Source organism: Panthera onca, chromosome B1 (assembly GCF_046562875.1).
Source record: "Panthera onca isolate mPanOnc1 chromosome B1, mPanOnc1 haplotype 2, whole genome shotgun sequence".
NCBI classification, from domain to species: domain Eukaryota; kingdom Metazoa; phylum Chordata; class Mammalia; order Carnivora; family Felidae; genus Panthera; species Panthera onca.
Genome location: NC_138342.1, coordinates 43225083 through 43296870, shown reverse-complemented (window position 1 = coordinate 43296870; position 71788 = coordinate 43225083). Strand labels below are relative to the sequence as shown.

The following is a 71788-nucleotide window of genomic DNA, read 5'->3' as shown; positions in this document are numbered from 1 at the left end:
TGCAAGCCAGCACTGGGACCAGATTTTCTGGTTCCCAGTTTTCAGCATATGACCAATCTTCAGAATCTAAGAATTTGCCATCTCTACTTACCTGTTTCGGTGATTTGCTTACTCTCATTAATGAGTTAAGTCCTGAATATTCATCCGTGTCAATTACTATTCATTGAGCGTCTATTGGCCGCGCGGCTGTGTTCAAGACCACAGAAGGACAGGGTCACAGCTGAGCAACAGCCACAGGCGGTGGGCCTCACCTGCCTGCCTTTTGTGGATGACAATAGGAGAGCCAGAACAAAGAGCAGGTCCAGCCAGAACACTATCTCTGTATGATGCTTCCCCCTTGTGGCCAACTTGCTGCTTTGGACAGGAAGTAATGAACTCTCCAAAGGTCTTCCTTGCTAGGGATTATGGACCTACTCAGAAGCCTGGGTCTGAGTCTGATGGTCTGGAGGGGATCCCCAACAGCTCCCTGCCCACAGAGTTTACATAAAATCCTTACCGTGTGGGTAAGGGAGGTGGAGGTTTGCTCACAATAAATCTGAGGCTCCAACGAATTAAGTACACAAATGGAGTATCTGACCTCCTAATGCCAGCCAGGAACTTTACGGTTGTTCAAGGGCTAACTCTTGCCTGTCAGCAAAAGCTCAACACATCTTGAGGATGTCAGTAGGTTGTAAGCAATGGCTGATGCCAAAGGATGGCCGGGGGAGGAGACTTAGTTGGTGGCTGACCACCCCATAATCTCCATCAGAGCTGCCTCCCAGCTCTCCTTGGTGTCTTTATTCTTTCATTATGTGTATATTACTTCAATGTTATATAAACTTGAATAAAAGCATTTTTGAAACTGCTATTTTTATTGATATAAAAATAACCTGGATTGGGGCACCCGGATGGTTCAGTGGGTTAAGTGTCTGACTTCAGCCCAGGTCATGATCTCACGGTCTATGGACTCAAGCCCCGCATCGGGCTCTGTGCTGACAGCTCAGAGCCTGGAGCCTGCTTCGGATTCTGTGTCTCCCTCACTCTCTTCCCCTCCCCTGCTCACACTCTGTCTCTCTCTCAAAAGCAAATAAACATTAAAAAAATTTTTTTAATTAAAAAAAATAGGACCCAGGATCCCCTTCCAGCTCCTTTGCCATTTCTAAGCATTTCTTGTTCACTATCCTGGGGCCATCACAGCCTGCAAGATTATAGGGACCACAACCTCCCTTATCCATGGTGCCCAATTCAGGACCCTAGGGGATGGTAAATAGGGGGATGTTTAGCTTGGCACATGGAGCCTTGTTCTATGTAGGTTCCAACAGAGCAGAACCAGTCCAAGGTGGCAGAGAGAGTCTGAAGGTAGGAAAATGAGCAGGAAAAAATGGTGAATGGAGAGGCAGAGGAATCAGCAGCCCATTCCTAGATTTGTTTTTCTTTGAAATCAGAAACTCCAAGAAGATAGCACTATGGTAACCAATGGCTTAAAAGATGCTTCAAGTGAACTCGTTTCACACTGGGTTTATATTTGTTGGTCAGGTTTAAGGCTGGGGTGAGGATGCAGAGGACGGTTAGAGTGGAGATCGCAAAAACACGCCTACTTATGTCCTTGATAGAAAATCAACTTCCCGGGGCGCCTGGGTGGCTTGGTCGGTTAAGCGTCCGACTTCGGCTCAGGTCATGATCTCACAGTCTGTGAGTTCGAGCCCCGCGTCGGGCTCTGTGCTGACAGCTCAGAGCCTGGAGCCTGTTTCAGATTCTTTGTCTCCCTCTCTCTGACCCTCCCCCATTCATGCTCTGTCTCTCTCTGTCTCAAACATAAATAAAAAAACGTTAAAAAAAAAATCAACTTCCCATTCTCCTTGTCCTTCTGACACAAGATCAGATCCCTCTTTGGTGTACATTCGTAATGCCCTATCTTTTTACTTATAGTCTTAATCAGAACTCTTTTGAGGTGACTATTTGAGTACTTACTTCACTAAGTCTTTCTCCACCACGGCACCATTAATGAGGACAGGGATCAACAAATGTTCTTGAGGTAATAAGTAAATGAATGAAGGATTGTGTCATCGAATGAACAGGCGCTAAGAGCGAGGGCACCAGGAATACAGAAGGCGACAAGATTTGCCCTCAAGGAACTTACAACTGAGCAAGTAACTAGAAAATTGATAAATTCAAAGGGCAAGTACAGTGTGCTGTGGGAGCTGACAGGAAGCCAGCATGGCTTGGGCATGCGTGGATCTGATACCTCAAAGACTGCATGGAGAGTCACTAAACAAAGATATAGGGATGTAGGGATCCAAGGGAGAGCATTCCAGGCAGCAAGAACTGAGCATGGCAAGGTCTGAGACGGGGAAGAACTTAGCTCATTAGCAAGACCGTCATGGAAACCAGAGCAAAAGGGAGAGTGACACAACATGACGTGGGCAGGGGCCAGATCACTCAGGGGCTTTCAGTACTTGTCATCGAGCTGGACTTTTCCCTAAGGGCAGTAAGAAGCCATTGATTGGTAGGAAGCTATGGAATGACATAATGGAGTTTGCGTTGTTTAAAAAATAATCATTTCTCTGGCTGCTGTGGGAGCATGGATCAGAGCAGGGAAGAGTTGACGGGGCTAGACTAGCAAAGAGGCTGCCGTGGCCGTCCAGGTGAAAAGTGATGTGGGCTTGCCCTTGGTGGTGGTCATGGAGGTGAGTAGGGGGGAAGATTTGGGAGTGACTTAGGAAGCAGAACTTGGAGAGTGTAAGGAGGTATGAGAAGGTGCCAGAGATGACTGCCAGATCTGGGGCTTGAGCAGTTGGTACATGGACTCTAGGAGAGGAACAGGTCTCTGGGCTTATTTGGGGACCTCCCGAATTTGAGGATCCTACGTGTCCTCCATCAACAGCTATCAAGTCAGTAATTGGCTACGTGAGTTTGGAACTCAGAGAGAGTTCTCAATGGAAATAGAGAACATATTGATGGTAAATGAAGCCAGGTGAGTTCAAGATAAGAAAGGCCAGGCGACTCCACCTAACAGCCATTGAATATATGGGCATTCGGCGACTGTGTTAAGACAGCGCAGCAACTCTCTGCATCAGAATTCCTCTTGCATTTTGCTTTTAATCTCTGTATTTTTCTGGGCATCAGAGAACTGAATTCTCATATGTAGTCAAGGCAGTTAGTTTCCTACCCCACATCCATTCTCTCTTCTGCCTCAGTAACAGACTCCAGTTTTGTCAAAAGACTCAGTGTGTCCACCTAGAAAACTGTATGTCCCACCTAGAAAACAGCATCCGTTGTGGTAGCGATGGCTGGCAGGACGCAGATGAAAGGGGCTGAAAGAGACTGCTAACAAAGCCCTCCTAAGGGGGCTGACTCAACAAAGAGGTATGTGTCCTTTCGCTCTTCTACCTTCCTTCGTTTTCTCCCCGGAACTTGGACCTGATGGCTGGGGCTCCAGAGGCCATCTTAGACCATGAGGCAGTCTTGAACGAAGGGTGGAGGGATGGACAGAAAAATAGTTCCTGGGTCTCTGATGACTGTGGAGCTACCATTCCAGCCTAGGTGATTTCCGGACTTCTTGGATGTGAAATAAAAAATGAGCCTCTATGTTGTGTAAGTTACTGATATGTGTGTGGATTTTGTGGCAGATGAAGTCAAACATAATCTAACCGATACATCATCCATGTGATAATCAGACAAGACAGTGAATTCAAGATCACGTAGGAATGCACAGGAAAGAATAAAGCAGGGTAGGCTGCTGCATAAAGGCACAAAATGCTCTTTCATGTAACATCAGGGAAATTTTCCACATTTCTCACAATGTCTTGAACTGGCAGTGCAAAAGCTAAAGTAGATAATGGCAAATTCCTCCCCTTGGGAGTCTATTAGCAATCGAACATCTTTGAATCACACAGGAATGTTAATTCCGTGTACAGAAACGAAATACAAAAATAGTGCTCATTGTGAGTAAGATCTAACAACCATAACTGAATAATTGCAAAGTTTAGAATATTTCACACAATTTAGATAGTGTGACATCTCCGCTGCTTGGGATGCACATCCATTCTGTACAAAGAAAGCACCCTCACGAAATTTCTGGAAAAGAATTTTTTTTAAATTTTTTTAACGTTTATTTATTTTTGAGACAGAGAGAGAGCATGAACAGGGGAGGGTCGTGAGAGAGGGAGACACAGAATCCGAAGCAGGCTCCAGGCTCTGAGCTGTCAGCACAGAACCCGATGTGGGGCTCGAACTCACGGACCGTGAGATCATGACCTGAGCCGAAGTCGGACGCCCAACTGACTGAGCCACCCAGGCGCCCCAAGAATTTTTTTTTAATATATGTTTACACCTCACGCTATTCTCAGTTCCCTTCGGTTCGTTAATTCTTCTAGAATTCTATCTCCAGGTTGCCTGAGCAAAGGAATGAGTGAGAGCTGAAATCCAGCTTGAATTTAATTCCTAAAGACTGCCCTGGGGTGAGGCCAGGTCAGCCAGGAAGCAGTGGCACTCTTGGCCATTTGTTCACCCATAAGAGGCTTCCTTTAGAAATGGAGACAAAGATGTTTGATGTATTAGCTGGTTCCCTGTGGATACATGGGCCCACCTTATTCCTTTCCTCTGAAAACCACATTTATTTAGATGGCATTTAAGAAGTTGAGAAATAGGAGGGCACCTGGATGGCTCAGTCGGTTAAGCATCAGACACTTGATTTTGGCTCAAGTCATGGTCTCGTGGCCTGTGAGATCGAGCCCCACATCGGGCTCCGCGCTGACAGAGCAGAACCTGCTTGGGATCCTCTCTCTCCCTCACTCTCTGCCCCTCCGTTGCACACTCTTTCTCTCCCAAAATAAATAAAAATTTTTAGAACTTTTAAAAGCTAAAATAAAAATTTTTTTTAAAAAGTTGAGGAATAGGAAAACATCTTAGCAGTCCCTCCAAACAGCAAAGAAGACAGATGAAGCACTTGGACGGATTGGATTAAAGAACACTGGTACTGGGGCACCTGGGTGGCTCAGCTGGTTAAGCATCTGACTTTAGATCAGGTCATGACCTCATGGTTCATGGGTTTGAGCCCCACATCGGGCTCTGCACTCTCCTGCTTGGGATTCTCTCTCCCTCTCTCTTCTCCCCCACTTCCCCTCCTTCTCTCTGCCCCTCCCCCTGCCCTCTCAAAATAAATAAACTTTTTTAAAAAAAGAACACTGGCATCACAAGCAGACAAATATGAATAACCCAGGCAGAGCCATATCCGCTAAATAAATATAATCCCGAATGGAAGAAAACACCTCACTTCTATGAAACTAAGTAAATGAGGATGTGGACAGAAGGGGAAATTTAGGTTTCTTTAGAACTTCTATTGCTCTCTAGCATCCCCTTGTGGAACTTGAAACAATCTGCAGCTCTGTGCCTCTGTTCCAGACCCTTTCCAGCTCCCAACTCTTGACCTTGAATGCACTAGAATCCTTGTCTTCAGCACAGGAATCTTGTAGACATTGCAAGAAAAAGTTAACAGTAATCAAAATAAAGCTAGCACTGACTATTTCCTACACACCAGTGAAACTCAATTCTTTTAAGAGAACCAATACAGTTAAGAATCTCTCTCCCCACCTCTGGCTCTCTCTTGATCTCATTTGCTATCTCTATCTCTCCATCCTCCAAACATTTAATTAGCTTCTGTGTACCAACCTTATGATTGTGGCTTGGGTAAATAGATGGGCATAACAATACCATACTTTTGTAAGACAGACGGCTAGCAGATAGGCAAGAGTCAAATCATGAAAGACCCTCTATATTCTGCCGAGAAATTTGAAGGAGATAGGGAGACATGTGGTAGGTCAGCAAGGATGTGATGTCACCACACCTGGCATTTACCAAAGCTCATTCTGGAAACCGGGTGAAGCTGGGTTGGGCACGGGTGTAAGGGAAAAGATGGATGAGGAGAGAGCAAAGCCGAGGGAGTCTGACCCATGGCAAAGGTAGTAAACATAAAGAATGAGAAGGACACACTAAAGAGATACTTGGGACTAGAACTGAAGGACTTAGCAGATGGCTTAGCTTACTAACTAAAGCAACCAAGCAGCTGGTAGTGCTAATACCTGTTGCAAACTTAGGAGGCTTGGAGAAGAGTTGGGGGGTATAGAGATCGCAAGAAGGAGAATTTGATGAAAACTTCAAATGGTTTTCGTGGAAAGAGTCTTGCATTTGGGGTAAGGCTCCTGCCTTAATGCCACCTGGTTCTAACTGTATTTTCTTAGGCTGTATTTGTCTTTGACACGCATTAATCACAGATCCAAACTAACGAGTTGTCTATATCTCCCCTACAATCCAATGTCACAGATACACAAAAATGGCATTGCAAACCCCCCAACCAGTCCCAAGTTCATACCCCCCAGCCCCTCCTTTATCTAATTCACACACACCATGTCAATTTCCTCCATCCTAAAGCAACCCGAACAACCGGGACAGCTCCTAAGCCCCAAAGCCTGCTGGAATCGTTCAAATGAGTGAGTCCTAAGACATCTACCCTGCCCTGCCTTGCCTTCCTGGCTGGAAACCCAATGAACTTACACCTATACTACTCATATTTCCCCCTTTTCATCTGCCTCCTGACTGACTCCAATGCTTCCCATGTGGTCCTGCATGATGTGGTGTGTGCTCCCTCCTCTCAGGAAATGTAAGGAAGAAGAATCTTCTTTCAATGGCATTGACCTCTCCATATCATCACTCAGTCCCCTTTATTTTTATAAATTAAGGTGGAAAAATAATCACACCTCTTCCTTTGAAATTCTAGACATGCTACTTCCTTTGAACTTTCTTTTGCTTAACTAAAATATAGGAATAATAGCAATGAGTTACTTCGTATGATTGTCATGAGGCTTACTTCAAATATGTGATAATAGTCTTTGCACATTATAAACATGTCCATTCTTATAATTAGCCCTCAAAAATCTGATCTGTTAGTACCTTTTCCTGGCAAAATCAGCTTCTGATGTTTTCTTCCCCTGACAATATAATCAATGAATCATATTCATGAAGCATCGTGCCCGTCCAGGTGAAGAGTATCTTATCAGAACTCAGATAAATTCAAGCAACAGTTACAGAGCTACAAGGAGTTGGATTCTTTGGACTTACGTGATGCAGTATCATATATAAAACTCAGCATTAAAAAAAAAGGAAAATCAGGAAAAAGCATTCCCCTAGTGTATAAAAGGATGGCTGGATTTATGATCATTCTAGTTAGACTTTTTCAGGAGTCCAACTAAACAGAATTTGACCATTAAGCCTTTATTAAATCTAATTGCTAGTTTATAAAAAATTCCCACCAGCTTCTTAATTGTTGCTGTTCCAAACACAATAAATGGAATAAATGATGCCTCAGGAAGGAGGGGGAGATAATCTGTGGAGGGAAAGGGAGTAAATAGAAGGAAAATGGTCTTTTCCATAAGCAAAATGGCATTATTGTTGTTCTAAGAAATAATGAAGTTCCCACAGATAGCCCTCCAGAGTTTCAAGATGCTGACAGGGCAGGGCTTGTCCAAGACTCATCAGAGAGTATCACAGTCAAGATGGCGAGTGACTATTTACAGGAACTCAGTGTGAGGAAACTCTAGACTTCCTAGACGACTTAATGCTCGTTCCACTTGGTTCAGAATGAGAACAGATGAGGACAATGATCAGGGTGAGGTAAGTGAGATGCCAAGGGTGCAAAATTTAAGGAGGCACTTGAGATTTCTGACTGTGAGTGCCCCCTGATCCCCACCCTACAGCACAGCTCCACAGATAAAGAATTTCCTTTCTAGCACCATTAACATAGAGAACCTCTATCAAGTGGCTAGTCCTCAGCTGTAGCATAATCATAATGCGGACTATTGTGTGCTATCCTCCACACTGAAGCATGCCTCTATGGGTAGACTGGGTTCTTTGCCAAGTAGCCTCCATCAAAACCTAAGAGTCCTGAATTTGAAGAGGAATTGAGACTAAACACTGTTTGCTTATTCACACCGGAAGTGGGACAAACTCTCCGTCTTAGTGAGGTAAAAGTCAGCGTTCCTGAGAAATTCGCCTCAAGTTCTACGTATACAAAGAAATGCTTCTCATGAAAGTAGCCACCACTCGACACGACTCATGTACTTAATTCCAACAGTGCTCAGGATTTCGCCTCTGGTTTTTCTTCCTTTTGCCTCACTCCAGGCTTGGACAGGTTTCCAGCAAAGTGCTGGGTTTTATTTAATCCATGCATATATGGTCAATTGACAACAAAGGAGGAATCCCCCATTGTAATGGGGAAAGGACAGGTCTTCTATAAACGGTGCCAGGAAAACTGGAAAGCCACAGGCCAAAAAAATAAACTGGACCACTACCTTGCACCATAACATAAAAATTAACTCAAAATGGATTAAAACTTGACTATAAGACCTGAAACCAGAAGACTTCTAGAAGAAAACATAGGTGGTAGGCTCCCTGACATGGGTCTTACAGATTTTTTTTTCTTTTGATCTGACTCCTAAAGTAAGGGCAACAAGAACAAAAGAAATAAGTGAGATTGCAAACTAAAAAGCTTCTGCCCATCAACAGAAGCCATCAACAAAATGAAAAAGAGGCAACCTACTGAATGGGAGAAGATATTTGCAAACCATACATCTGATAAGGAGCTAATGTGCAAAATGCACAAAAAACTCATACAGCTCAAAAACAAAAAGAATCTGATTTAAAATGGGCAGAGGATCTGTATAGAAAGCCACAGAAGACATCCAGATGGCCGATAAGCACATGAAAACATGCTAAACATCACTAATTATCAGAGGAATGCAAGTCAATACCACTATGAGATATCACTTTGCATCTGTGAGAATGCTACTACCAAAAGACAAGAAATAACAACTGTTGAAGATGAAAAGGAAACCATCATACACTGTTGATGGGAATGTGAATCGGTGTAGCCAGCATGGAAAACAGTATGGAGGTGCCACAAAATATTAAAAATAGAAATGCCATATGATCCAACAGCTCCACTTCTGGGTATCTATCCAAAGAAAACAAAAACATTAATTCAAAAAGATATATGCACCCTTAGGTTCATTATAACATTATTTATAATAGCTGAGATACAGAAACACCTAAGTATCCATTGATGGATGAATAGATAAAGATGTGGTATATATATATATATATATATATATATATATATATATATATATATATAAAATAGAATACTACTTAGCCATAAAATGAATAGAATCTTGTCATTTGTGATAGCATGGATGGATCTGGAAGGTATTATGCTAAGAAAAATAAGTCAGACAGAGAAAGACAAATACCGCATGATTTCACTTACACATGGAATCTAAAAAACACAATAAACAAACTCAGGCTCATAGATACAGAGAATAGATTGGTGGTTATCAGAGGGAATGGGAGCTGGGGGGGTGAAATGAGTAAAGGGGATCAAGAAGTACAAACTTTCAGTTATAAAATAAGCTACGTGAATGTAATGTATAGCACAGGGAATATAGTCAGTAATATTGTAGTAACTTTGTATGGTGATGGATGGTAGCTAGACTTATTGAGATGATCGTTTTGCAGCGTATACAAAGATTGAATCACTGTGGTACACCTGAAACTAATATAACATTGGATGTCAATTATACTTCAATTATTTAAAAACGTTGGGTTTTATTCAAAATAAGGAACGTAATTCTTCCCATAAGTCTGAAAGATGTGTTATGATGGTAAATGAAGGCATTCAGAAGGAGGTTTGATTTGGGGGGATTTAAGAGAAGCTCTGTTTAGACACTTTTCAGCGCTTTGCAAATATGTCCTACTAAAAACTTCCCATACATTCATTGTCATGATTGTTGTTCCTCTTTTCACTAGAGAAAAGCATAGCCATTACGTAACAGGCATTTTAGATCGGTGCATACGGGCAGGAGCTTCGGGGTCAACATTGAATTTGGCTTCCAGAATTGCCAGAGTTGTGGCAGAGTGTTGCTTTCTCAATTACTCTGCTGACCTGAAGCCTCCTGTAACTACCCTCTCTGTGGATAGGTGGTTCACTCAATCCTGCAACAAATATTTACTAGACACTTACTCTGGACCAGGCACTGTTCTAGGTACCAGGGATATATCAGTAAAGAAAACAGATTTAAATCCTATAATCATGTAGCTTACATACTGTCAGAGGAGACAGAAATAACAATGAACACAACAATAAATTATACAGTAAATTAGACGCTCGTAAGTGGAGGAAAAAAGAAAACGTAGAGCAGGGTAGGCAGAAAAGGAAGTGTTGGAGGTGAGAGAGAGTGTGGGAGTAAGGTGGTGGATGGTGCCGATGTCAATATGAAATAGAGCAGTCAGGCTTGGCTTCATGGAAAAAGGTGAAATTGAACAGACATATGAAGAAAATGAGTGAATTATCCAAGCATAGCTGGGGAAGAGGATTCCAGGCAAAGGGAACAGCCAATTCAAAGGCCATAGCATGAGTGTGTTCTTGTGATTTAGCAATGAGGCCAGTGAGGTTGGGAGAGAGTGAACTAGAGGAGAAGAAGTTAGCGAGGTGGCAGAGGTCACACCTTGAAGGGCCTTGACACCTCTTTTCAGCAATTTATGTTTTACTCTGAGTAAAATGGAGAGCCATTGCAGGGTTTTGAGCCAAGGGGGTAACTGTGATCTGACTTCATTTCTAAAGGATCACTCTGGCTGCGGTATTGAAAATAGTGTACTACGGGAGGGAAAAGAGCAAAGCAAGGTAGACCCAAGAGTAATCCAAGCAAAAGGTGATGGTGACTTGGTGCACAGAGGTAGCAATGGAGTTAATGAGAAGTGGCCAGATTCTGAATCCACTTGGTTAGGCTTAAGGTAGAACCAAAGTCTTTGGCAGATTAAACACAGAGTGTGAGAAAGAGAAAGAGAATTGTCAAGGATGACTCCAAGATTTGGAGCATAAGCAGTTGGAAGATTAGGGTTGCCATCAATTGAATTGAGGGAGACTGAAGATGGACAAAGCTTGAGGGAAGAAGCAGGGGGGTCAAGTTTCGAAGTTAAGAGGTCAACTATCTGACATCCAAATGAATACGCTGAGAATGCAGTTGGACACATGAATCTGTAGTTCAGGAGAGAGGACTGGGTTGGAAATATGCATTTAGGAATTGCCAGCATATACATGGTATGTGAAGCCGTGAGCTTAGATGAGACCAGAAAAAAAAATGAGGTTCAGAATTTGCCCTGGGGCACTTCAATATAAATAGAGACCAGGAGAAGAGAAGAATCAGCAGAGAGTGATTAAAACCGACCAGCAGTGCCAGATGAAAACCAAGAGAGGTTGATGTCTTGGAAACCCAGTGAAGAAAGTATATTACAACTTGGAATTACAGATGTCCCCACACAACTTTTTTGCTTGTTATAAAAAGTTGCATCACTTATGAATGCATTTATTGCAAGTGATGGAAAACATGGAAATAGTCACTTAAACATGTATTTTTTGTCATGCAAGAATAAAAAAAAATAATGTGGAATTATAGAGGTCAGGGCTAATGCACTTGTGAAGAATGTCATCAGGAAACCTGTTGCAGTCTCCTGGACTGACATTTTTAGGGTTTTTAATGTCATGGTCAAAAGATGGTTGCTACAACGTTAGGAAGTGTCTTCAAGTTCCAGGCAGGAAGAAATGGGAAGGACAATGTGAGAAAGACAAAAACTTTTTCTCATCTTTGCCTTTTTAATGCAATAAGGAAGTCCTCCCTAGAAATTATACTCACATCTTATTGACCAGAATCATATCACATGACCAAATTCTAGGTTCCAGGGAATGAGTGTTTTGTTTTCCAACATTCGTATTTTTAAAAAGCAATAAAAACAATATACAGAAAGATGTTGAGTGAGCCTATCTATAATATCTGCTGCAGAGGGTAGAAATCAGGCAGAGACAAAGGTCTCATGACTGTAGAAGTAGATGAGAAATTGGAATTTCCAAGGTAATATCTCTCTGACAAATGAGTGTTTTTTAATGATCTATACCTAAGAGTTATAACCAGACACTGCCCTATTTCCACCTCATTTTACCTTTGTTCTGATCAATACCCAAGAATTTCACACATGACAGTACTTGTTTTTTTTTACTCTATTGGGCCTATACTATTCTCATTTGAAATGGTATCAACTAAAAGAATGACTTCAAGACCCAAATTTTCAGCCTCAACATCATTTTTGGTTTATGGGAATGACTGGCTCTGTCCCTGTCTTTCAAAGAGATGCTCTATCTGTAGATTATAGTTATTAAATATTCATGAGCACACTTTATAAAGGAAAGGTCAATTCATAAATCCTGGCTTATTGTTCTTTTGGCTTAGAATGTTCTCACCTCCTTCTCTGCCTGGGGGATAAAGATCTTTCAAAGGCCAATTCAAACACTTCTCTGCAACATTCCTTGGATTGATTAAAAGCTTTTTTCTCTGTATTTTGATAATCCTTTGAATTATATATTATATATCATACTGCACTTTACCAAAATGTGTAGAATGCATCTACAATAACTCTTAGAAGGAAGTATTAAGGTCTTACATAAATTATCTAAGCTTCTATCTTAAGAAACCAGAAAAGAAAAAGCAAATTAAACCTGAAGTAATAAGGAGTAGAAATCAATAAAATAGAAATGGGACAAACATTAGAGAATAAGCAATGAAACCAAAAGCTGATTTTTTTTCAAAACTGTTCCTAAAATTGACAAACCTCTAGTCAATAAAAAAAGAAAGACACAAATTATCAATATCATGAATGAACAAGGAGACAACACTACAGATCTTACAATATTAAAAAATAATAAGAAATGTTACCAACAACTTCATGCCAATAAAGTAAAAAACTTTCTGCTAATATATTCATAATGGATATGGACAAATTTCTTTAAAAACACAAACTAGCCAACTTACTCAAAAAGAATTAGATAGCTTGAAGAGCCCTACATTTATGGAAATTGATTCATTATTTGTAACCTTCCAACAAAGAAATTTCCAGGCCTAAATGGCTTCACTGATGAATTACATCAAACATTTAAGGGAGAAATAATACCAGTTCTACACAAACTCTTCCAGAATACAGAGGAGGAGGAAACATGTCCCAACTCGTTATATAAGGCCATTTTATTACCTTTATACAAACTAAGACAAAGACATGACAAGAATAGAAAACTATAAGTCAATATCCATTATGAATAAGGATGGAATGTTCTATATATATCTTTTAGAACCACGTATTCTGAAGTATGCTTCAAGTAAAAAAATATTCTTGTTGGAAAAAAAAAAGCTTTAACTGTGTGTACTTTATTAAAATAAAGCACATCAGAGGGGAGGTGGGGGGGATGGGTGAAATAGCTGAAGGGGATTAAGAGTACACTTATCATGATGAGCACTGAGTAATAAATACATTGTTGAATTGTTGAATCACCATATTGTACACTTGAAACTAATATAAACTGTATGCTAACTATAATGTAATTAAAATTAAAAACTTAATAAAAAATAAAATAAAGTAAATTAAAAAAATGAAAGAGTCTTAGAACAAAAAAAGACTTGGAGTGCCTGGGTGGCTCAGTCGGTTAAGCTTCCAACTCTAGATTTCAGCTCAAGTCATGATCTCACACTTAGTGAGATAGAGTCCCACCTCAGGCTCTGCTCTGCACTGAGAGCTCAGAGCCTTCTTGGGATTCTCTCTCTCTCTCTCTCTCTCTCTCTCTTTCTGCCTGCCCCCACTCATGTTCACACTCTCTCTCTTTCTCAAAATAAATAAATAAACATTAAAAAAAAAGAGAGAGAGACCCCAGCCATAAAGCATCTGAGGAGGAAACTTTTTTAAAATGTGTATTTACTTATTTTGAGAGAAAGAGAGAGCACTGGGCAGGGTAGGGGAGAGAGGGAGGGAGAACGAGAATCCCAAGCAGGCTCCACACCGTTAGCACAGAGCCCAATGTAGGGCTCAATCCCACAAACAGTGGGATCATAACCAGAGCTGAAATCAACAGCCTGAAGCTTAACTGACTGAGCCACCCAGGTGCCCCAGGGGAGGGAACACTTTGATAAAGACACCTGCGGATAATGTAAGCAATAAGGACCTTAGATAAATAATTGTACTGTCCTAAGAATCTTGTGGAGTAAAATAAAGTCTGTGAGCAATAAGTATATGATAATTTCAATAGATGCAGGAAAAAGCTTTCCTAATCAACCACATCCATTTAATTATGTAGTGGAATTCCTAGCCAGTGAAATAAGATAAGTGAAACAAATGAAACGCATCCAAATTGGGTAGGAAGAAGTAAAATCGTCTTTACTTACAGATAACATCACTTTCTGTATAAAAAAATTTTTTTAGGAACCTACAGAGTTGCAGAATATAAGGTCAATTGCATTTCTACATACCAGCTATAAATAGATATAGAAAAAATGCTATATATGGCAACAGAATGTATGTAAATACATAAAACTATAAAATATAGTTTTTATAACTGAGATATTAGTATAAAGAAGACCTAACTAACAGAGGTAATCATGTCCACATGTTGGAAGACTCGATATTGCTAAGATGTCAAGAGCATAAGCCCTAAACACAAATTTCAAGCATCCACTGTATCATGTCTGTTAACATCCTGTTAGTCAAAGAGAGTTACATGGTCAAGTCTAACATCAATGCAGTGAGAATATCTACTTCCCCTGTGAAGGTGAGGGGGAGGAATATAGTTCTAAAGCATAATTTTATTTACCACAATGTTCACTGAACATGAGTGATATTAGTATCCCCAGGACTTAATACATGAGAAATGGTTGTTGAGTAACGACTAAATAAATGTCTTTTTAGAAAAAAATAGGACAAAATATCACTCTATGCTTTGATTTGGAAGGATTCTTATTTCCCAGATCATAAAGAGATCATAGAGTGTTGCAACCTTACCCTCACTGTGGACATCTCTTAGATTCTACCATCACCGTAGTCTCACTCTGATGGCAAAAGGAGCTATGATAGGAGCTGAATGGCTGCACCAAAATATATCATTCTCACAAGAAGTAGGAAATTGCTATTTTTTTCCCTGTTTTCTGTAGAGTTGAGGTGCAATGGTTGGGTTGAACATGTATAAGAATAGAAAACAACCTTAATTAATTATTGTCCCATAACTTCCCCTACATACCTATTCTGTAGAGTTCATTCTTCCTGTCCCTTTGGATGAAATTTAGAATCAACCCATTGACATTTTTTGTCATGCTTAGGTAATGAAATGTTCTCTACTTCCTCCAGTATAGTAACTATATCAACTCTGAACTTCGTGAGAAGGTTTAATTTCTATTTCCCCATCTTGGACCTACTGAAGAAGGCGAAGGAAAGGTTACAGCGTTAAAAAGATGATGATGATCAGTTTCATCTCTATCTTCCCCAACTAGAGCTTTTTAATTCCTTCCCCACTCACAGTCCCTTCAGGGCTAATGGGGGGCATCGTCTGGGGAAGAAGTAAGAAGATGGAGATCTTACTTGGCTGGTACCGTGCTCAGTTAGTGTTGAGAACTATGAAGAGTCTGAGGTTTTATCCTATTTGCAAGCTAACAAATTAGCCTACCACGGTTTCATGGATGCTGCCAGAAAACACAAGAGACTCCTAAGTCAGAAACAGGACTTTACTACTCACAATCCAGTAAATACCATGAACTTGGTATTTACATCAGTTCTCCCTGCCCCCCCAAGCCCTGTGGGGGTAATGCAATGTGTCCTGGGTGGGTGCTATTCAGGCACTGGCTTTGTGTCACAGCTCAAGAGCCCTAAGCTTAGGAAGCACCAGTCTTTTATTATGGGCTGCAAGCGAATGTGATCAACATTTGTCCCAGAAGGGGACATCGTCTTTATTATACTGGCCATTAAACAAATCTGCTTTCTGCTCTGGAGAAAGACTATATCTGTCTCCCATGATGTAGAGATCTTGTCTGTCGCGTTAATTTCTGAATCCCAGTGCCTAAAACAGTGCCTAGCTCAACAACATCTAAGAATAGGGGAATACGATTTGGGGAGGAGGGATGTGAAGTTGGCCATAGAGTATCTGGAATCAAGCTAGGACAGGGGCTTCAGGAAGCAAATCCACCAGGTCTGGCTCCCCCGGCCCCACCTTCCCATTCTCGAATGTTCCAACAACACTCTGTGTCCTCTGGTTGCAGAAAAGCTTTGGTTTTATCAGAAGGCTCCCTAGAGCTATAATCCATATCACTCAGAACATACATGATATAGTCCTCCGGCTGCTTGCTACTCCCACGTGCAGACCGTGGCCTCCACCCGCCACAATTTTCTGTTCTGCGCTGCTCTGCCCTGTGATGTAACGTTCCCCTCAGGTAATTAGCCAGTTGGAATCAACTCCGCCAGCTGCCTCACTGAGGCTTACATATCCTAGAGATCACCTAAACAAAGAAGAGGCTGCTCTCTAATAAATATTTGTTGAAGAGATTAACTTAAAAGATGATTTTCTGTGGCCAGATCATTACATCATGTTCTCATGCATTTTCTGCACTTAGGAAACTAACCCCAACCTTTCCAGGGAAAAAGAACGGGTGTCTAATAATCTCAGGCTGGCGAAGAATGTATCCACTCTGGAACTGTCTCCACACACACCAGATATGACAGGCTACCCTGTGGGACAGCAAGCTCGAACAAAACGAGAAATGTATAATGTATAATGGAATACTCAAGTCAGAGAAGAAAAACGTTTTCTTCATTTCAAAGCGTTCCTTAATTCCTCATCAAGTCTAAAACTTTGACCAACCCAACAATCTGCAGCTTAAGCACCACACAGAAAACACTGGATCCGATTCTGTGCGGAGCAGTCAGCATGAAATGTAATGAAATTCAAAATAGACAGGATACACATGCTCCAGAGGGAAGTCATTAATACCCATGAATAATGATAAAGCAAAATACCATCTGCCAGGATAATGTGGCAAATCTTTTTAAAATTCCAATTAGCCTTTAAACCAGAAACAGGGAGCAAATATGCTCCCCCTGCCACGTGAAACCATGTGTCCTTGATATCTGCACTGCTCTATACGTGGACTAGGATGCGGGTGATGGAAACATCAGCCACATAGGAATATATTTTGGAGGATGCGTTCATTATTCTCTAGGACACAGGTGCTATTCATGTAACCGGGTGGAACAGAACATTGTAATCTGCTAATTAAGGCCACATATATATTTTTTCACCTGTATCTTAAGTGTAGGGGTGAAAAAAATTGTGTCTGTTATAAGCACAGTATATTCATTTTGCTGTAACAACATGGTTGGGTTTGATCCTTATATGTATTCGGAGTCAGAGATAATGAAGCATTTCTATAGCCATTATCTTGGGGAAAATTGCCTAGTTTATGATGGTTTCAGATATTCTAAGTCATTTTCCTGAGCTGCATTTTATGAAGCATATAACTGTTAAAGTCATAATATCCATTATTACAGCTGTTGTAGTATAGCCTAAAAGGAAATCGTTATTATAAACGTGTAAAATACTTCCATAGGCCAACTAATCCATCACTTGTCTTTTGAAATACCTCAAGCAGCAAGGCTTCTCAGTATCTCTTGCTTTCCCTGGTCTGTTGTGGTGAAAACAGCACTGGAATTGGTACAATTTCAAATTTCTGGCCCTAATGCTCTCACCACTCCGCTGTATGATTTTTAGAAGTCGCTGGGTTTCCTCATCTATAAACTCTCTTCCCTGCCTCAAAATCCCATCTTGAGAATCAAAAGAAGTGAATGTGAACAGGATCTTTGAAAAAGCTGGAAAATCCTCCAATAGTAAAAGTCATTTTTATCATCACGAGGGGATAAAGAAGCCCGCGTTGTCTATACTATATTGAGAGGTAGAGTTATACGTTAAATGGGAGAACAGAAAGATCTCTCTGCAGGCTTAGCGCCTTGTGTGGATGCTAGATTAGGCAGCTATTGTTTAATCAGTAGGATTATTGTTCCTGATGACCCCTCTCCTTTCTGGGGCCGAACAGAAGCAGAGCCAATACTCAGCCTACATTGACAGCTTCCAACTTAACTCCAAGGAGGTGTACTTTGATCTGCAGGCTGATTGAATATGGGCCAGAAGGAGTTCTGTTGGAATAGGGTGCTATATTCCAATTATTAATAACAATCAATTTCCATAACCGGAAACTGAAAATAAATTGAATTAAAATAAATAAATAAATAAATAAATAAATAAATAAATAAATAAAATAGGGGCGCCTGGGTGGCTCAGTCAGTTAAGCAACTGACTTCGGCTCAGGTCATGATCTCACGGTTCGTGGGTTCAAGCCCCACATCAGGCTCTGTGTTGACAGCTCAGAGCCTGGAGCCTGCTTCCGATTCTGTGTCTCCCTCTCTCTCTGCCCCTCCCCCACTTGTGCTCTGTATCTCTCTCTCTCTCTCTCTCTCTCTCTCTCAAAAATTTAAAAAAATGTAAAAAAATTAAAAAAAAAGAAAAGAAATTGAATTATACAATTTTTGTTTTGTAAATCCATGTCGTTTGATTCGGCATGCCTCAGAATGCAAAAACTGACACCCTCCTGACACGACTTCACAGCAAGCAATGAAAGGTAGAGGAGACCCGAGAAAACTAGGGCTAATAAAATAATCTGCAAAGCAGGTGACTCCCGTTCCAAAATTTACTGTGACGGTCAGACGTGAAGGCTTGGGCTTAACATCAATTTCTTTCCGCACACCCTTTGGCCTAGCAATTTTATTTCCAGGATTCTACCCCAACAAGACACTCCTATGTGTGCACAAGGCTATTCAAGAAGTCATTTCCGTAGCGAAGAATGGGAACCTATAAATGCACCTATAGGAACATGATTGCATAAATTATGGTACATGCACATAATGAGAAACTATATAGCTGATAAAAATCGAGGGAGGTCGATCTATATGTACTTCTCACAGAGCTCTGTAAAACATAGCATTAAAAGAGAAGAGCAGTATAAGCTCTGATAATGATGTATGCGTATAGGTTCATCAATTGGAACAAATGTACCACTCTCGTGGGAGATGCTGATAATAGGGGAGGCTTTGCATGAGTGGGGAGAGGGGGTATACGGGAAACCTCCATACCTTCTGTTCACTTTTGCTGTGAACCTAAAACTGCTGTAGGAAATAAAGCCGATTTTAAAAAAGGAAAAAAAAAAAGCGCTTTACAAAGCGTTACGTAAAGTAAATACCATTTAGGTAAAACATGAAGCAAAAATAGAGATGTATATACGGATACATAAGTAGATGCACGGAGAGGAGGGTGGAAAGATGAAAGATGCAATTCTGCCTCTGGGAACCCGGACAGGGACAGGGAAGAAGATATAGTGAAGAAAGCCTTTCATCGCTCGTATCACACACACCTACAATGTTTGAATGTTGCAAATGCACTCCTGTGCTCCTGTGGGGGAGAAAAACACGGTGCAATAAAATGCTATTCAAACAAACAAACAATAGGATTGAGGATGAGCCGAGTGCCGGTTATCTTTAAGTTAAACGCTGTGTCTGAAAACTAACGCGCTCAAATAACGTTTAAATCTTAAATTTCCCATTGGTTTCATCAAAACCACGATATGAAGCCCTACTGAAATACTGCTCAGAAAGCGCATGGAACAAGATTGCTTTAATTTATGTGATTCAGCTAAAAACAAAAATGCTGGGACCTTAGTGTAACTTTAAATTATATATATCATTTATTGAAATATAAAGATCTTCATTTACATGTTTTAAAACAAAAACACGAACGGGGCGTTCTGTAATACATTTTTTATCAGTAGACCCTACCTATTGAGTTACTTCACAAACATTCACCACACCACTGTTTTGGAAACACTTATGTATTTTTCTCTTTATTTTTCTAAAATATAAATTTTGGACATTCAAAAGTGCAACAGTTAATGTGCCTGTGGGGAATATCACAGTCAAAAAAATATAAACAAAGGCAGTGATACAGCTTGTCATAAATGTTTTGGCAGTATTCTCCAAGTCTATAAAGAAATACATATATACATATTGATGTATAACATCATTTTATGTCACGTCCCTCTTCACAAAAATAGGACCGTTTGTACAGATTGGCAGACCACATTTTAAGGACATCATTGATCATTTAAAAAAAAGTCACAAATTGTGTTTCTCAGGCCAGCTTTGATTGTCTTCATAAAAACAGAAAGCAGGAAGGATTGGCAAATTTTCATCTGGGGATTTTGCAGGAGGCCAAAAAGGAAACAAGTCTGTGATACAATGAAAACACTGTTAAAAAAAAAAATAAGATGCAGTCACACAAAAACTTAGGTGGGAGTATTCATTAGGACTGGAACCTGCTTGTCTGAGAATTTTCATCCAGCCCCATGATGTCACACAAAATTCAAAGGAACATCAAAATGCAAAGCACCAACAAAAGAAGGCTGTACAAGGGAGAGTGAGCGATAAACAGAATGCTTGAGCTGTGATTCTAGAAACACAAATGTATTTCAAGTCTAATTGGCTCTACAGAACCTAGTCAGATTTTCTTTTTTAATTGGCCAAGCTGGCTCAGTCTTCACACTTAGTATGAAAAAGGTGGGTAAGAAAGTTGGGGCTTGCACTGAGATTATACCACTAGGTAGTCAAGTACCTTGTTTCTGCTGCTACTTCTTCCAAGGAGCACGGACGGTGATTGCGGCGATCACAGCCCATGTTTCATTCATATGGTGTCAGCAATGAAGCAGAAATGCAGAGAATGCCAATGAACCCACCCCAATCCGTCTGACAGTTTGGATGGAGGTGACAATGTGTCCTGCTATGTCACCCCAAAATTTCAGCACAACTTTTTAGGTTTTTTTTGTTTTCACCAAAATATTAACCTGGTTATACAGAGACCTGGCACTCTGAATCGCATCATTTCTGTACATGCCTCTGGGGGGCTGGGGGGGGGGGGGGCGGGTGGCAAGTTCAGGTCCCCCATGCAGTAGGGAGCAATGTCTTTACTTTTGGAAAGACTGCTAAACCAAGATTTTGCTTCCGCAGCCTCAGCTAAGACTGGAAAGTTAAATTAAGGGCAGCAATTGCCACATATATGGCATTAAACATCACTGACCCAAAGCCAAGGACTTAAATGGTAGGCTTCCTGCATGGCTGACTTCTAGCCTAGTTCCAAATTTCAAATTATCTGTTTCCCATGGCAACTTCCTGTACCCTAAGCTGGTGTTGCCCAAACCTGGCTAATCAAACCAGCCAGGGAGTTTATAAAAAGACAGGCTCCTACTCCTGACCAGACTTAATAATTCAGAAGATCTGGGGTGGGGACCTAGAATCTGGTGTTCCCAGTTGCGATCCCATTTGGGAACCAAGGATCCAGGCTAATGCGCATGCAGTATTCATTAAATAATGCCTTTATGTTCTCACAGTTTCAAACTATTTCTCTTTGGGGTATGAGATGAAAGAAAGGGGGCTGATATTCAAGGCATCCTTCTGACCCTTCTAGGGTTTGTAAAATTTTAAAAACACAGATTTGGGGATCCACCAAAGTTATCACCAAGCATGAAAACGACCTCTGCAAATCCAGTCTTTTTACCGATGATTATATTTTCCACTGGGTAGTAACATGACAAGTCATGTTAGGCATAGGCTTATGCCTTTAGATTGCGAACATTTAGGATTTCGGGGTTTTGTTTCTTTCAAATCCCATTACTTCAGAGGGCAGTTAATTGTTTTTAGTACAACGGATTAGGGAACCTATTCGGCACACAGTTAAAAACACTGACTTCCTGGAAGACACTACTTTTACTGTTCTCTATGTTCAACTAAATTTAATCCACTAAAGCTATTACCATATTTTATAGAGAAACATCGGTTATTTGATATAAATGTCACAAACTGTCAAACTTGTCGCCTACTTAGTAAGAATCTTTTTTTTTAAATTGTGCTTTCTCTGTAGGGAAAACGTGTTACACATTACACATGTAGCATTACTGAGTAACAGTAGATTACAATATGAAAATGAGTGGCTGGGCTTCTAAATGACCCAAATCTAGTAAACAAGATTGGTTAATTATTATTCTTTATCTCTTTAACACTAAAAAAAAAAAAAAAAAAAAAAAAAGTAAAATGCTATAGTACCAGTACCTTTTAAGGTTCAAAAGTGGTTTTGCATGTACTTCCCAGGAAAGTTCAACGGCAACTGATACCAGGTTTCAAGCAGGAAGTACATGGATGGGTTGAGTGGTCTCTTCAGAAGTCCAGAGCAGACAGTTAATAGAAATCTAAACACATCCTCAGTTAGAGTTATTTACATAATTACAATGCTGGAGTTTTCTCGCAAATGTAAATCGTGTATGTTGGACTCTCACCAATGCCCTTGAAACACAAAGTTCACCTTCCGTGGCCTATTATTTCCTTGTCCATCTATCTCCAAACTTCACACACCGCTGAGATGCTACTAAAGCATTGCGAGGGCAACGCTAAGAAAGTTCATTCCGAAATATCCCATTCATCCATATTTAGAAGGCTCCCTGAGGCCCTTGGCTGGGAACTTCTCTTTACACATCGTCCAAGTCCTCCTCCCCAACTTTGCATTGCAATAAAGTGGTTTTCTTAAAGGGATCCAAGGTGGCTCCAAGAGTGGAAGGTACCCCCTGAATCTGCCAGTCACAGGAAGCTGTCCTCTACCAGGTCTGAGGAGTCTATGCCAATGTCATCCATCATGTCGATGTCCTCGATGGTTTCATCCTCTCTCTTGACGAAGGTAGAGCTGCTGGAACCTGTCTCAATGGCGCTCTCTTCTGAGGTCTGCGAGCTGGTGGAGGGAGAGAGTAGGAAAGGTTAAGCCCAGGTACAGACCAACGAGACCACGGTTGTGTGACTAAGGTGGCCGCCCCCCCCCACCAAAGGCAAAGGAGCTCTTTCTGCAAGATCCTTTGGCCACCGAATTAGGCAAGATCCTGCCACCAAGCCAGACAGCTAGTCATCATCCACCACACTGCAGGGGGCCCAGTGGAAAACCAAGAACCCCCAGGTCACCTTCACCCTTCCGCCTTCCTTCTCTCCCGTCAAATCTTTCAGCAGAGCTGCTAACACGCTGCCACGATTCTTTCCCTACGCAGTCCTAGTTGAAAAGAGAGTAAGCAGTGCCTGGTCAAAAGACAGAGGGGGATGAAATCAGCTGCAAACCACAGCCCAGCCAGTCCCTTGCTGTGAAATTTCCCGAGCACCCAAATGGTGTTGTCGGCATCTGACCCCACGCCCCTGGAATGCCTTCCTCCCCCTCCTCTTTATACCCACCCCCCACGTTCCCTGGCCCCAGTCATGAAGGCGGGTGAAGGCTCCTTACTCACTAGAGTAGCGGCCGAAAGGGAGCGTTCTATCGTCAAAAAGCCTTAGGTCTGGAATCACCCACCACTTAGTAGCTGTAGGAGTCACATGAGTCACTTAACTCCCTGAACTTGTTCCCTGGCTTATAAGATGGGATGACAGGGGCACCTGGATGGCTCATTCAGTTCAGCATCCAACTCTTGATTCCGGCTCAGGTCATGATCTCACAGTTCATGAGTTCGAGCCCTGAGTCAGGCTCTGTGCTGAAAGCACGGAGCCTGTTTGGGATTCTCCCTCTCTCCCTCTCTCTCTGCCCTTCTCCCGCTCATACCCCCTCTCAAAATAAGTAAATAAAAACTTTTTAAAAATTACATTAAATAAAATGAGATAACAATAGTACCTGACAATATTCCTATCTGTTAGGGAAATTAAATAAGATAATAACCATAAAGCACTGAGCACAGGACCTACAACATACAAAGCGTCCAATAAATATTAGTTATTACTATTATTATTATTGTTATCACTCAAATCCTTACCTGATTAGGGCCTGAATATCAGATATCAGGAAACAGTTGTTAATTTTCTCACATGTGATCATGCTGTTATAATTATGTAAGAGAGAGAGTATCCTTATTCTTAGGAGATGTTCGCAGGAGTTTCAAAAGTTTTAGCAAGGAAAAAAAAGTAGGGGTGTGTATGTGGTACATGTATATTTACATATCATATGTTATTAAATATGTAGTATTGGGGCACCTGGGTGACTCAGTCGGTTAAGCATCCGACTCTTGATCTGGGCTCAGGTCATGATCTCATGGTTCATGAGATCGAGCCCCACGCTGGGCTCTGCACGGACAGTGTGGAGTCTGCTTGGGATTCTCTCTCTCCCCCCCTCTCTCTGCTCCTCTCCTGCTCACACATGTGCTCGCTCTCTCTCAAAATAAACTTAAAAAAAAATATGTAGTACATATTATTATATATTATGTATAGACACAACATAGGTATAACTACATATATATACATATATATGTATATACGTGTATATATGCATATATATGTATAGTTAGATAAACCACACATGGCAAAATGTTAACAACTACTAAGGCTAAGTGGTAGATGGATTCACTCAATCTTTCTGAAAGTCTAAAATTTCTCACAAGGAGTTTTAGAAAAATAATTCTCCCTAGTCTCTAGCCCGTCATGATTCCCTGTCTTCCTGTCTCTGAACTCTTACCGCCTTATCATTATCCTGCCTTGGATTGCGAAATTTCTATATATATCTTTTTGCCACAAGCAGGTTATCTGCTGATAGGCAGGACGGTCTGCTCTCACCGTGAGGCTGCAACTGTAGACATAACACAGAAACCATACCATTGGCTGGCCAGCCAGAGGAGGCAGTCTCACACACGTGCCCAATAGGGGCTCTCAGCCCTGCTGGCTGTTTCCTTCCCGAAGGGCCAGGCCTGACTCCTCTGCCTCTCCCCCTCCTCTCTAGGTCAGTTCAGTTTCCAGGCAGAAAACTGAGCCTGGCATATAGAAGCCCATGCGAAATGGTCTGCTGCCATCCATCCCAAAGGTGGCCTGGAGAGTTCTTAGAACCTGCAGGGTGACTACACTGAGGTGTCTTTTCACAACCCCACAGATTGGGCCTTTCCCTAGGACTGAGAGCTTCTGTCTCCGTTCTTACTTTGTACTCTACCCTCCCCTCGGCTTACACCCTGGTCCTGGAGCCTCACTGTGAACCCCAAGTCCACTTGGCTGGTCTTGATAACCATGTTGTCCCAACAACCTCTCTTTCTGGGAAGCCAGCCCCGGTTCATGGGGCCCTGGCCAATAGCTGGAGGCCGGAGTCAATGTTTGGAGATGGCCCTAACCCAGCCAGGACCTGCATTTATGAGACTGCTCTAGATGCTGTGATTTGGACTAAGGTCCCCTCCTTGGGGGCAAGTTCTACAGCTGAGTCCTACAGTGGAGTCATTCCCCTTGCACTGACTCCCCTGGGCCTGACATGCTCCTCTCTCGGCCAGTCTACCTCACAGAGAGAAGGCAAGGGTATGGGCGTGGAGGAAGCTAACTTCCACAGAGACTCGGCACGAGATCATCCTTGCAGCTTGCCAGGCTTCATGGTGGTCCTAAAGCTGATGACTGGGCTTACTTTTGAGTCCCAAGCCACAGTGCCCATCTTGTGGCCCAGGGCCTGGCTCCTGATATTCCTGACCCAGCAGCCCCAAACCCTCTATAGAAAGCAAGGCCCAGTCTTTCTCATACCCATTCCCCTCCCGAGGCCAAGCCCCCTGAGCCCAAGAAGATTCCACAGGATCATCATGCTTTCCTAGACCTAGAGCATCTCAGCCCTGGGATCCCCCTTCACTAGGATAGGCTGAACTGTGTCCCCCTCCCCTCCCCACAAAACTCACATGTGAAAGCCCTAATCCCCATTGTGATTATCTTTGGAGATAGGGCCTTTAAGGAGGTAATCACAGTTAAATGAGGTCATTAAAGTGGGGCTCTTACCCAATAGAAATGGTGTCCCTGTAAGAGGAAGAGACACCTGTGATACACACACAGAAAAAGACCATGAGAGGACACATTAGGAAGATGGCCATCTGCAAGCCAAGGAAGGGGGCTGCAGGAAAAATCAAACCTGCCAACACCTTGATCTTGGACTGCCAGCCTCCAGGACTGTGAGAAAACAAATGTCTATTGTTTAAGCCCCCAAGTCTACGGTATTTTGTGTTATGGCAGCCCAAGCTAACCAAGACATTCCCCGTGCTCAGCCCATCTGTGAGGACCACAGCTTCACCTGACCTGGTGTAGTCATTTGGGACATACTCTGCACAATTAGAAGACCAAATGTATTGCCCTTCCAGAGGTTCTAATTATCTAACACAACCACTTTCTATCAACTAGAATTGTTCTCTCCACGTAATATACGTCAAACTCTGCATTACAGCCTGGTATATGCCTAGAAAAGTTCTGGGCACCTTTCTTGTGTTATTTATCAACACGACTTTCTTTTTTTAAGTTTATTCATTCTGAGAGAGTGAGAGAGAGCAGGGGAGGAACAGAGAGAGAGGGAGAGAGAGAATCCCAAGCAGGCTCCGTGCTGTGAGTACAGAGCCCGACACGGGGCTCAAACTCATGAATGGTGAAAGTCCCTACAACCTTCTAACTTAATTTAGAAACAAAACTTTTTGGGGTGCCTAGGTAGCTCACTTGGCTAAGTGTCCAACTCTTGATTTGGGCATGATCTCACGGTTCGTGAGTTCGAGCCCCATTTGGGTTCTGAGCTCACAGCATGGAGCCTGCTTGAGATTCTCTCTGTGCCTCCCAGCTTGTTCACTGGCTCTCTCTCTCTCTCTCTCAAAATAAATAAGTAAAGAAAAAAAATGAAGCAAAACTTTTTTGTCACTGAAATATTATTCAGAGCCCCCAAATACAAAATAACCAAATGGATGGCAGATCTGGGGTCAAAGGCTACCACAGATCCCCAAAAGCTGGAGACGCGTACCGCTAAAACAACACAAACGTATTTTTGCAAAGGTAAGTCAGAGCACTTTGCGCAATCTCCAATCCTCATAACCCATTCCAAAAACAAAAAAACACAATTATACTTTTTTAAATTACCTGGTTCACACCAACAGCAAGGGATGTCACAATCACAAGCCTCCAAAATAATAATGCCATAAGCTTCTGCCTAAATAATTACATGTAGCTAACCAAAAGAGGAAGAAGGGAGAAAAACATCCTCAATGAAGATGTAAAAAGGAGGCACATCACTTTCACCTGCCTCTGTTCAAGGACCCTGCAAAGACAGCGGAGGCCAAAGACACAGTCCCCTCGTCTGGACGTTCAAACCAATGGTTCTAGTCCCGGCTGCATATTAGCATCGCTTTGGTTGTAAGTTAACGGATCCAGGTAATGATCAACAATGGCTGTTGATGTCACAAAAGGGGAGGCCACTGGACAGCATGCAGCTCCCAACGGAAAGACACAGCACGATCTTTGAGGCACACATGCCAAAAAATCTAACCTGAGTCAGATCAAGCCTCTAGACCACCAGTTTGCAACAAATACAGGAGATAAAGCACATGAAGGCGCACTACGGGATGCAATCAACAAAATTCTGAACGGGAGAATGTGATGGCCAAACGCTCCGGGTCCTTCACAAACACTATGCAAAGTGGGTAAAAAGAGGCAAGACAAATGCATAGAGACATAGCAACTAAAGGCCATGTGTCACTCTTAATTTGCATCTCAATTAGAATAAAACAAATGCAAAATAATACTTATCAGAGAGTCGGGGAGATTTGACCACTGGATATCTGATGCTCCTAACAATTTATTGTCAATTGGTGGGGGAGGGGTGAGAAAATGGCATCGTAAGTTATTTTTAATAACTCCAGTTATTTCTTTCAATAGGGTCATAGGGGGCCTGGGCGGCTCAGTCGGTTAAGCACCTGACTCTTGCTTTCAGCTCAGGTCATGATCTCACAGTTTGTGCGACTGAACCCTAGGTCAGGCTCCACGATGACAGCGTAGGGCCTGTTTAGGATTCTCTCTCCTCGCTCTCTGTTCCTCCCCCGTTCGCGTTCTCGGTCTCTCTCAAAATAAATAAACTTAAAACATTTTTTAAATAGAGCCTTTATCTTTTAGAGACCCAAGATGGAATATTTACGGGTGAAATGACACGATGTCTAGGATTTGCTTCAAAATAATCCAAGGAGAGTAGTAGTGGATTCATGCATTCTGGCCATGAGTTCATGCACGCTCAAACTGGGTGACAGATTAACTGACAGGTCACTGTACAACTTGAGTCGGGCACGTTAGAAGTCTTCCATTATACAAAGTTAAAAAGGAAGAACAAATCAGCCAGGAAGCGCCTGGGTCCCATTCCCAGAGATTCTAACTCGTTGGTCTGGGTGATGTGCGTAGATCGGTTTTCTAGTCTCCCCAGGTGATCCGAGCTTACAGCTAGGGGTAAGATCCACTGATGAAGCATCAAATAGCCCAGCTGGCCTCTCTCTCAGCTCTCTCCTCCGTTCCATGACCAGTGCAGAAAACAGCAAGAGAGGCTTCTAGCATCTCAATAATCAGAGTGGCTGCGACAGTCTGATCAAAACACCTGAGGACTCTGGTCAAAGACTCTCCACCCTGCCTGCCCTATACCTCCCCCAGCCCCACGGGGCAGGTATGAGGAGCATCTGGGAAGCATTTACATATGGAAACAGACCCCTCGGAGGCTCTGCCACCGCTCCCCTCGAACAGATACACTGATGTCGCCAGGGCAATGGCTCCCCTCCTTCAGGTGAGCTGGGGGGCGGAGGGGAGCTCTGCAAGAGGCCCTACCTGTGTCTGTTCCTCTTGCCCAGGTCCTCCTCCTCAGGAACAGGGTCGATGTCGGGCAGAGGGATGATGTAGCCGCTGTCTGCACTCAGCCTCTGCTCGTCCAGGCTGCCTTCCCAGTCCTTCAGCTTGTCTTCCTCGTGTTTGTAGGTGACGCCGATGTAGGCGTTGTCCGAGTCCACGCGCATGCGCGCCACAGCAGGGTGGTCGCTCTTCAAGAAGTCCAGGTGAATCTTTTCGTAGCTCTGCAGATATGCGTTTCACGTGGTTAACCAAGTGTCACCCACTGAACTGCAGAAAGGATGCTCAGAACTATATTTAACCGTCTGTGTTTCCAAGCTACCGCACAGATGCGGGGTTGAGACAACTGAAGGAGAGTCAGCTGTCAACTGTCACATCCCAGGGATGTGAGACACGGGGAAAGGACCACTGATGGCAGACATCTCCTGCCATCCTACCAATGGGATCTCTCATTCTCCTTAAGATACAATGAGCCCCAAGGGCACCTGGGTGGCTCAGCAGGTTAAGCGACTGACTCTTGGTTTTGGCTCAGGTCATGATCTCGCGGTTATTGAGTTTGAGCCCCGCATAGCACTGAGCCTGCTTTCGATTCTCTCTCCCTCTCTCTCTCTCTCTCCCTCTGCTCCTCCCCCACTCTCTCGGTCGCTCTCCAAATAAACTTGTTTAAAAAAAGATACAATGAACCCCTTCACTGAGTCGGTAGCTATGACTGTGTCCCCACCCACCTCCATGCACACACACTCCCTTCTCTGGGACTAGCGGGGAGCCTTCTGGTCCCAATACATAGTCTCTTCAGGGCTTGGATGGGTCTCAATAAGAGGGGACAAGGACTTCCACTGAAAGCACCACCCCTGAAACCTTCCTGATCCCTAAACGTTGGAGACATCTAACTCAAAACTTACAGAACTTGGATCTAAAAAGACTTCATTTTCCAGACCAATTCCAGTCTCTTCCCACCCATACATCTTACTTAACCAGCCAGGGCATCTTTGACTGAGCCACCATTAATTTCCTTTTGCCTCCTCATTGCCTCACTTATGGGAGTTGTAACGGGCAGTGAGATAATCAATAGACACAAGTATTTAACGCCCAGTTCCGCATGCAACGACCTAACGCTGCTCCTCTATGAGAAGGACAAGCAATAAATATGAAGACTCTACATACTGACGAACCTGAATCTTAGAAATTGTATTGATTATACAACTGTGTCTGGGGCTCCTTCACAGCATCTCGGCAGAAAGTTGTTTCATTTATTAACATATCCTGCTTGTCTCCATGAAATTACATTTGTTCCTTTGAACAATGCTTCCTATTCCGCAAAAAACCAGCTGGAGCCACAGATAACAGCTGAGGTTGTTCCTTCCAGTCAGCTGGTGAAAGCCAATTTCACATGGATTTAAGTGCATTCAAATTAGCGATTTAATGGCTGTGGATGCCCTGAGACTTCTAACTGCACGGTAGCTTCAGATACTCGAACATCTGGAGAATAAAGTGCTTACAGGTGTCATACACTTGAGATAAAAGGGGAGCCCTGAGGAGAGGGGAGGGTTTTCATTCATCGTCGCTACCAGGGGCCGGGGGAGCACGCCATGAAAGCCCTGGCCACTGGATCAAACAATCTTCCTCCCCCTTTGGAAACGTTCCTTTAAAACAGCGTTGAACTGTGCTGCTCGCTCGCGTGACTACCTGCTCTTGACTTCTCCCTTTGCCCATGCCGTTCCACCCAGCTTGGAGGGGCCCAGACAAACCTTCTTATATTGTCCCGGCAACAGATTCTCCACAATCTCACTCAGGTGGTAAAAGGAGGGTCTCTTCTCCGGCTCACTGTGCCAGCACTTGACCATGATTTCATAGCTGCGGAAGCACACAACTCCAAGTGGGCACAGGGAGGAGTGTCAGGGCACCCCCGCCCCACCCCACACGCCCGCTGGGCATGAACGCAAGGCGCACGAGATGGGGAGGGGGCTCACACTTCGCTGGTGGCGTGGTCAGGCTTGGCCATCCGGTACCCGTTCTTGATCTTGTTGTAGAAAGTGGAATCCACCATCATACCAGGGTACGGGGTGCCCCCTGAAAACCAAAGGGAACAACCAGGATTAACGAGCGTGCGTTACACTGCTGAGACACTCGGGGACACATCTGGGGATCCCCACTTGGACTTCTGGTTCTTGCAAGGAAATGAAGGGTTACCATCTCCTTGACTTCACGGGCTTGCCTGGAATCGTAAAGGTAACCAGGACTTCTGGGTTGGTCAAGTCCAGACACCCTAGGCAAAGACGCTACATCTTAGGAAAAGCACACAAGTGTTTTTCAATGTTTCTGATCCCTGGATCTACACATACAAAGCAAAATAGAAAAGGAAGAGAAATTCTCAATCACTAAAGCCAAAAAAATTTAAAAAAAAATCATTCTCACCAAAAATGTTTAATAATTAGAGCAAAAGTCAAAGCTGAGGCTTGAAATATCTAGGTGATTCTCTGCTTTTAGTAGACTGTGAGCCTCAGTTAAGCCACACACCGGGATGATGCAGTGACATCCAAGCAGGGACAAATGGGATCGAAAAAGGAGACCAGGCAGGGAAGAAACCCTTTACTACCACATTAAGATAACAGAATTCATGAAGCATTTCCGTTTTTATGGCCACAGTCAGAACAAGCTTAGTTTCCTCTCTAAAGCCTTCCAAAACTACCCCAAAACTCCTTCCCCTTTTCTCTTCCATTATAATTTTAATCAGAACCACCCCGTTTATTGCTATGTGTAAGTCTTATCTTATCCGAGATAAACTGTCAGAGGTCAGGGTCATGAATCACTCCTCCCTCAGGGCCCTCACCTGGCAGCACAGGGTACCTGTGTTGTTTGGGACCTGGTGACTGACTAACCCAATGACTAGGAGGCTCTTCTCCTCCAGAGAGATGATCAGGAAGGGGAATCACACTCTTTTCCTGGCCACACTTCTTTTCACCTGAGCCTCGATCACCACTGGTGAGCCCACTTAACCCAAAGACCCCGTGAAAAAGCAGCTGGGGAGTGGGTGTCCTCAGGAACATCTCTAGTGGGAGAAAGTCATTCTAGCACAGCCCAAAGGAGGGGGGGGGGCGGCAAAGGCCAGACGTGAGGGTGCAGCCCCCCAAAACTCCTGGCTGTCTGCACGGGCATACTCCTGACACCAGAAGTGCTCAATGTGTGATTTCATCTGCCGCAGTGCCCTTGACTCACAGCAGGTATCTTAACATCGTTAACACCCTGGAGCCTGGAAAACACAGTGTTTCCCTCCCAGTGTTTTTTCCAAAACGACCCAAGCGAGCAGAGACGTCAGGCCCGTACCAAGGGAAAAGATCTCCCAGAGCAGAATGCCGTAAGACCAGACGTCACTCAGCGTGGTGTAGAGGTTGTCGAAGATGCTCTCAGGAGCCATCCACTTCACGGGGAGAAAGGTCTGCATGGAAGGAGGGAGGAAATTAAATCCAGCATACGCACCAATGACCCACAGCAGCGGAAATAGTAGGGGTCCTTTTTGGACTAATAATAACTTGCACTGAGAACCTTGTCCATGTAAGTATCTCCCCGTGTTTTTTTTGTCCAGGGCTGTGTTCTCCACCCTCGTGAGAGTGCCTGGCACCTGGTGGGTACTCGATAAATATTTCATGAATGATGGAGAGTTGATGTGGCCTCTTAGGTCCTCCCAAGGAATAACATTTGAAAATATTTAATCCTGAATGTTTTACCCAAAAAGCGAAAGCCCTGACTGGACCAGTCTCTCCTATTTGCCGGTGTTCCTAGGAACAAAATTCGAAACAGATCCAGTGATCTGAGAACCAATTACATTACTGAATTTTAAGAAATTCATTTCCTATCACTATAAATATGACGTTATGATAATTTTGCAGTTTCTTTTGGGAGGCTGTACAAACTCCAGTGAAAATACTAAGACTGAAGCAGATATACAATATAAAGGAACCACATTAGCATCCTTCAGCCTTCTGAAATTCATGGGGAGATCACAGATTCATCAACTTTTTTTTTAATGTTTATTTATTTTTGAGAGAGACAGAGCCCAAGTGGGGGAGAGGCAGAGAGACACAGAGACAGAATCCAAAGCAGGCTCCAGGCTCTAAGCAGTCAGCACAGAGCCCAGCGCGGGGCTCGAACCCAAGAACTGTGAGATCATGACCTGAGCTGAAGTCAGATGCTTAACCTGCTGAGCCGCCCAGGCGCCCCAACTTTTTAGGCAGGTGAGAAATTGGCTCCACCAAAGTCCACTGACTTGTTCAGGGTACCTAAAGCTGGTCTCACATGGAGCCTGGACACAGACCAGTGGCCTTCTGTGGGTGGGCACAGCAACCCCATGCTGTCTCACAACTAGTGCAGTGGGGTGATTTGGAATTGTCCTTACAAGTGGAAAATGTATCCTAAATTACTACATCTGCTTAGAGGTAGAAGGGATGGGGAGAAAGACCATCTTTAAGGAAATTGTGCTTCTAAGATCTATTAACTCATAGGGTCGCAACATTTTAGGGGTCACAGACACCGTTTGCAAATTTGATAAAAGTTAAAGATGCTCTCTTTGGAAATGAATGCAGGTGCACAGGCACACATGATCTACACATTAATAGCTAACACTTGCTGAGGGCTCGTATGTGCCAGGCACTGCCCTAAGCATTTGACTTAAAGTCACCGACTGAATCACCCAAGGCAACCCAGGAGATGGGTACTATTATCAGGTCGCTGTGACCGATAGGGAAACCAAGCTACAGAATGGTCAAGTCACTTGCCCCAAATCCCCACAGTAGTAAGCGCTGGAACCAGTACTCACACCCAGGCGGTCTGGCTGCAGACTTTGTGCTTTCCGTATTGGTCCCAGGAGCCCATTCATGAATCTTGTGGGCTCCACATTAAAATATGGACGCTGGGGACGCCTTGGTGGCTCAGTCGGTTAAGCGTCTGGCTTTTGACTTCGGCTCAGGTCATGATCTCATGGGATCAAGCCCGGTGTTGGGCTCTGCTCTGACAGCATGGAGACTCGTTGGGATTCCCCCTTTCCCTCTCTCTCTCTCTCTCTGCCCCTCCCCCACTTGCACATGCACACGTACATGCTCTCTTTCTCTCAAATAAGTTGACTTTAAAAAAAATGTTTAAGGGGCACCTGGGTGGCTCAGTTAAGCATCCGACTTTGGCTCAGGTCATGATCTCAAGATTCGTGGGTTTGAGTCCTGTGTAGGGCTCTTGTGCTGACAGCTCAGAGCCTGGAGCCTGCTTCGGATTCTGTGTCTCCCTCTCTCTCTGCCCCTCCCCTGCTCATGCTCTCTCTCTCTCAAAAATAAATAAAACATTAAAAAAATTTTTTTTAATATTTAACAACAAATATGGACACTGAATGGCCAGAAGCAATGCCTAGTTTCAGAGCTTCAGTGAGGAAAGGTGAGTGAGTCAAACGGGGGGAAAGAGCACGTACGCTGCCTTTGGACACGTAGTTTGAATCGTGCATGATGTCCCTGGCCAGGCCGAAGTCACAGATCTTCACGATTTTCCCTTGCGCCAGGAGGACGTTGCGAGCAGCCAGGTCCCGGTGGACACACTGCGTGGGAAGGGAAGAAACAACAGAGTCTGTCCATCTGCCGCCAGACCACCTCACCCCTGCAAGGTTGGCCACTTCGTGGTGGTGCTTGGGGCTGCCCGGGACACCTCAGGGAGGCTGTCCTGGAGCAAAGAGCTCACGGCCTGCAGGCTCTCATCCCGGCCACCCCCATGAAGGAGAAGGCTCTGGAGCAGAGTAGACGCCTGACGAGACCGGACGCCCTGCCACACTTCGGGGAAAGGGAAGGGAGAAGCAGCCGTTGCTACAAGCCTCTGCCAGGCCTACCACGCTCCAGGCCCGGATCTACAGAGAACTCCGTTCCGGGAACATACTCACATTTTTGGAAGCCAAAAATTCCATCCCTCGCGCCACTTGATAGGTAAAGCTCAACAAATCCAGCAGAGTCAGGCCTTCTGAGTTATCGTCCGAAAGGAGGTTTTTGACTTCCGAGTCTGCAGGAAAGGAATTAAGTGTGTTGGTGCTGGAGGACAGCGTGAAACGTCACCCACGGGGGGCTCTCCCACAGGGCTGCACAGGCTTGTCCAAAGAACAAATCTAAAATTATTTTCCTATAGTGTTTCCAGACCTCGCAGGTGGGGATGCAAACCACACAGAGGTTCTACCATTAAAAAGAAGTATGCCTGCAGAAATATATATCTGGTGTGTGTGTGTGTGTGTGTGTGTGTGTGTGTGTGTGTCCATAGGGACCAGTCTAATGGGGTCTCACACATATTTTGTTGTTTGCCTCCTATATTTCTTTTTTCAACCTTAGTTAGCAAGTCACATAGTCACCTTTAAATCTTACGTGATGAATACACATGAGGGCCCTTCGAAAAAGTAGGTTCTGGGGTGCCTGGGTGGCTCAGCCCGTTAAGTATCTGACTTTGGCTTCGGTCATGATCTCACGGTCTGTGAGTTCGAGCCCCACGTCAGGCTCTGTGCTGACGGCTCAGAGCCTAGAGCCTGCTTCAATTGGATGGATTCTGTGTCTCCTTCTCTCCCTGCCCCTCCCCCACTTACACTCTGTGTGTGTGTCTCTCTCTCTTCCTCTAAAAAATAAATGAACATTAAAAAAAAAAAGTAGCTTCTAAGAATTGCCTTTCTCTTTTCTCGTTAAAGCCACCTTCATAGTATTTGGCTTCTTTCCTGTATTAAAGCAAGCCCCAGTCAGACTAGAGGGAACGATCTTAAAGGTCAGTGCCATTGACTCTGCGTTTAGTTCCTTTTGCAACTTGTCCACTTTGCCCAGTTAGTCCCCTCTGGAAGGGTCCCAGGGTTTTCGAGGAAGGAGGTAATCTAGGCCAGCCGTTCTCATTTCTTTTTGAACGCTTTCAGGCAAGTGAAGAGTAGTGCAACCATTCATATTTTTCCAGCCAGCCAGGAGAAGGCCAGAAATCAGGGGCGTGCCTGCCAACAGGGCCCGGGCTGAGCATGAATCAGGTTCCCCTGACATCTGGAGCCAGGTCCAGCCTGGGAAGCAATGTAAACTATTTTTAACAATACCGGAGGGGAGAGGAAGCACTGTTCTGACAGCTCTCATTGGCCAATCTTTTAAAAGGGCTTGGAAATTCCCCCATTTGGCAATGAGGAGTGAATGGAACTTGGAACTGCAGAAATGGAAAATATCCTCATGTATGGAGCTTTGCAAAACAAGCACATTCTTTTTTAAATGCATTTGTACCTTGCACTGAAGAACCCCGCAAGCATGCAGAGCATATCAGTGATTTACAAAATAATTTCCATGGCAGCTCAACATTTTTTTGCATTGACCAAGGGGAGGGCCCAGGCCCAGGAACACAAAATCGAGAGACCGGTCAACCTCAGACCCAGCAGGACGTCCTCCCCACTCCAAGCCTGGGATTAGACGGGGACCTGGAAGGGTCTCCCCGCAGCAGAAGTGGGGTAGTCCATCTGCTATGGGCATCGGTTAGGTTCCCTGGAGTTCACAAATCAATGCCACTATGCCACATGTTCATCTGTTTTGAAAGATTAGACGGGATCTTCCTTCAAACAACGTTCAGTACAAACACTCAACACCCTTGTCAGAAAATATAACCTTAAATTGTCTACCTTCCAGCTTCTATCACAAAGTGGATATTAGCAAAGCCAAAAGCAAGGGCTACTGAACTCATCGATATCAGAGACTTATGTGATTAAAAATTTTTAAATACTATTGGGAACCAATATAAGGTAGCCAACTTTTAAATTTACCAAGTAAGGGCACTGAGGGGGGGAAAAAAAACATCAATTATCCCCATACTTTCATTAAAATACACACACACACACACACACACACACACACACAAACACCAAAGAAAGGAAGATTGTTATATCAGAATAAATAATTCCTTAGAAGTTTTACATTTCAAGTATGAAAATGCATTGCATTAAGTTTGTCTTTATTCTTGTTCTTCCTTTCAAGTCATAGCCCAGAATGTTCTGAAGACACGTCACAGACCCACTTGTGCAAACCTGCATTTAGGGACCACAGCCTCACAGTCTGACTTACCCCACCTGCTCACCTTCCTCTGAGAATTTACCACTATCCGAAAGTAGAGCATGCCTATGAAACCCTCTGCAAGCCAAAAGGGCATAAAGCAAAGAAGCAAATCCTCTTTGGATTGATTTCTCTCGGCAAGCGAAAACAAATACTCACGTGGGCCTTTCATAAAAGCAGAGTGGCACGAACAAAACTTGCGGAGAGCAGGGGATATCTGAATCGTTAAGGCACTAGAAGAGGCAAAGAGGACACACTGACACTTTTACCTGACGTAGATTTCTTCTTATACGAGGCCGGGCGATCATACAGCGATCTCTGGATGTCCGAGTATTTAGAAACCTCTTTCCTTTCCAGCATGGGGACGTACTGTGTGGTATCAGCTTGCTTCATGTCCATATAGTCACCATTGTTTTCAAAAGATAAAATAACGTAACTGTAAAAACAGAAAAAGAAACCTGATTCAGGGTGCCCCTCGGGGGTGGTCATTCAACATTCAGTAGGAGACGACCAGGTGCCTACCGCGTGCAAGGTAGTGTGGTGAGTAGGGGGGCGGCCAGGGTGAGCAAAAGCAAAACCAATGTGTACCCTTCACGTGGGGTGGTCTGGTAGATGAGATGAGCATTAATCAGTAATCACACAAACACACGGATCATCTACTCAGGTGTGTCTGTCCTTATTCTTGCTCCGTTTTACAATAAACAGGCCACAAACCCGGACCACACGACCACATGGCTCGGGCAGACGTTTCCTGCTACTCCATAAATTCAGTGCCAGTTTGGTGTCCGTCGAGTAATTCGATACAAAGGGAACTTGTACTTTCTGATCTTACGGAACTTGAAATCTACAGAGATCTTTATAGCCACCTGTTAAGTTCCTGCAGTTACGATCACTACCACTGGCTTGATTTATAGCTGCAATTACGGGTCTTAAGTGGAACACACAAAAACAGCAAACTGGCCCCCAGAATGAGTCCAACTTTTGCTTCCATTCAAACCTCTCAGTTAGGCCTCCTCAGGTGATATCTGGTCCAAAACACCAGGACCGTGTCATGGGATGTACCAGCACGTGTCACCACCATGGGATGATGGGCAGGGGAGCTGGACTCTTGCCACCTGCCGGCCCTGGATCTGCAGACGCGGATTCTATCGCGACGTGGGTTCTCCCCAGTTGTAACACAACGATTCACGGCAACGTGTCCCTCTGCACCCACCTCCGTGTGCTTTCATCAGCAGGGTTCAGCCCAAAAATGTCCAACTCTTTCTTTGGCTTCTCTGGGTGTCGGCTCAGGAAGCTGTCCCTATTCTTATGCAAATAGTTGACCAAATCCCCATAGAAGCAGTACTCCGTGATGATGTAAATAGGGCCTGTGGGAACCAAGGGCAGTTTAGAAATGGGTATGAAAATGAAGAAGAGAAAAGTCATGAAATGCTGTTCGCGCTGGCGAGAGATATCGCTCAAAAACAATGAGCTTCCATTCAGTGGAATCCAGGCAACTCCATTCATGGACTTATACTTGTGGGCATGTTTTCAGGGAGAGAAGGAGGGTTTAAAAAAGTCTGGACAGGGGCGCCTGGGTGGCTCAGTCAGGTAAGCATCTGACTCTTGACTTTGCTCAGGTCATGATCTCACAGTCATGAGATCACTTGGGAGGCTCTCTCTCTCTCCCTGCCTCAAAATAAGTAAACTTTAAAAAACAAAAACAAAAAAGGGGGTGCCTGGGTGGCTCAGTCGGTTGAGCGTCTGACTTCAGCTCAGGTCTTGATCTCACAGTTTGTGAGTTCAAGCCCCACGTCAGGCTCTCTGCTGTCAGTGCAAAGCCTGCTTCGGATCCTCTGTTCCCCTTTTTCTCTGCACCTCTCTCTCTCTCTCTCTCAAAAATAAATAAACATTAAAAAAAAAAAATCCTGGGAAGTCTTCCCAACTATATATCTATAAAAGATCCCTACTCCCAGGTCAAGAAACCTACCTGACTTGGTGCAGGCCCCCAGCAAGTTCACAATGTTTAAATGGGGCCCCAGATGAGTCATTATCTTCAGTTCTGACATGAGAGCTTGTTTTTCACTGGATCTGGCTGTGGCTGTTGAAGAAATAAATCACGTATCAGTTCAACTGATTTACTTCCCAGAAAAAGCCAGCAACATGGCTTTAATCCTGTGATTGGATATCATTTTATTTAGCGAAGGGTCTAAAAGAGAAACACACAGTGACTTGGTCTAGACTCTGATAACTAATCCCAAGTCTTCAGGGAAAAAAGAAGTTCCCAAAAATAACAACTCTTGATTTTCCAACGTACAGGCAACAAGAATAATTTAAATAACCCGACTGAGAAAAGAGTCTAACTACCCATGAAACCTAGAGTCGAAAGAACCAAGATCTAGTCCTAAGTTTGGCATTTACTGGCTGTGGGGTTTGGAGCGATTCACTTACTATCTCCATTTTCGAAGAAATCCCAGGATGGGGCACTTACGTTTTAGCATCTTTACTGCTACTTTCATGACAGGCTGGGACCGGCTCAATCCATAGGCAGTTCCTTCGACCACTTTCCCGAACGCACCAGATCCCAGGATACGACCTGTGGGCGATCAGAACCACTAACTCAGGCAGACGGTGGCGTCCCCTCCGTTCTATTCCCCATGGCCAGCGTTCGCGGGGGCACAACGGGGGCATTCTTCCAGCGTGGAGTAAGCATAATGATTCTTCCTAGTCACCATGTCAAGACCAGCACCGAACCCACGGGGAAGGACATTAGCATGACTGCTTTTGTCAAATAACATTCAAGGAAAAGGAAAACGCAGGGAGGAATAAGGAGGGTGCAGCTCTCCCTGGGGTGAGCATCCTGTCGGCTAGCTCCAGCGCTGGGCCAGACTGCAGGCTCCCATGTGCTCGTTTTCTGTGGCTCTCACCCAAAACCCCCTGCCTCGCTACCCTTCTGTTCTCCACAGGCATCTTTTGCATCAATAAGTCCTTATCCACTGGAAAGACTGCAGCATTCAAGATATCGCTGATTCCAAGGAATGACGAAGTAAACTTCAGGCTGGTGTCCTAGCTGCCTTCTTGTCAGAAAGCCCAGGCACAACAAAGGCTAAACACGCCCTGGGAGCAAAAGGAAATGGAAGCTGCTGTCCCCACTCTTAAAGAGCTCACAGTCTAAATTTTTTTTAAGGTTTTATTTTATTTTTTGAGAGAGAGAGAGAGAAAGAGAGACAGACAGCACGAGCGGGGAGGGGCAAAGAGAGAAGGAGACACAGAATCGGAAGCAGGCTCCAGGCTCTGAGCTGTCAGCACAGAGCCCAACGCGGGGCTTGAATCCACAAATGCAAGATCATGACCTGAGCCAAAGTCAGACACCTAACCGACTGAGCCACCCAGGTGCCCCCAAAGAGCTCGCAGTCTAAAAAGGAATGCTTCCCAGAGTGGCCAGCCCCACCACGCAGAGCCAAACCAGGAAAAGACTCAGCTCATAAGGGACTAATAGCCAGAAGTAACTCTTTTTTTTTTTAATGTTTATTGATTTTGTGAGAGAGAGAGAGAGAACATGTGCCAGCAGAGAGAGGGGGAAAGAGAGAGAGAATCCCAGGCAGGCTCTGTACTGTTAGCATAGAGCCCAAGGTGGGGCTTGAACTCACAAGCCATGAGATCATGACCTGAGCCGAAGTCAAGAGTTGGATGCTTAACCTACTGAGCCACCCAGGCGCCCCGGCCAGCAGCAACCCTGACTGAATGTTTTCATTGTCGGAAGCTGCACCCGGAAAGGTACTGCTTCCCTAGCAACCTGGAAATACACAGAAGCAGAGAGAGACATAGAAATGCCTCTTAGCATATTAGGGATGTCGCCCTTTTCCACCACGTTTTATTACTTTTAAGTTCCTCGCTCCATTTTGTAAAATTAGGGGGTGGTGGTGGGGTGGGACTGGCAGCAGAGAGAGATAATAAAGAAAGCTAAATTCCCAGCTGTAATATTTGAACTTGGAAGTAGCTAGGACACCATATTTGATTTCAGCTTAAGTAAGTCTCTAAGAAGACCTAACCTTGCCATACTCTGGAATGAGACAAGTGGATAATTAAACACTGCCTCTGGCATCCTCCGAAGTACATACCGTTAGCATATTCCTGATGACACAACTTCTAGCTCTTTCATTTGTCTTTGTCTTGTTTTCATTCATTCTGAATATGACTTAAAATAAAAAAAAAAAAAACCCTTGGACTAAAGCTTCATGTAGTTGGTCTCAGCTCAAGATTGCAATAGTTGAAAAGTTTGTGAGAAGTTGGCTTGATTATTTTTACACGTTCCGCTGTGAAAAGTACCTACTTTATTTATTTTGAGAGACAGAGAGAGAGAGGGAGAGAGAGAGAGAGAGAGAGCAGGGGAGGTGCAGAGAGAGGAAGAGAGAGAATCCCAAGCAGGCTCCAGGCGGTCACCGCAGAGCTCGATGCAGGGCTCAAACCCACGAACCTTGAGATGATGATCTGAGCCGAAATCAAAGAGTCAGACACTCAACTGCCTGAGCCACCCGAGCACCCCCAAAAAAGTACCTATTAAATATGTATATTCTAAAGAAGTATCTAATACATCCTCAGAATGTACTGGATTAAAATACCCTTTGTGGTTGTCCTCATTCGTTTCTCATCTCTTTTCGGTCACCGAAATTTGCCTTATTTTCAATTTGTGTCATTCCCAAAGCAAAGCCATTTTGCCTGTTATCTTTGGCAGGACCTCCTCATATTCTCTTCTCCTCTTGTAAAATTTTCTTTAACCATAATTTGCTACAGGACAAGATTTAAAAAAAAAAAAAAACCCAAAACTACTGCGGTGATGCAATTAACTCATTTTCAAGACAAAAATACTTCCGACGGCCAACTTCCATTGCCTAGCTCTTGCTAAGCAAGCCCAGATCCCTTATTCCTGCACAAGGCTATAAAAAGTAAAGTTACGTAGAAATCAAAAGGGAGTCTTGGGAGATCAGCCGGGTAGGCACTTACCAAGCACTAGTCCATCTCTCGGAAACTCCCATCTAGAGTCATAAGGCAGCTGCATCGGGTCCACATAAATATATTCATGTCCATCGGGGCTGATCGATTCAATGACCCTCCAACGAATTTCATACCTCGGTTTCTGTAAACGACCAGGACAACTAGCTGGTGAATTACCAAAGTCCAAAGGCACCAAAGCTTAACTACAGCAAGACGACCACACACAGTAGGACCGAGCGACACTTTCGTTCAACACGGAACGACCGAGCTCCTTCTCTGTGCCAAGCACGGAACTAGATTGCGCTTCTCCTTGTTCGTATCTTTCGTTCTCTGAAGAAAATATCTACCTGTTTCCAAATGACAACCAGGACAATGAGGGAGATGATCACAATCACCAGCAGGACCAGGACTGCAGCTGCCACTGTGAGTTCAGAACGCAGCGCTGGAGGAGAAAGAGGCATGGTGAAGAATTCGCACAAACGTGCCAGAGCGCAGGAAGGCGAGGGGGGTGTGCCTGGGCTGGAACTCTCACACCGCTGGTGGAAAAGCAGGAGGCTGCCTGGCTTATTTTAGGGACGGGCGATAGCATCTCTCCATCACCTACGCTCATGAAACCAGTCCAGTCTCTTCCCTTAGCAGAGAAAGGGACAATATTCAATCAACTCCGTGCAGGTGCACAAAACTGCGCAAAATGCCATACTTCCTCCAAGGGTGCCGCAGCATTAACATTCTAGACAGAATGTGAACTGGGAATATAAAGACTGACAAATGACACTGAATGCTGTGTAAGTTCAGTTTATTTTGAAAGGCTGCAGTGTGTTCCTATCACTTCTGGCTTCATTATTATTATTATTATTATTATTATTATTATTTGTAAGAATTCAACCTGTCTCAAGGGTTGTAAGGAGCAACAAGGCAGAAGATCCTCCTTCCCCCTCACCACCCCTCCCCTCCCCCCCTCAGACTAAAGAGACTGAGCAGCTCTCCTGTTAGACAAGCAAAATGCCTAGGATGCTTCTGCGAGATGCAGTTTGGGGTCAAAATCTGAAAGAAAAGGGCTCCCATATGGATGCCCAGAGAAGGCCCTTTGAGAGCATTCAGAGCTGAATTTCTGCCTTGGGGCCTTTATTCCTTTAGAACCCCCATCTGGGACTCGAAGTTCTGGCTGAGGGAGGAAGGGCTGAGCTGATGTCTAAGAGCAACTCACTGGGAGCCACCAGCTTCAGCTCTCGGTTCTCGGCTCCAAGAAGATTCTTGGCCAGGCATCGAACGGCGATGGTCTCCTCCACTCTGGTGAACGTCACTCGGCCCTCCACAGTACTCCTGTCCCGGCGGTGGACCTCCGTGATGATGTTCGAGATGTTGTTCGCCAAAACCGTCCATGAAGTTTCGTTATTACATCTGGAGAGAAAGAGGACATCAGTGTAGAGCCAATTATCGGGATAATGGAGGTGACTGAAGCAGTGAGACTCCTTTAAGGTGACAGGCAGTTCTGACCTTGCCTACATTTGGGGGTGCTACAGGTTGACTTTCTCATTTTATGCACATAATAACGCTAAAACTTGTTTGCACACGCCCAAGAGAGAATAACCTACAGGTGGATAAATGAAAGGTAACTGTTGAAACCTACACATAGGTCAACCTACAACTTAACTAACTTGGATTTAAATTAAAAAAAAAAAAAAAAAAGAATAGGGGCGCCTGGGTGGCTCAGTCGGTTAAGCATCCGATTTCGGCTCAGGTCATAGTCTCATAGTTCGTGAGTTCGAGCCCCGCATTGGGCTCCTGTGCTGACAGCATGGAGCCTGGAGCCTGTTCCAGATCCTCTGTCCCCCTCTCTCTCTGCCCCTCCCTGGCGCACTCACTCCCTCTCTCTCCTTTCTCTCTCTCTCAAAAATAAAATAAAAGCATTTAATGGGGCGCCTGGGTGGCGCAGTCGGTTAAGCGTCCGACTTCAACCAGGTCACGATCTCGCGGTCCGTGAGTTCGAGCCCCGCGTCGGGCTCTGGGCTGATGGCTCGGAGCCTGGAGCCTGTTTCCGATTCTGTGTCTCCCTCTCTCTCTGCCCCTCCCCCGTTCATGCTCTGTCTCTCTCTGTCCCAAAAATAAATAAAAAACATTGAAAAAAAAAAAAAAATAAAATAAAAGCATTTAAAAAAGAATAATTAAAAAAAAAAGTTGACTGTTAGGAAGCACACGAGGTAGAAATAAGTTCAATCAAATATAACTACCAATCCCAAGTCTTGACCCCATGAGCAAACGGAACAGTTCCACCTCAAGAATGTTTAGGGACACCTGGGTGGCTCAGTCGGGTGAGCGTCCAACTCTTGATTTAGGCTCAGGTTATGATCTCAGGTTTGTGGGATGGAGTCCTGAGATGGGCCCTGAGCTGACAGTGTAGAGCTTGCTTTGGATTCTCTCCCTCTCTCTCTGCCCCTCTCCTCCACTCACTCTCTCAAATAAATAAATTAATTTGAAAAAAATAATGTTTAACTCTCCCCATTTTCCACCCCTTGAAAAAGCCTGGCTCCGTCCTTTTCTCTCCCCTTGCACTGTCAACAGCCCGTGAGATGTCGCAAGGTTTGGAGTGATCCCTGGCTCAGTTACGAGACCTAGATTCCGGCTTTCGTCAAAATCTAAGTCCAGGCTCTCAGCCCCAAGAAGGGGAAGGTCCAGGGGTCTCAGCCTCCAGCAGAAACAGTCGAGGCAAGGCTTCTGAACACAACCAGTCACCACGGGTCAAAGTGTGACCATGTTGCTCAAGTGCCCATCACGGAAGGTTCACAAATGGGGGGTATAGGAGAAACCGGTGGGGTAACTCCTGCCAAACAGCAGGCAGGCAAATGACATGAGCAGTCACATGGGCACTATTTTCGTTTACGTTCCCATGCCAGTCTAGCAAGTATAGCAAATAAAGTTCACCATATAAGAAGTGAAAGGTGAAGTGGGCCAGGATAGTAAAAATCCTCTTATCGCTGTAGTCCTTTAAGTTCATCTTCTTTCCTTTTATTTCTTTAAATTTTTGTAAGCATTTTTAAATTTATTTTTAAAAGACAGAGAAAGATAGAGCGTGAGCAGGGGAGGGGCAGAGAGAGAGGGAGACACAGGATCCGAAGCAGGCTCCAGGCCCTGAGCTGTCAGCACAGAGCCCGACGTGGGGCTCGAACCCAGGAACCGTGAGATCATGACCTGAGCTGAAGCTGGATGCTTAACCAACTGACCCACCCAGGCGCCCCCATCTTCTTTTCTGATTAGGGACCTTTTGAGAATCTGGGGAGAGCCACGGACCTTCTCCTTACGTCTCTTCACAACCACACAAATGCACATGCATACATAACGTGCACATGTGCACATCAGGCCCAGGTTTCGAACCCTACCTTGTAGTTTATTGAGACTTAGGCCAAGTAAGAATCACAAATACAAAAAACAACAATAACAACAACAAAAAAAAACAAGAAAATGACCAGCAAGAGAAAGAAAATGCATTTGAAGTTCTTCCTATCAAGGAGGAAACATTCTGACCACACATGGAAAAGAAACATCTCGTTTCCATACTTCTTAATATCCTTGCAAATCATCCACTCGATATCGGGAAGAGGTGTCCCTTCTGCTGTGCATCTCACAGTCTGTCCCCCGGTGGAGCCATGGTGGTCGTCGACCAAGTCCAGAATAGACGAGGGAACTGCAAGAAGGGAAAAGAAATCAGAACGGGATGGCCTGTGTCCCAGAACTCCCCTGAAACACAAGTTCAGAACTTGTCCACGTGGCACTTGAACCTACAGAGCAAGTAACCGCCCAAGAAGGGGCTGAAAGCAATTTTGTGCATAATAATAACGCTCCAGTCTGGGCAGACCCACTTGGTTAAGAGCATTTTCACAGTTTCAGTGTTTGGGGATTTGTATCCTGTGGTGTTTGAAATCTGGAGTGAGGAAAGCAAAAAGCCCCTGTGGTTATTTGGCTTAAAAGGCAAAGAGGGCTCTTAAAATTGTATTACAGCTTGGGGTTCGACTAATGGATTCAGCTAGAGTATAATCTAAAGCAGCATCTACCAAAGTGCCTCTGTGGAATGTGACTACGTTTTAAAGATTAAAAAAAAAAAATTTTTTTAATGTTTATTTATTTCTGAGACAGAGAGAGACAGAGCATGAGTGGGGGAGGGGCAGAGAGAGAGGGAGACACAGAATCCGAAACAGGCTCCAGGCTCTGAGCTGTCAGCACAGAGCCCAACGCGGGGCTCAAACTTACAAACCGTGAGATCATGACCTGAGCCGAAGTCGGTCGCTCAACTGACTGAGCCACCCAGGTGCCCCTAAAAGACTTTTTTTAATCCATGATCAAATAATTAGATTTTTTTTTAAGATTGTATTTTTAAGTAATCTCTACACCCAATGTGGGGCTCAAATCCATGACCCCGAGATCAAGAGTTGCATGCTCTACTAACGGAACCAGCCAGGCGCCCCTGTGGTCAAACAAGCTAGAAATATGCTAACACCTCATCACAGATTTACTGCGAGGGTCAACTGAGCCCACCTAAGACAGTCCCTGGCACAAGGTAGGCACCTAGGTAAACAGGTGCTGAGCCTGAACATAAACAGACTCAGGCACTCCCTCCTGCTAAGGGCTATTGTCCAATATCTTCAAGGGAAGCTAAGCAAAAAGGCCAAAAGTCTCCGGAACAATCTAAAGATCATCTGGACAAAAAAAAAAAAAAAAAGCATCATTTTCCTCTTCCCAGAACTGGAGGTGCCAGACTGAGAAGCAGGTGGTGTTGTAACCTAGGAATTCCCCAGTCAGGGTGCTTCAGAGCAGAGCCGGGAACTTCCCAGAACTGCGTGAATTCATTAAGCCCAACAAAGCTTTCCCTGACACGTGACATCTACACCCCCTGCTTCTCCCATGAAGTGTTGCTTTTCTCTCCGTGACCTGGGCGAATAGTGCCAAACCCTCCCTGGGGGACACCCGTGCACTTATTCCCTGAGCTGACATTACCTTTGTACTGCCCTTACACACCTTGCGTTAAGAGTTCGAAAGTATAGCTCTTCACGTCGTCTTCATTTTGGACGACAATAGTGTAATGGCCGCTGTCTTCTTCCTTCGCACGGATCAGCTTTAATTTGCTTCGATACCTGACAAGAAAAATACTCTGTCTCAGCAGGTCGTAGCCAAATAGATTCCAGCCATTCAAGCAGTTACCACGTTCAATTTAAATTTTGTTTTTGTAAAAAAAAAAAAAGGAAAAACAACTTATTTTCTTGACCACATCATCACTTTTCTGGGATTTTCGATGCACTTTCTACATGTTGAAGGTCTGACTTATAGACACTTAATTTTTTTTTTTTTTTTTTTAAGTAGGCTTCATGCGCAACATGGAGTCCAACACAGGCTTGAACTCATGGCCCTGAGACCAAGACCTGAGGTGAGATCAAGAGTCAGACACTTAACCAACTGAGCCAACCAGGCACCCCAACACTTAATTCTTTTATTTTTCTTTTATTTATTTTTCTTTAACATTTATTTACTTTTTGAGGGAGAGAAAGACAGTGCGAGCAGGCAAGGGGCAGAGAGAGAGGTGTCAGCACAGAGCCCGGAGCCGGGCTTGAACCTACGAACTGTGAGATCATGACCTGAGGTGAAGTCGGACACTTAACCAACTGAGCCACCCAGGTGCCACCGACACTTAATTCTTAAACAGAAGACCAGACATCTTGAGATGAGGGATAGCTTATGTGGCTAGAACACTGATCAGCTCTGGTAAGGCCTGACTTCTGAATGAAAGTAGACATATCCCACCAACTTCCCTTTAAAATAAAAAAAAATCTTCATGTTTACCTTTTAAAAAACACTTGCTTCTCCTACATATCCATCGTTTAGGTGGTTCAGCCAAACAATGGGCCACCATTGGAAGAAACAATGAGGACATGGTCTATAAACTCATATGGAGAGGTCGCCAGGGTATAACATTCCTACTTGTTGGTATTTGCTTAAAGAAACTCTGGAAGGTTTCAGAAGAACCTAATGAAACTAACAGAGGTATTTCTCTGCGTGGGGAGGCAGGGGGACCTGGGAAAATGGTGACAGGAACGGAGTGAGGCTTCCTACAATGCACTGCCTTGATGTCCGAATGTTTTGAATGCACAAGATTCCATCACCTATTAAAAATAAATACATTAAGGGGCACCTGGGTGGCTCAGTCGGTTAAGCGTCCGACTTCAGCTCAGGTCACGATCTCGTGGTCCGTGAGTTCGAGCCTCGCATCGGGCTCTGGGCTGACAGCTCAGAGCCTGGAGCCTGCTTCTGATTCTGTGTCTCCCTCTCTCTCTGCCCCTCCCCTGTTCATGCTCTGTCTCTCTCTGTCTCAAAAATAAATAAACGTTAATAAATAAATAAATAAATAAATAAATACATTAAGAAACTCCATTTCTTCATACTTTACTAAAGGGAAGTCTCCCCTAAAGACTTCTTACGTGTGTTATAAATGACATTTGGCTCTATGTATGTACATCAATAAAGTACTGGCCCATTTGATTTCTTTTCCTTCTTTATAAAACATCACAGCAGGAAAAGGTAACGGGATGGAAGGGGGGAGAGTGCTGGTCAGGAAGCGAGGAGACCTTGGGCATTACTGCAATTCTCCATGCGTCAGCTCCCTTATGTGTAGCATGGGATAACTGTATGCATAGCGCACTGTCATTTTCAGAATTAGTTAAATGAAATTATATGTGTGAAAGCATCTTGAGGGCTCAGAAGTACCCTGTAAATGTCGAGTCGTCTAGCCCCAGGTGCTGGGCACCAGCACGGGGGGCAAGAGCACACACTGGGCTGGCTTTTCCTCTGCTGCACCATACTGGACAGGTTTCAGGCCTGGACTTCCTGAGTGAGTCCCCACAGGCGCTCCTGGCTACGCGTCACCGAACAGTCCTCTCACTCAATGCCTACACCTGCTCAGCCAAGAAAACTGGTGGATCCACTGGTTCTAAGCTTCAGGAAGCCAGACACCCCGACCTCACACTCCCTCCTCACACTCCCTGGCCCACAATGGGAACTAGTGGTATGTCCTAGAGGGACTCTTGAATCACTGTGACAGGCAGCTTTCCCGAACCTCTCGTTGGTGAGCTTTGCTCGGTCATTACTATTGATTATGGCTCGTGTATAGCACTCCTACAAGCGTCTAAGTGTTAGCCGTGCCAGAATTACCCTGTTCCTCTCTGGCCTCACACCTAATGGAAAGTTTAGCACTGCCCACCTCTTTGCACACCCTCATTTCATGTCATCAGAAAGCCTTCCAGATTCGGTATTCACCACTTTTTCCATCGCTGTTCCACAAAGGCTGTAAAATTCCGTTTTCTCAGATACCACTTCTCAACTGCACATGGGATTTAGTTCAGAAAGAAGAAAGCAAATCCCAAGATTAAGTGAACGGACGAGAAGGGTTCTTCCCCTCTTCCCTGAAGGCTGGAAATCGAGGACTGCCCTGTGTCTCCCTAGGACGGCTTCTGAGGACGGCACAGCGTGGGAGTAGCTGGTCCCTCAAGATGTACTTGCTGCTCTGGGATTCTAATCAGAGCTTAAAACTAATCTTCGAGGGACCTCACAATGTCATCAGGTCTAATTCCTTGCCTTGAAGCACATAAGGTATTATTAATGGGAATGCAAGCTGGTGCAGCCACTCTGGAAAACAGTATGGAGGTTCCTCAAAAAAATAAAAATAGCACTACCCTACGACCCAGCAATTGCACTACTAGGCATTTATCCATGGGATACCGGTGTGCTGTTTCGAAGGGACACATGCACCCCCATGTTTATAGCAGCCCTATCAACAATAGCCAAAGTATGGAAAGAACCCAAATGTCCATCGATGGATGAATGGATAAAGAAGATGTGGTATGTATATATATACAATGGAGTATTACTCGGCAATCAAAAAGAATGAACTCTTGCCATTTGCAACTACATGATGGAACTGGAGGGTGTTATGCTAAGTGAAATTAGTCAGTCAGAGAAAGACAAAAACCATATGACTTCACTCATATGAGGACTTTAAGAGACAAAACAGATGAACATAAGGGAAGGGAAACAAAAATCATATAAAAACAGGGAGGGGGACAAAGCAGAAGAGACTCATAAATATGGAGAACAAACTGAGGGTTACTGGAGGGGTTGTGGGAGGGGGGGATGGGCTAAATGGGTTAAGGGCCACTAAGGAATCTACTCCGGAAATCATTGTTGCACTATCTGCTAACTAATTTGGATGTAAATTTAAAAAAATAAAAAGTAAAACAAATTAATTAAAAAAATAAAAAATAAATAATAAAATAATAAAAATTAAAAAATAAGGTATCATTTACCCTACCTTACAGAGGAGGAAACTGAGGCTGAGGTGACTTAACTCCACCCCTAGTTAAGAGATGAGAGCGGCATACTATTTTATCAGAGGGCAGGGATCCAAACTATAGTCGTTGTACATTTTCTCCAAACCAAATCTGGCCAGACTCTACCCTTATTTCCGGTGGAGGCCTCGCTAGGGCAGATGTGTTTCAAATTAAACCAGTGATGTTTTGTTTCATGTAGGTTTATGTGATAGTGGCCTCGTCACTGGAATCACCAACATGTCTAGCTGCCACACAGATGGGGGATGTCATGGAATGTATTCAATCCAAGTGGGTCCAATTTTATGTTCCTCCCTCCATCCCTTCCCGGAGGCAGGAAACGGTCTTTCATTGGGAACAGAGCTTTTCAGTTCTTTCTTCTTATTTTATTAAGTATTTACCAGCATAGTATTACCACATGGCAACGTGACCACCAAAGGTACCTGATTCCAAGGGTCTCCCGTGCTGGTTCGTTACATCTCCTAGACTGATTCTCGGTTTGTGCTGCGAAACACGCGCGAACCTCGCTCTGTCTACAGACACACCATAAAGAGGACAGGCGTACGTGGGAAGGGTGTTTCTTTACCTTATTTCCTGAATCTTTTCTATGTCGGTGGTGATCTCCGTGAGATTTTCAATCAGAGTCAGGTTGTCCTTCAGCCAGGATATCCTGGGAGGGGGGTAGGCCTGCACGTCCACCACGAAATGTTTGACTTCATGCAGGTCAACAGCCTCCAACGGGCTGAAGTTGGGTTTGATTTCAATGAACCCTTTCTCTGTACAGGGAAGAGTTTCCATTAAGTAACGATTACCACATGATCGATCCTGAGCAGCCCGGACGACTGACATTTTAGAAAGCAGAATGTACCATGGACGGAAATGGTGACTTTCTTCATCTCTTTGACCTCCTTGGTGGCCTGGCGGGCAGCACATTCATAATCTCCACTATCCTTCACCGTGGCCTCGGGGACCGTCAGCGTGTAAACCAGTTTGATGGACGGGACCTTGATCTCCTCCAGCATCGTGATGCCTTTGCCTTTCTACAATACAGCAGAAGGGGAGGAAAACCAACTTTAAAAAGCTAGCTCCTGAGAGTGAGGCCTCATGGAAAGTCTGGACTCTGCGTGGTGATGGGGCACCGGTATAGACTCCCAGATGGTAATGTACTACCCTGTAGGGATGCTGATAAGGGGGGAAGCTGTGCATGCGTGGGGCAGGGGCTATATGGAAAATCTCTGTACCGTCCACTGAATTTTACTGTCAACCTAAAACTGCTCTAAACAATAAAGTCTGACAAAAAAGATTCTTTTTTAAGCTAACTCCTTAGAAAATCATGTTTTAAGAGGACATTCAATGGCACAGTAAGGTGTTTGTGGTATACCACCGAAGGAAAAAGGATCTAACAAAGTACTATTTAAAGCATAATACCCATTAATGGCCACATGCATTTTGTATACAAAGTACTGAAAGGATTTATCTCCCTGAAATATTAACGGTGATGTTCTGGGAAGTGGCTTTTCCTCTGTTTCTCTGAATTTTCTAATATTATAATAATAAACCTGCATGATTTATGATCTGATGAAAACTTTGTGTTACAAAGCAATACTGTGCTTATGTATTTTTTTGGTCCAAATATAGCAGGTACTGTGGTTTGGGGGTGGGAGTGGGGGGAAATGTCTCTCTCCAACAAATAAAAAGAAACGCTTATGTTTTAAGGATTAAGGGCAATCAAGTGTGAACGGTAAAATAAAAACGCCTCATATTTCAGAGAAGAGGTACACATATTGGACTATGAATGTCTCTTCAATGCACGAGGTCTATGTGAAGGTAGTAGGTGAAAATGTGATGTGATAACGGTAATATGTGAAAATGCCCAACTTCCAGTCAGATGCCCCAGAGAGAAAGGAAGGAGGGGGCAGTAAGAGCACAGGGGAGAAAAACGGATAAAAGGAGAGAAGCTCTCAATTGCCAAAAAGAGCAGGGAGCAGAAATTTGCAAATCAGGACTGAAGGGGAAAAAATACATATTGTATACATATATATACACATATACATACCCATATATACACATATAATCATATACAAATATATACATGGTTTTTGCTCTCCATGAGGCTGCTGCATTAAGCCCTGTTGATCATCACTCCATTGGACAGTCACAGCCATTTACACTCGGTTCTCTTGTACACTTATCACAATGCGTCAGAATGAATGAGTCCCTGTGTGTGTAAATCCCCAGGGACCTAGAGCTGGCATGTGGTTCCCCTTTCCCCAATTCTGTCCGCACTCCTCCCTCCTCTGGTGCATGGGCCAGCTTCTAGCAGAGTGTTTGGGATTTAGCAAACATTCCTCAATCGTTGCCTAATGATTCAAGTTAAGCCTGCTCACTGAAGGCAGGCCATGCAAAGAAAGACCAGGCCAAAAGGAGCGAGAACAGCGTCCTGGGTGGCAAAGAAGCAGAAACGAAAGGGGGCAGGCCATCGACATTATCAAATGCCTCAAAACCCAAAAGGATGGGAGCCAAGAAAATGGGAATTAATGACTCTCTCAGCAGTTCATAAATTGTAAAAGCCACCCCCTTTTGCTTTTCTAATTTTTTGGTTGTTAAGTTGTAGCCATAGAGCTTTCCTATTAATTTCTAACTTATGAATAAGAAGGCTGAGGGTGCAACCTTTATGCATTCTGAAGGGTCTGGTCCAGCTTTTATCTCAGCCTCTTCCATTGCCCGAAAAGCCAGAAAGTCATCTAGACAAATGGGCTCACTACAGAGGCGGCAAGCTGAGGTCTGGAGAAGCTCATGTCCTGCCCTGGCAGTGACGGGTCTTTTGAGTCCTACTGTGCCCCACCCCGTTCCACCAGGAGCCCAGAAGCTACCTACCACTTCTCCAGGGTAAGTCCACTGAAGGTCAACCACCTCGTTGTTAAAGACGGCGCAGGTGACCACAATCGTCTCCCCTGACTTATACACAGTTTTGAGAGCTTCCATTTCTAGATCAAGTTCTGATGTTGCTATTTAAAAAAAGAATAAACACAAGGACCTCAATACCCACAGTATAGTTAGAATCTTCTAAGGTTGGGGTTTCTTTTTTAAAAAGAAATGAAAAATAATTTTCAAACCACTGTGATCAAGAAGAAACTTTTGAAGTCTCAGGAGCCTTGATTTTATGTTGGCATACACAATCTGGCATATAGTTATAAAATAACACACTTACACATACACACGTACACACAAATACCTACATACAAAACGGTAACGATAGTAAAAGTAAATTCCAATTTAACAGAACATCACCTTCCTTAGCATTGGGGTCAATGATGGCTTTCCTCTTCTGCAATCACCTTTATGGATGTATTTATTCATTTACTCAACCAATCTTTACTGTGCTCAGGGCACTCCTACCCTACCCTTTCTCTCCTCTCTCCCACCCTCCTACCCGGCTATTCTCAGCCCTCTTCTAGAACCTACCACAGTGCTGGCATAAAATAAGCCCTTACCGAGAGTCCAATGGCCCTCTGCTGCTGCCTTCTTGCACGTGAGTGTTCAATAATCTGCTGCCCCAAACGTGTATTATACCCTCCATTCACATTAACCACCCACATCAAAGGGGTGACTGTAATCACAAGCTTTTCTCAAAATCAAAATCACTTTTCTTAAGTTACTAAAGTTAATCTAGGCATCCACCTCCCACAGGTATGTGTTTGTTTTTAGGTCCTCTGTGGCCAGGAATGTGGGTAAAACAGTAAGAGGCTTATGCAAGAAAAGAATTCCTTACAGTATTTTGAAGTCAACTGGTGAAATATGAAATCTTACGGTAGCAAAGAAGCTCTTGTTTTTAGTAATGCCACACTTAGTATGATTATAGCCACAGAGGGCAGCCTAATGTACGGTAAATGTGGGGTCCTAAATATTTGGGTCCTAAATCCCCAAATACTCAGGGTCTCCATCACCAGGGACTGTGATTTTTTTTTTAAATCATATATACATCTAATTATTTTGCCTTTAACTCTTCTTTAAAGGAGGAGAGAGAAGGTACAAGTACCTTTTAAAGCATAAACATTAAATGGGATGGTCTGGAACTTCTTCCCGCTGACTGTGGCTTCGCAGATATAGGGCCCGACGCTGAAGGTCCCATTAAAGCCCTGTCTGCTGTCATAGGAGGCGTGTACCACCCCGTCACTGCTGCGTAAGGTAACCGGAGTCTTGGGATCAGTTGTGCGACAAGGTATGATGGCAGAGTCATCGTCCTCCACGATAACTAAATAATCTGTCATTCCTAGAGGTACGAAGGCTACGTCTGGGTCTGTGGTTTTGAAAAGAAAGAAAAACATGTTAGGCATTAACTTCACCTTTACACACACATACAGAAAAATCATCCCGCTGGCCTGAGTCACATTAGGTATGAATTCTGCCTTCACATATATCCAGACTTGTCCCCACGCTGACATTAATCATCATCACAGCTAGAAGGTGATTTTAAAGCATGAATAACAGGGGGTGCCTGGGTGGCTCAGTTAGATAAGTGTCTGACTTCAGCTCAAGTCATGATCTCACAGTTCATGGGTTCAAGCCCTGTGTCAGGCTCTGCGCTGGAGTCTTCTTCAGATCCTGTGTGTGTCTCTCTCTCTCTGCCCCTCCCCTGTCTGCTCCTGCTCTCTCTCTCTCAAAAACAAACATTTAAAAATTTTTTTAAAAATAATAAAATAAAACAAAAAATAAAGTATGAACAACACCAAATTGCCTATACTCCAATAAAAAAGACTGGTGATAAATATAAATATGTTGCAATCAAAATTTAAACACTACTAAAAACACGATCAATAATCAAGTCTATTCAAAACAAGAGAAAATATTCATGATTTCAAAAATTCTTATTGCCTATAGGTAGTATCATTGAAAAGCAATACTGAAAGTTGTCTATTAAAAAATAATCTATCAATGGGGCACCTAGGTGGCTTAGTCCATTAAGGTTTGGCTCAGGTCATGATCTCGTGGTCCATGAGTTCGAGCCCTGTGTCAGGCTCTGTGCTGACAGCTCAGAGCTTGGAGCCTGTTTCGGATTCTGTCTCCCTCTCTCTCTACCCCTCCCCTGTGTGTGCACTCTTTTCCTCTCTCAAAAATAAGTAAATAAACATTAAAAATAAATAAGTAATAATCTGTCAAGTAACAAATAAAATTTATAATTCCATAACCTGAGAATTTTATTTTCAAAAGAAAGCCAGCTATGGAGGCTACCACGGTACAAAGTACTAAGAGACTCAAACATCAGTTTCAGAAGGGCCCCTTACTCCCCACGACTACAAATAAAAAGATCTCTAACTGACACCAGTGCAGGGCCTACTTGGGTGATGTTTGTGCTGGGGGTGGGGGAGGAACAAGAATTTTTAGACAAGCTTAGGTGATCAAAACTCCAGGACTCATATATAACTTTAACAAGCCCACATTCCGACCATTCTCTTCAAAGCAAGGGGCATTTATGTGTGCACAAAGCTGGGGTGATAGTTCTGAATACCTACCTTTCTTAAAACAAAACCTTTTATTGTTAGGAAGGAAGGTTCAGATAGATAAGAGTGTCGTGAAAGAAGTGAACAGGGTCTAGATCCGTGAAGTGCCCACAGTTACAGAGAAGAAGAGTAGCTGACTTAAAAAAAAAAAAAAAAAAAAAACTTGAAAAGATGGGAAAATAGGAAGACGTACTTCGGAGACCACCTTATTTCACCTCTGCCAAAACAGGATGGTAAGAGTTATCAATATTCGTATGTTTGTTTTAAGGCCAAGAACTCTAGCTCTAGTTCCTTTAAATCACATACGAAGATTGCCATTACTTGAATTTGTGTTCAGAGTTCCAAATCCTTGAACCTTGTTAGTAAAGATTTCAGCGAACAAAACTCCGAATTCATTTCAGGTTAAGATATATACTTGGTATCCATAACACATGAGCCACGGCTCCCTTTAAAATGCACAGCTTCCTGGGGCGCCTGGGTGGCTCAGTCGGTTAAGCGGCCGACTTCGGCTCAGGTCATGATCTCGCGGTCCGTGAGTTCGAGCTCCGCGTCGGGCTCTGTGAGGACAGCTCAGAGCCTGGAGCCTGTTTCAGATTCTGTGTCTCCCTCTCTCTGACCCTCCCCGTTCATGCTCTGTCTCTCTCGGTCTCAAAAATAAATAAACGTTAAAAAAAAAAAAAATTAAAATAAATAAATAAATAAATAAAATGCACAGCTTCCCTACCATTATGCACTAGCTATGCAATGTTTATTTTTATTTATTTATTTATTTATTTATTTATTTATTTATTTTTGCTATGCAATGTTTAAAAAACATCATGGTCCTTCCTCTAACAACTATCCTCGTAGAAGCCAATATATACAGATATAGATATTGGTACAAATCTAAGTCTTATCTAAGTATATCTAAATACAGATCTAAGTACAGACACAGGTACAAATACATAAATATAGATACTGATGTAATTTAAAAATTGTTTTCAGCGTTTTTATTTATTTTTGAAGGGGAGAGAGAGAGAGAGGCAGAACACGAGCAGGGGAGGAGCAGAGAGAGAGGGAGACACAGAATCTGAAGCAGGCCCCAGGCTCTGAGCTGTCAGCACAGAGCCCGATGTGGGGCTCGAACTCATGAACCACAAGATCATGACCTGAGCCGAAGTCGGACGCTTAACCGACTGGGCTACCCAGGCACTCCAATACTGATGTAATTTTTTTTTTTTAAGTTTATTTGAAAAGAGCGTGCAAGCAAGAGAGGGGCAGAGAGAAGGAGAGAGAGAATCCCAAGCAGGCTCTGTGCTGTCAGCGCAAGAGCTGGAGGTGGGGCATTCAATCCCAGGAACTGTGAGATCATGACCTGAGTTGAAATGAAGAGTCAGATGCTCAACCAACGGAACCACCCAGGTACCCAATACAGGTACAGATACAGATACACAGATATGGATATGGATATAGACATAAAGGTATAGATACAGATACAGATATAGGTACAGATATAGATGGATACAGATATACATGATATACATGATATAGATTTAGATAGAGATATAGACAAAGATGCAGATACAGATAGAGACATATATACAGATTTAGATTTAGATCATTACGAGGAATGCCAGGTGGGTGGTAAACCAAATGAACCTCAAGTTCATAGCTAAGCCTAGCTGATTCACAGGGCTGCTGTGAGAAAGAGCCACACAATCTTCCACTGTAGGGGGGCAGGCCCTGAAATCCATCACAAGCCAAGGCCACGCCCTCCGGAGGTGTGGCCAGCCACAGCCACAGACTGCGTGGAACTGGGGCTCCGTAGGCTGCAGGACTCCCAGACTTCCTTTCCACAGAGTTCCCCCGACTCATCTACCCCACCTTCCTTCCCTCTCTCCTCCTTTCAGAGTCACGCATACAGTGCTGGCAGAGAGCCCTTGCAGGCTCTGCGGCGTCCCCCCCTCCCCATTTTCTCCCACAGGCTTCTCCCCTAATCAAACCCTAGCGTGTTTAATCCCGTCTTACTCCTATCTTGCCGTCTGCATCTCACAGGTCAGGAGACAACATCATTAGTATGGAATTTGCCCCCAAATTTTAATTAAAAAGAAAAAAAAAAAGCCCATCTAATTAATCAAGAGTAAATATATGTTTTATTCAATCTGAAAAATAGCCCGGTTATTTGGAAGCTATTATAATGAACTACAAGCAGCTCCAAGAGAGGACCTACCTAATTTCTGCGTCCCCAACACTTGGCATAGTGCCTGACACGCAATAAATAAACAGCAGATATTTGTCAAACTTGGTTGAACAGAAATGAGTACATTTCAGCTGTTTTTGCACAATGCCAAAAAAAAAAAAAGAAAGATGTGCCATAATGAAAATGATTTCCAAAACTTAACACACTTCCAAAATGTTTATGATACATATTTCTTGGTAACGGCGTCACAAATGACCTTGACCGTTGTGCGTCCTCTTGTGTTTTTCACATTTTCTCCAATAGGTATTTATTATTTTTGTATTTTTTAAAACTTGAATACAGTTAACAGGAGAGACGGGGCCAGAAGCTTGGCCCAGGGGACCCACCACAGCTCACCTGGGACATAGATGTAAATGCGCCTGCCTTCGATCTCGTTTTCGTCCGTCTGAGTGTGGTTGTAATAGCAAGTGTACAGTCCCGTGTGGGCCGCCGACGCATTGACCACTTCCAGCACCGTCACAAAAAGGCCACTGTTGTTTTCTTCATTTCTGACTTCCACATTGGGGTTCTCTTCTTCAGACATGGGGTACTGCCAGCTCACTTCACTCTCCCCAAAGCATTGCAGAGAAAAGGAGGAATTCAGCTGCACGACCTTTTCATTTTCGTTTGGAAGGATAGAGGGTAATGAAAGCTGGCAGGAGATTAGGCTCGGTCCTGTAAAAGGAAACATGCTCTGAATAGGATGCAGCCAGAAAGGACAGTCTCACCCAGAGAACTGACAGAAACAACAGTAGCAGCTTATACGAACAATGACCATTTCTCCGCAAAAATCCGTTAGCCTGGATGCCCATGAAAGGCCCCCCATTATAACGGCCACTGCATCTGCCGAGAGCAGCGAATGCTCCAAAGGCCTCAACAGCACCCCCCCCCCAACCCCTAGATTCACCCCTCCAAACACTCAAATGGAGAGAGGACATCTGATCCCAATTCCGTATTTTACACGGTCATGGGTGACCATAAAATATCCCAAGATGGCATAGGCTGAAGCACATACATGTTCTTTATCGTCCACACTCCCTGTGGAGGTTTCCCTTAGTAAGAAACAGGATGAGAACAGGACCAGGGAGACCGAACAAAGCACAAGGCAGATTTGTGCTCAAGAATTACACGGTTTCCATTTCTCACGACACTCTGGCGTGCCTTCCCTCTAATGACTTCCCAGAAACCCAAGCCGGATGATGTAGATTCTAATTTAAAAAGTAAGAATACGCAGGGGCACCTAGGTATCTCAGTCGGTTAAGTGTCTCACTCTTGATTTGGGCTCAGGTCATGATCTCACCGTTGGTGAGTTCGAGCCCCATGTCAGGCTCTATGCTGACAGCGCGGATCCTGCTGGGGATTCTCTCTCTTCCTCTCTCTGCTCCTCCCCTGATCTCTCTCTCTCTCACTCTCTCAAAATAAATAAACTTAAAAAAAAGGTAAGAATACATGAAGTCCAAGAGTGAAAACTCTAGGTTCATCTTACAACCTAAAATTTCAGCCTAGCTGTCTCTGTCTATAAAACTGATAGAAGAGATATTATGGCTTAATTGTTCATCAGTGGCCTCTTATCTCCTTCGGAGCCCAGTGTGGGAATCCCACCCAACTTCACTTATGTGCCCACTAGGATTCCTGCAGCTTACGGCAGAAGTCGTAAGTGGATCTGGTCACCTCTATCCTGAAGGCGGCATATTCCTGCTGGAGTTTAGAACTGCCAAACCGCTCATTTCTAACATGCCCTTATAGATAAGCCCTACAGACACGAACAGACTTAAGTTAACTCCTCAGACGAGGAAAACATTGGGTTTGTGATGAACATCTGTGATGTATAAAGATCTGGATGGAAACTAAAAATTCCCAGTCAGCATTTCAGCCAATGGTCCAAGTAGTATCCTCCTGGTAGAAAAGCATTAGTAAGATTACCCAAGAGTCAAACAGTCTACCAATTAGATTCGAAGGCAAAAGGCAGCTCTAAGATTTTTCCAGCAATTTAAGCATCTTCCACTTAAGACAGGTATGATTTAGGGGCGCCTGGGTGGCTTAGTCGGTTAAGCGGCCGACTTTGGCTCAGGTCATGATCTCGCGGTCCGTGAGTTCGAGCCCCGCGTCGGGCTCTGTGCTGACAGGTTGGAGCCTGGAGCCTGTTTCAGATTCTGTGTCTCCCTCTCTCTGACCCTCCCCCGTTCATGCTCTGTCGCTCTCTGTCTCAAAAATTAAAAAACGTTAAAAAAAAAAAAATTTTTTTTAAAAAGACAGGTACGATTTCCTGTAAAGAAGTTTCCATTGTTTATTTCTTTTGAACACTCTTGAAGGTCTCTGATCCCCTTTACTGGAGATCCATGTCCCAGGAAAAATAAAAAACAGTGGGGAAATTTAGGCTATCATTTCTCCCACGATTCAAGGCCAGGATCACACATACGCTAAAGTTGCCACTGGCGAGCATTCTTTTTGAACTGGAATTAGTGCGATACAGCAGAAGGGACTGGAGGTTTGTGGTCATTCTAGATAACTTCTCACAATTTTCTGCTTTCCTTCACTCTTGTGGACTGTGTTTGCAGAGTACAGGTAATAACACTCCCGGAGCAGAGAACTTGGAAAGCAAGGCTTCCCCCAGAACAAGGAACTCGAGGAGAACTGGGACCCATACCTGTGAGGAGACAGACTAACACCAGGAGCGCCAGGTGGGAAGTCCCCATAATTCTGGAAAACTGGAAAATCAAAAGTCAAACAGAAACAGCATTAGCCAATAAAATGACTGGTAAGCCTCTTTCTTGTGCTTTGCAGTATGGAACATGTTAACAGCATCGTTATAGTGAAAAACACCTCGATCTAAGATTCATGGTTAAAATGGTCATCGCATAGTCCGATGGGACCCCAAGATCATGCAGAAACCACCTGAAGCTGAATCCCTTTTTGATTGCGTGTGGCTCTCGAATTCCAAAAAGCCTTGCTTTACGGTCTTAGAATGCGTCCAAGAGTGTAGGACAACTGTTCCTTTTAAGCCATTTAAATTAAGACTGTGAAACACGAGCACATCTATTTACGCAACTTCCAAACTGGAGCTGTTTTCACTCAAAACAGGTTGTCCTTTGCTTTGTGTTTCGCTACAGAAAGTACATGAAGCTCACATCATCTACAAGCTCTGCAAGAGATGCTTGGGCTACAACAAATATCTCCATACTGACAAGCCTTTCTGATCTAGGGTTTGTGAAAGCCCCACTAACCCACGTCACTTAGACGATGTCACTCTGCCGTGCACAGACCCGGACCAGGCTCAGGCCTTGGGCTCCCGGCCCGTGTTCCCCCGGGGGCCTGCTGCACCTCAGTGGGGCTAAACGAGGCACCCGAAGCCCAGGACGTGGGAGTGGATGGCGCAGTAAAGCAGGTGAAGCAGGGAGAGGACACGGGAGAGGAAAGCATGACTAAATGCCCGTTTTTTCCAAGGACGCAGGAAACCACACGATAAAATGCACCAGAGACCAACGAGTGATTCTCACAATCGGGTGACAGTAGCTGCAGAAACCAAGTCTTCGACTCCAACCTCCTGCCACAAAATGTGAGCAGGGGAAGACAGAAGTGGGGAGAGAGACTGAAACTGAACGTCCAGGAGACACAAACCAGGAAAGCAGGGAAACATTAAAGAAGGATCAAGGCAGCCCCGAGGTGAAACCACTGAACAGCCTATTCTGGGCAATCCTCTGAAAAGGCCCCCTTTTCCTTATCTCTTCCTTTTCATGCACATCCCGCTTACCTTATTTTATCTCCCCCTTCACTGCCCACATGACATCACTGATAAAGTGATCTGACTGCAGTTAGGGGAAGAACCGTGAACCCAAGTTTCAACTGGAGAGGCCCCGCTGAGGGGCCCCGGGCAGGGGTGCAAGCTTTATGATATGCCATAAAAAAGTCACCGAAGCCTTGGCCGGGGATGTACTGGGCCCCTGAGTTGCTCAAAACCCCAAGCATGCAGTGGAAGGAGTTCATGGGATTTAACTGGTTCCATCATGGGCTTTGGAAACGAAGATGTGTGTTTACGATTCCTGAGTAAATTGGCTTAAAACAAACCAACCAACCACAACAAAAAAGAGAAATTCAATGTATGCCTGTGTTAAGCGCCTGTAGTTTTGTGGGGGTTTGTTTTTGTTTGTTTGTTTGGTTGGTTGGTTGGTTGGAAAAGATCCAGCAGATAACAGCCTAGTCATTTCTGGGCGAGTCTGATCATGTATTTCTGCTTTAAGGTGACCCATATGCACAAACCGGATTTCTGCTTCACTGAATTCTACCAGGAGGAAGAAAGAGTGAAAGGCAGAATGCTGGTAACCATGGTGTGTGTGGGGGTGGGGGTAGACAGGAAAAAAAACAATAATTCTGTTCTCTCCAAGGCAGGAATGAGAAACAAATATTTACTAAGCCAAAGCTGTCATTATGTCGTGTCTGTTAATAATAACGTAATAACTTTGAGGGACGCCTGGGTGGCTCAGTCGCTTGAGGGTGCAACTTTAGCTGAGGTCACGATCTCGCCGTTTGTAAGTTCGAGCTCCGTGTCAGGCTCCGTGCTGACAGCTCAGAGCCTGGAGCCTGCTTCAGATTCTGTCTCCCTCTCTCCCTGCGCCTCCCCCACTCGTGCTCTGTTTCTGTCTCTCAAAAATAAATAAACATTAAAAATTTTTTTAAAAAAATAATAACCTTGACACATATTTAATTTTAAGAAGGGCCAGCTGAGGCTCAGGGAAGTTTAGCAACTCACCCCAAGTCACACAGCTGGTGATAAAGCCAGAATTCTAACCCGAAGTCTATGTGACACAAAAGCCATGCTCTCTCCAATTCACCATATGGTCTCCCTCAAGGAAAGGTCAGGGTTTCGGTCTTGTGGGTCCCCTCCTTCCCCCGCCCAACACTATTTCCTAATGCAAATTGGGGCCCGGCTTTCCTTCTCTGCTCACCCCAGCGAGAGAAGTACAATTGCAGGGCTGTGAACCCAAATGCAATTTGCACAATGCTGGCTCGCTGATGGCTTCTGCGGATCCTGGCATGTGCCCGGGGGGGTTGCAGGGTTTCCTCACTGCTGTGGTGACGGGCACAGCGGGCCCCAGAGCCAGCCCGGCCAGCCTGACGTACCACAATTAGCAGTAACGGCCTGTATGTTTGTACATATAAATATCAGCCTCCCACTGATAATCCACTTAGCGAACTTCAAAGGAGCCCTCCAGAGCCAGCTTGATGTCTTGGGTTTTATCACATTTATATCCTGTATTTCTTTAGCACGGCTTGCCAATGATGCATCTTTAAAGCATTCCCGAGCTTAAGAGAAGGGCTCGCTGCTTTTATAGGGCAGGCTCCGAGGAGCGTTTTGCCCTGGCCCAGCCCCACCAGATTTCCTTCTGTGCACGCAGATACGGCAGACCTGTTGCCAGAGAGGGTTATTTACTGACATACAAAGTGGGCAATGAAAACAGGGCCTCCGAGCCAGCGATAATGATGCGAATACTGAGAATCAACATGTGTTTGCTGCAGATTGCAAACTCCCTTCTCTGATAAACGTAGTTCTCTGGCTAGAAACCTAGGGCATTTGTGAAGTTTCATGTCGTTACTCATCGGTAACTCAAGACAATTTACTAGTGAATAATCGCACAGTGTGTGCCCTATGGGGAGGTAATGGAAAATACGAGAGGGTGGAGGGCTCCCTACCTATTGGTCCTGCAGTGAGACTCTCTGGGAGGCCGGCTTGCTGTTTCTGGCACTTTTCTACCTCCTCTGGGTGTAAAGGCTCACCCTCAATCAGTAACCTCTATCCTGCAGCTGGCCCAAAAGTCAGATGTGCGCACAGAAGCAAGTGAGGTCATGCTTATGTCAGAGAAACCTGGCATATTAGGAGTCAGCAAGAACAAATCACTTCACGAGGAGGAACTTCATCCAAATCTGGTTTTTAAAAAATCAGAATCCTATCTCTTGTGCCAACTACAGGTTGGGTTTCAGCCTCCGACCTCTATAGCCACAACGCAAAAGAAGCAAAACCGAGAGTTAGAGAAATAAACAGGGGAAAGAGAGGTCTGCCACGTTCACTGTCAGGCTAGTGACCTGTGGTTCCTTCACACTTTTTTGTCTCTCTCCTTCTCTCAGAAGCATGATGGAAATTGCTCTGGACTAGGCTCATCCCACATCGGACACTCAGTCCCTCTCTCTGAACCTCGGGCTCTTCTTCCATAAAGGGGAACTAGTAACACCTGACTTCCTGGCTTGCCTTACTACATTATCATAAGGACTGAATTACAGAGTTTAGTCAAAAGTGCTTTGAAAACTGCAGCTATGGGGTTTTTATACGGACTCCTCCTGCAGACTCTGAAGATGTTTTAGATGACAGGGATGTCAGAGGGCTGACTTCCACGTCTACATACTGAGAAAGTCAGGCCCAGGGGTCATTCGACTTGCCCTGCATCACCTGCATAGTGGACAAGTGGATCTAAACTCGGGTTCCGTGAAGGCCCGATGAACTAGCCAAGCTGTTTTAACAGGAACCTACATATACAGTCATGAAAACAGAAAAAGAAATCTGTTTGGAGCCGCTATTGTTTAACAACTTGGCACCTCTGTCCCTGCAAACAGAAGTGAAAGAGCCATTAAGTGAGACTCAATCATCAAAGACAACATACTAAGCTAGAGAGTAAACAGAACACGGGCACTATTTCCGGAAGTAAGAGCATGATCTTATTCTCAGAAAGCCAGAGAGCTAGCTTCCCGATCACCAACTGCTCAGTGTAGCCGACTGCAAAGCCACTGAATACTGAATTTCACCCCACCCTAGCATGATTAAAGGCCACAGGAGACTCTCACAGTCCCCAAAGCCACTGACGGCTATAAGATTCGAATTTCGGAGGTTCGGTTAATTTCAGCTCTAAGTTAATTCTAACTGTGAAAATTACATATCCTGCTTTTTCCCTGTGACAAATGTTCTGCTCTGTCTGGTAACATCAGCCCAGGCAATCCAAATGCTGGGCTACATTGGTGGCGTTTCATGGAGGGTGTGTTCGCCAGGATCTGCACCCCACCAGAGCCTGTTTTGTTGTTCTGATCTCTCTGAGCTCCGTGGGACATTCCGGGGATGGGTGTTGGCTGGAGTATTTTTAAGTGGGAGCATTTTACCGGACAATCTGAGCTCATAAACCTTTCTACTCTTCCTGCATCAGATATTGAACCACGGGACACTAAAATGACACTTCCTTCTGATAGCCATCAAACTGGTGTGACTCCTAATGGGATAACCTGGGTGTAGTAAGTTTCAGGGCACTCGAACTCAAGGTCACCAAGCTCCCAACCCCCAAGGCTTCACTCATAAAGGGACATGCAAGGGGTGCCTGGGTAGCCCAGTAGGTTAAGCGCCGGACTTCGGCTCAGGTCATGATCTCACCATTAGTGGCTTTGAGCCCCACTCTTGTCTGTGCTGACAGCTCAGAGCCTGGAGCCTGCTTCAGATTCGGTGTCTCCCTCTGTCTCTCTCTCTGCCCCTCCCCTTGCTCACACTCTGTCTCTCTCCTAAAAATAAATAAATATTTTTTAAAAGTGGGGGGGTATGCAAGTATCTGCCCAACTTCTTCACAGGTCGGCTCTGATAATCAGATGTGGTAGGTCAGTACTTGGCTCATCACACAAATGCAAAGAATGAACTAAGGCGAAAAAACTACACAAAGGTCCACAAAATAAATGTGCTCAGCCCAGTGATTCTTGCCGCTTCATAGGAAAAGGAAACCAGTCATCATCTTCTGCTTGGGTCCTACCAGGCAGAAAATGCATCTTCCCGATGCCGCAACTTGCTTAGAATCTCCGCGAAGCCCATTTCCCCCCGCCGCCCCCCACCCCCAGCAGAGGGTCGTTGCAGTTCTCAAGTGCGGCCAGCAGATGACAGTGTTGGTCCAAGGACATGCGTCCCGGGGTCCACGGAGACAGATGCGGCTACAAGTCCTGTGCTAAAATATCCCAAATCTTAACTTCCAATCTCTTCCTTTCTTGGGTTGTACTTTTAGGTTTCGTGGTGACCTCAGTTTGGAGCCCACAGAATAGAAACAGGAATAGGGAAACTGCGGCCGAAAAAGCTTAATTGTCCGCGGGGCCCCAGGAGAAATTCGGTGAGGGACAGGCACCAGCACCGTCGCTGCGAACGAATCCGCTGGGGCAGCGGGGCCTCGGGAGCCCCGGAAAACAGCGCTGCCATCCCAGGCGGCACAGGTTCAGAGGGTTCGGCAGGAGAAGCCACTGGAGAGGAGTTCGGGTGATCCAGGGCTTTGTTTCCCCCACTCTGTCCCCGCCCCGGGAATGGCACCCACCCGCAGAAGCGACACCACCTGGGCCGCGCCGGGTGGGGACCGCGACGCCGTAGCCCGGCCCGCGCAGCCCGATTTGTCCGCAGGCCATTGTCACCCCTCGTAAACCAGCCCGGCGGGGGCCGCGACGGCCGCGCGGCCGGGAACCTCGGCTGATTGGAAACGACTGTTCCCGTGGCTCAATAGCGCAGAGTTGTAAGACAAACAAACAGCCAGGGGCCGCCCGCGCGGCAGCGGACCTTGCGAGGGGCCTCAAAACAAAAGTCGGCGGCTACCCGGTAACAGCGCCCGGAACCCTACCCCCTCCATTCCCTCCGCTTGTCCCACGCTTAATTCATTACGACGCCCCCAGCCTATCCCCAAACCCTGCACCCTGCCCCCTCCCGCCCCTCCTCAGTCTCCCCCCACCCCGAGCCTCCCGAGCCCCACCGTGTTGCAGGCGTCTATCCGAGGCCCCCGGCAGTGGGAAGGGTGACAAGGTCAGTCGGCCCGCGGCCCTCGGGCTCAGCGCTGAAACTCCGACGCGGCCACGGCGCGGAGCGCGCGAGGCTGGCGGAGAGCGGGACCGGGCGCGCTCCGGAAGGCCGCTAGAGGGCGCAGCAGCCCCGAGAATCTTACCCGGCTCGGCCGCTCCGCCGCTCGCCCGCCGGCGGCTCCGGCTCGCGGTCCCCGGACAGCGCAGCCTGCCCCGCAGCTCCACCACCTTCGGCGGACGTTCCGCACCGTCCAGCCTCCTGCCCCTCCGCCCCCACAACTGGCGCCCGCAGCTCCTCCTCCCGCCGCCCCCACGCCCTGGGCCGCTCTGTCGCCCCGGGGCTGGTGGCGACCACCGCCCGCTCGGAGTTTAGCGTCCCTGTCGGTCGCGCTCCTGGCCTCAGAGCTGCAGCGGCCTCGGCGCCCTAGGCACGACGCTAGGCGTTTGCATTGTTTTCGGCTGAGACCTGAGAGGGGGCCGGTCGGGGTGGAGGGAGAGGGGCCGGGCGGGGTGGAGAGAGAGGGGCCGGGGGGTTTAGGGTTACAGTCGCGCGCCAGCGCCTCCTATGGGCCCAAAAGCGGCACGGCCGCGGGCAGCTCGGAGAAGGCCGCGGTGCGCTGAAACTGCGACCCCTCGTCTTTCAAGAACCCGGCTTCCCCTGCGCCCCCCTGCCCGATGGTCGCCTCTGTCCCCGCTGCCCAGCACACACTCGCGCCCGCCTGCGCCCCTCGCTTCCCTTTCTAGGGGAAAGGGAAGACTGCGGTGGGCTGGGAGGGAGAGCCCCAAGTCTAAGGTCCTCTTTAGCTACTCCAACCTATTTTTCCAACCGATTCCTGGCTTACTGTTCAGTTTAAAACAAAAGGAAATGCCGCAGAGCCACTTCAGCAAAACACAGGGACCGGCAGAGCCTGGACTAGAGCGCAATGGGGCAAAGCAATTTGCCCAGAGCTTGCATCCCGCGCGGGACCTCCCCCCTCACACCCCGACGACTGATGCTGTGCGTAGGCCCCTTGAAGCCAGATTCAAGGGACGTTGAGAGCCCCACCTTTCAGTCACCGAGCTTTTAGCTTTTCCCCCAGAATTGCCACTCGTCCATCAGCAACATGTAACCCTGTCGCAGCTCCCCGGAGGCCAGAGGGAGTCCCACCCGCTGGAGTCTGCAGGAAGGCGCTGGCCACCACGTCCGCAGGACGCGTCCAGGCGCTGCGCGCCGCCCACGGCCGGTCCCCAGGAGGCACAAAACGGGCCCGCCTCGGCGCCAGACGCGTTTGCAGCTGGAAAGCCCGGCCCGATGCCCCTCCCCCTGTTCCCCTCCCCAGTCCGCGCCCCGGGAGGAAAGCAGACCTGGGGCCGGGAGCCAGCGTTCTGCTTCCACCTAAGGACTGGCGCAAGGGCCGAGGGTCAGCTCCCCGCTCCTTCCCGGTGCCTCCCCCCCTCTTCCTCCTCTCTCAGCCCCCCACTCCCACCCCCATACCCGCTCTGGGGACTCACCCAAGCTACATTTGGGTCAAACCAAACGCAAGACTGTGCAAGAGCCTCGAAGCAGGGACTAGCCAGGGTGTCAAAGCGACGATGGACGGGCCCTAGCCTGTCCGGGAGCGGTGGAAGGGCCCCCTTTATCATGGGATTGTGGCAAGAAGGAAACCAAGAGCAAAGGAAAACAGGGAAGGGACACAAAGCCGCAGCGCTAGGATCCTAGTGGGGCAGATGCGGGTAAAGGTGAGGGATGTTAAAACCCGAGCCAGCACGACTGCGGATGAAGTGCGCAAACCGGCAGTACCTCTCCCCTCCAGCTGCCCAGACGCCCGCTGGGCCCCGAGGGGGGGGGGGGGTGTTAGTCCCTAGAGCGGTGCGGCCGATTGTCTCCCCCGTTTGCCCGATGTCACTCTGCTCTAAAAAGCTGCCTAGTTCTGGTTGGGAGCGACTGCGGCGAGACGAGTCGGTCCAAAACGTTGAGCAATTCGGCTGCGGAGCCAAAAAGCCATTTCCCACACGGCACAGCCCAGGGCTTTTCCAGGCGGCTGGGCCGGGCTCTGGGCAGTCCGGACCTGATAAAGGCCATCCACGCTCCCTCTCCAGCCCGGGTTTGCCTCTCACCCTGAGAGATGGGAGTGAGTGGCACGTTCTTCCAGGCAAGCCTTCCGAAATCCTGAGGTCTTAGCAGGGCTAAGGAAGCGAAGAGAGGGACGGGCGCTCCGGCTGCTGGAAAGACGCACAGCCGACATTCAGGCAGCCCAGCACTGCTTCCCGTCGGAGACGCCTGGCCAGAGCACTGGCAGCTCCCGCACACCTGGCCAGGCAACCCGGTTACTCGCCCCTAGGGCAGCCGTGCTCGGGTCCCTCTTGCTCTGAGCTGGCTGCGACCCTTTTCGAACAGAACCGCTGATCCCAGTTGTTTCCGAGCTAAATGTATGCCGCCCGTTCCCCCGGCGCTGCCGGGGGAAGTTAGTCTCACAAGTAAAAGCCGATTTCCAAGGGGACAGACGGAGGAGGAGGGAGGGGCGCGAGGAGCCGGCTCCGAGGCTGGCAAGGAGGCCGGCGCAAGGACTGGAATAGACACAGGCACTGGCGAGGATGAAGCAGCGCAGGGCGAGTGCAGGCGGCGAGTGCCACGCATCCCCGCGAGGCAAGGGACCCGCGAGGGGGGTCCAGAGCTCAGGTGCCTGGAGAGAGGTGGCGAGGGCGGTTCCCGTACGATCTTTCTCTCACCTGGGAACCAAATCTCTCCCTTCCAAGTCGTCCCTAACTTCCCCAGAAGTTCTGCACTTCTCTGGCAATCTTCCTTTTTTCCTTCCTGTGGCTGGGACTGGGCAGCAGCAGAGCCCCGGGCTTTGCAAAAATGATTCCACCGAGGAAAGGGGGCGCGCAGAGACGAGTGGGGGTGGGGACCACAGCGCACAAGGAGGGCCCCTTGGAGCGCAGTTCTAAATTCCTCAAATCCCACTTGCTGGAATGCGAGGCGACGACGACTTCTTCACTCGGGGCCAAATGTGTTTGTCATTACTCCAGACCGTCTGCCCGCCCGCCCGCGCCGCCTTCGCCCCCGCGCTAGGGCGCGCAACGCCAGCGCACTGCGGGGCTGGCGCCCTCTCTCCTTCTCACTTCACCGATCCTGCAAACAGCTGGGGAGTCTCCCAAACCCTCGCCCACGTCCGCGCCCCCTCTACTCCTCTCGCAGCCGCCACGGTTGTGCTGAGTCTGGCCCCGGCTCGCACCCGGCGCTGCGCCGTCCAGTAATTACGCGCCCTCGGCCGGCGCCATGTGCCCCCGGCTGCCACCCAAGGTCCGGCCCTCTCCTGCGAAGCCCTTCACGCCTCCCCTCCTCGCAACCCCTTACGCGCCCCACTCGGCGCTCTTCTCCCCCCACCTCCCCCAGTCCTCCTGCCGCGCTCCACACCACCCGCTGCAGCGCTGTCCCGCCAAACCGCGGGCGAGGAATGAAAATACTCATTAAAAACCTGTCGCCTTCCAGGACCTACTGCCAAGAAGAGGGCAAACACCTCTGCCCCCACTCCCAGCATTACTTGGTGCTCGTCCCGGTATACACGGATACCACCCCCAGCCCCAAAAGAAACCTCAAAAATGTAAGCCTAAACAATTTCTTTGGGAGACTGTAGAGTTGTTAGAAAAACACTGCTTTTTAAAAATAGGTCTGGAAAATGTGGTTTTTTTTTAAATCCCTAGACTTTCGAACTCTATGGTTATCTTTCCTCCAAGTAAAGTTTATTCAAAATAAATGACTCTGGACACACAGTTGGAATTCAACTCCTTTTTTTTTTTTCCTCATCGCCTAAAGTTTGAGTGAAGTTACTTCACTGCTAGCCCAAAGGGCCTGATCAAGGACTTCTCTTAGAAACAAAAATCATTTTTTTTTCTCCTTTCTTACCTTCTCCTCCTATGTCAATGCGTAATGAAAATCCTACATATGGAGTAAAAAGTATGTCCACGGCTTGCAGTCCTCTCCCGTAGTCCCCTCCTGTTTTTCTCCCTCTAGCTCCAACTGTAATGGGCTCAAAAACCGCGTTTTGTAATTGATTCAATGTTATAGTCCATCCTTCTAAAACTAATCATTTGCTCTAAGTAAATAGCTGTCAGGAAATGAAGCGCCCCCCCCCCTCCTTTGGCCTCTTCAAAATAAAAGTTTCTCTCGAACTCCGTGCGCTCTGACTCTCCACGCAGCCAGATTGCGCCTTCGCTCTTTCGCTCTTACGCAATCAGGGGGTCCAGCCCCAACCCCCAGACTTCGACAACAACTGGGGGGGCGGAGAGAGGCAGACCAGATGGGGTGGGGGTGGTGGAAGGGGGAGGTGTTGATGTTCTGCCGGGAAAGAGGTTCGTGAAAATACAAACTGCCCATCAATTCCAGAATGAGTTTGCCTCCTGACTTAGGGGGATATTTTCCTATGTTGCTATACTGCTTTGCATTCTCTTTGAAAGAGAAAAAAAGAACTCGTGAAATTGCAGTTAATGCCCAGAAAGAGTATACATCTGGAATGGAGAATGTGCCTTCTGTAGAAATTCCTAGCCCAACTGCATAGAGGGGCTGTCGAGAGAGGTCTCCCAGCGGTGGCGTCCTTACAACCTGGGGTCTTTTAGGGCAAATGCCGGATAGCTGCCAGTCCTTAAATGGGATGCAGGCAAACTGTGGAGTCCAATATGAAGATGATGGTCTTTGTTTTTCTTTTGCTTTGCTTTGAAAACGGGTTTGAAAGAAGGTACAAAGAATCGAGGGTCTGCGTAGGTTTGGAACTTTCTCCGACAGAACGACCTTTACTCCCGCGGAAGGACTTATCTTGTCGTGCCTTTGTTTTGGGGGTTATCTGGAGGAGGTTGCCTTGGCTTCTATCACGCACACAAAAAGGCTCGGGCTTGGCGGTTCGAGGAATCATTTGCAAAAAACCTGCCACCTCCGCGTTCAGGGAAGGTTCACCTCCGCGGGTTCCCTCCTGCCGCTTTGGGCTGACCTTACTGCCGCCCTGGGGTTGAGCGGGCCCCAAATCCTGTACCCAAGGCGCGAGGCAAGAGATGGTACTGGGAGAGAACGATTCTGCTCGCGAAGGAAAGGGGGCGCTGACGCTCCAGGAACCAGACCCGGCCGAGTGGGGCTTCCAAGTGACGGAGGGGGAGGGGAGCGCGCTCACCTTCCCCGCCTTCTCTAATTTTGAATTCTCCCGTAGGATTGAGGGGGTCGTTTTTTATCCCCACCCCCACTCCACCTACACTCTC

General features: G+C 45.7%; 1 protein-coding gene across 4 annotated transcripts; it reads right to left on the bottom strand.

Annotated features, from left to right (window-relative positions):
• Positions 1–19653: 19653 nt before the first annotated feature.
• PDGFRA (platelet derived growth factor receptor alpha) lies at positions 19654–70659 on the bottom strand. 4 transcript variants are annotated; one of them, XM_060654995.3, is made up of 23 exons: positions 70449–70659; positions 60420–60480; positions 58130–58447; positions 54093–54353; positions 52931–53061; positions 50922–51093; positions 50640–50829; positions 46698–46813; positions 45243–45369; positions 42895–43088; positions 42035–42129; positions 41697–41829; positions 39184–39288; positions 38683–38793; positions 37927–38080; positions 36983–37149; positions 34553–34668; positions 34094–34216; positions 31966–32077; positions 30612–30711; positions 30390–30495; positions 28624–28865; positions 19654–22759 (listed from the first exon to the last, which is right to left on the bottom strand). In XM_060654995.3, exons 2-23 carry the CDS (start codon positions 60466–60468, stop codon positions 22612–22614), a joined length of 3270 nt encoding a protein of 1089 aa, XP_060510978.1. In that variant the 5' UTR covers positions 60469–60480; positions 70449–70659; the 3' UTR covers positions 19654–22611. The 4 variants fall into 4 exon arrangements, with proteins under 4 accessions (XP_060510978.1, XP_060510980.1, XP_060510979.1 ...); XM_060654997.3 differs by lacking the exon at positions 70449–70659 and adding an exon at positions 69272–69830; XM_060654996.3 differs by lacking the exon at positions 70449–70659 and adding an exon at positions 67608–67758.
• Positions 70660–71788: the final 1129 nt, after the last annotated feature.

What these genes read in the sequence shown, in the direction of transcription:
- PDGFRA (XM_060654995.3), bottom strand. Translation starts at nt 60,468, where the DNA reads ATGGGGACTTCCCACCTGGCGCTCCTGGTGTTAGTCTGTCTCCTCACA. An exon ending in TAAGAAGAAATCTACGTCAG is followed by an intron (nt 34,669 to 36,982) that starts GTAAAAGTGTCA and finishes CCTTTCCTGCAG; the next exon opens with ACTCGGAAGTCAAAAACCTC. An exon ending in GACCACGCCACCAGCGAAGT is followed by an intron (nt 30,496 to 30,611) that starts GTGAGCCCCCTC and finishes GTGCTTCCGCAG; the next exon opens with CTATGAAATCATGGTCAAGT.